Source organism: Ursus americanus, chromosome 2 (assembly GCF_024610735.1).
Source record: "Ursus americanus isolate L20-20 chromosome 2, mUrsAme1.1.p, whole genome shotgun sequence".
Taxonomy (NCBI): Eukaryota; Metazoa; Chordata; class Mammalia; order Carnivora; family Ursidae; genus Ursus; species Ursus americanus.
The window spans coordinates 65,669,982-65,739,083 of NC_142128.1; the positions used below are offsets into that span (position 1 = coordinate 65,669,982).

At 48.1% G+C, this 69,102-nt stretch overlaps 2 protein-coding genes, 1 long non-coding RNA gene and 1 pseudogene across 4 annotated transcripts; 2 read left to right on the top strand and 2 right to left on the bottom strand.

The window, feature by feature from the left end:
* The first annotated feature begins 443 nt into the window (after positions 1–443).
* On the top strand, positions 444–7,454 carry BLACAT1 (BLACAT1 overlapping LEMD1 locus). 2 transcript variants are annotated; one of them, XM_045787527.2, is made up of 3 exons: positions 444–596; positions 3,960–4,073; positions 4,466–7,454. In XM_045787527.2, exon 3 carries the CDS (start codon positions 4,502–4,504, stop codon positions 4,601–4,603), a length of 102 nt encoding a protein of 33 aa, XP_045643483.1. In that variant the 5' UTR covers positions 444–596; positions 3,960–4,073; positions 4,466–4,501; the 3' UTR covers positions 4,604–7,454. The 2 variants fall into 2 exon arrangements, with proteins under 2 accessions (XP_045643483.1, XP_045643484.1); XM_045787528.2 differs by lacking the exon at positions 3,960–4,073.
* A 16,401-nt stretch (positions 7,455–23,855) lies between these two features.
* Positions 23,856–50,455, top strand: LEMD1 (LEM domain containing 1). Its single transcript, XM_045787529.2, has 6 exons — positions 23,856–24,213; positions 24,300–24,419; positions 25,226–25,348; positions 27,970–28,040; positions 48,848–48,924; positions 50,257–50,455. The coding sequence occupies exons 2-6, from the start codon at positions 24,338–24,340 to the stop codon at positions 50,453–50,455; spliced, it is 552 nt and encodes a 183-aa protein (XP_045643485.1). The 5' UTR covers positions 23,856–24,213; positions 24,300–24,337.
* LOC123785681 (mitochondrial import inner membrane translocase subunit TIM14 pseudogene) lies at positions 37,213–37,774 on the bottom strand (annotated as a pseudogene).
* Positions 49,060–50,385, bottom strand: LOC123785684 (uncharacterized). Its single transcript, XR_006777711.2, has 2 exons — positions 50,262–50,385; positions 49,060–49,899 (listed from the first exon to the last, which is right to left on the bottom strand). It is a non-coding gene; the product is annotated as an uncharacterized LOC123785684 (long non-coding RNA).
* Positions 50,456–69,102: the final 18,647 nt, after the last annotated feature.

Genomic DNA, 69,102 nt, shown 5'->3' on the forward strand with positions numbered 1-69,102 from the left:
TGGGGCCCCCAAGTCCCTCAGAACCACTGCTAAACGCCTGTTTGTCCTTGCAGTCTGGAGAGGTGGGAGGAGCTTCCCCTTTCTCCGTAGGTGGGCGAGCAAGAACGAAGCGGGGCTGGCCCGGAAGCATCAGAGGCAGAGAGAACCTTGGCTCCAGACTCCAAGGAGCTCAGTAAGCTGGAAGTCGGCCTCCAGCAGGCCAAGAAGGAGTTAATAATCTCCAAGGAGAACGAGGGCTACTCCCAGACTGGAGGCCTGTGCCCAGCTCTACTGCTGCCAACCCCGGGAAGAAGTCCTGGGATCTGTAGTTTGTGTCACCACCCACCCGTGGCCTGCCTGTTCATCAACACAGTCCTGGGGACTACAGTTCCCAGAAACCTGCAGAGGCCAGGCTTTGGGGGAAGGGGTGGGGTGTGAGGCTCGGTGGCAGCAGGAGGGAGAGGGAGGAGGTGGGGAGAGAAAACCCAATTCACCCCCTTCCTTTTTAATTCTTTCTCCTGGTGTGTCTGCTCCACCGCCCGAGCTAATCCCCCAAATCCGGTCTCCTAAGCCGCAGCTGCTTCCCTTCGCAGTGATGAATGGCTCGGGGAGGGAAGGTGAATTCATATTTTAATTACTGAGGCGCGGTGCTAAGGGGAGCAGGGGAGGGGGCGGAGGGCTCAGCATTGTTCTGGAGGCGTGAGGCGCCCCTCCTCACTGGGTCACTTCTCTTTTGCCCTTTACCTGGGGTGGGGGTGGGGCAGGGCGAGGCTGGGAGGTGGGGGACGCCTTGTTGGAAGCTACTGTGCTTCTGCTCTGGGAGGTGAGGGGATGGCGGTGGGAGGGAAAATACCCCCTTTTTTGTTTGTTCGTCAGAGGATTCCGGGCAAGTCCCAACACTGGTAACTATCTCCCCACCCTTCCAGCCCCCCACTGCCCTCCACTTTGATGGAGGACACTGCTAAAATTTGAGGCACCCAGGAGTTCATGGTCCCACCAGCGTGGCGCCCTGGCTGTCCCCTCTTAGTTTCTAGCCCGCTCTGAAACCCAGTTCCTCTTGATCCCTCCACGTGTTCAAACGGTCTCTGACCCACTGCCCCATTTTGGCTGGAGGTGCCAGGGCTGGGGGGCCCTGGGAGGGTAGGTGGTGTAGAGAGGAGAAGCGGGGTTGAGGGCCAGGGGAAGGGGTCAGCAGAGAGGCCGGGAACCCCCTGGTGGTTGGGGATGATGAGCTGTGGGTTGGCAGCTCTTCTGCTTGGCCTCCCACAGAGCTGGCCAAGCGGAGGAACTTTCTCTCCCCTATACCCCGGATCACCTCAGCCATGAGCTGGGGAAAGGCCAGAGAGGAGGATGGGGAAGAAATCTGGGCCGTCAGATGCAGCCAACTGTGAGCCAGCACAGGTCTGTCCAGTGTCCACCTTCCTTTCCTTCCTGTTCTGAGTTTATGGGGCCCATCTTTCTATCCTTGAGCCCCTGCTGGGCTGGAGGCATGAAAGCTGAGGTCAGAGGGGAAGCTGAAGGGTGGGAGGGAAAGTTTCCATCAGGAACACAGATGAGCGGGGGGTGCCTCCAGGTGCTGGTCCACTTGCTTCATGGAAATTCTGGACTCCGTCATTTCAAACATTCAAACCCCTTTCTCCTCAAGTAGATCTAGCAAGAGGAGGTTCACCAGGACCTGACTTCCAGGGAGCCCTCCAGTTGGTGCTGGAACACTCTGCGAAGGATGAAGGGATGAAGGCAGTGGGGGCAATGCAGAGAGGGGAGCAGACGCACAACTCTGGCAGAGGGATGCGTGGGACCCAGGGCAGGAGGGACACTGACATGGGAAGGGGTTCTCTGCTCCACAGCTCCCCACTTCAGGGGCCGGTCCCGGGACCTGCATCACACACACAGTCGTGTACCTTACAGTGAAGAAGCTCCGGTCAGGCCCTGGTAGGGAAGGGGGGGGGACAACCAGAGCCCATTTATTTGACAAGGGGAGGGAGAGCACAAACGGGGAGTGGCCGGCAGAGGGAGAGGGAGAAGTGGGCTCTTCACTAAGCAGGAAGCCCGATGCGGGGCTTGCTCCCAGAACCCCGAGCTCATGACCTGAGCCAAAGGCAGACGCTTCACCAGCTGAGCCTCCCAGGCGCCCGCAGCCCCTGAGCAGTTTGAGTCAACCCTCCTGAAAGGCTGAGGTGTAGGTCCTGGGGCCTCTAACCTCTGCCCCTAAACTTGCCACAGTGAGCAAAAAGCCAGGATCTTCTCAGCTTTCCCAAAGGAGCTTGGGGAGGGACCGTCACTTCAGGGGGTACGCTTTGCTGTTTTTGTGGAACAAGCAGGCGTTGGAGGGGAAGCAGGATGGAGAGGGAGGAGGATCTATGCACCATGAGACCAGAGACCCTGAGCTGCACCTAGACCCAGGCTTGGGGTGGGAGGGTCATGGCCAGAGCTACTTGCCTGGCTTCTTTTAATTATGAGTTCCTTCCCCAGATCAGCTTTGTTGTGCCTACCGATTTCTCCACATATTTTTCCTGTAATCATGGAAATGCTTTGTTGATAGTACCCTTGATAGCCAAGAAAGTGTATGTGTTGCAATTACCGACTACAAGGAAACCCACCTGTTCTCCCTCTCTTCTTCCTGCTCAGATGAGGATCCCCAGTGACCTGCCAGCCCCTTGGGTTTGGGGGCTGTTAAACCTTGATTCACCTCTTGGTACACTGACATGAGGAAATGAGAAAGCCCAGAGAGGGACAGCCACTTGCCAGGGTGACACAGCATGCCAGCGTCAGAACCAAGAATAGAACCCAGGCCATTGAAGCCCCAGTTTAGATCCCCGTCTCTCTAGGTTTGTCACGGGAGGGATCCAGAGATAGCTGCAGTAGATAGATCTAGAAATACAGTAGTTGTGTCTCGGCTCTGTCTATATATATCCTGGAGATTGCTCTCTGCTCTCTATATATACTCCAGGAGAGTGGGTGTGTGGAGGATGCTGGAAAGTGGGTGATTAAATAACCAGTCTACCTACCCATGCTGACTCAAGCTGGGCCTCCTGCCCACCCAGCTGGCCATTGGAAATGCATCACACCTATTAATTACAGTCACTAGCTGTATTAGCAGGACACTTGGAGGGGACGGGACGGGAGGGGAGAATCCTGACAGGACCCGGCTCCACTGTGGGCCCTGTGCTCTGCCTGGAGAAACATGACGTTTGTCCAAAGGAGCAAAGTTAGCCAGACTTGTGGAACTGTCCAGAGAGCCGGCGCCTGGGGCTGGCCAGGTTCCTCAAACAGTGGAGCCACTTGCAGGGCCGGTTAGCGTTTGGGGCCAGGGTCATGCCTCGTGCTTCCTTATTCCAGACTTCAGCATCGCCCCGCACCTCCGTCCTTTCTCTCAGCATTTGGGCTGCACCCCCCCCCCCCCCGCCAATTTCTTTCTAGAGGGAGAAGTGATTCCAAGCAGGCCTCGGATGTGGGCCTGAGCTCCATGCAGGGTGCCCAACTGCTTGGCTGGAGCTGGCTTGAATATATGTGTGCTCCCTCCAGGGCAGGCCAGGGCAGGGGCAGGGCAGAGAAGTGAGCCGGAGGGATCTGCAGACTGAGTGCCCATCTCCTGCATCCCCCTCCCACCCTCAGCCAGAGCGCCCCAGCTACCACAGGCGGCCCTGCCTCCGGGGCTGAGTGCTGTGCGAGCCGGGGCGGGTAACATGCCCAGCTGGGGCAAATCCATCCTCAGCTTCCCTCTCAGATGGACTTTTATGCCAGGGCAGAAACTATATCTTTACCCTTTACATCCCAGCCTGTTTGCCCAGCATAGGTGCTCAATAAAGTAGCCTGTTGGCTGAAAGAACTCTCTGCTGTCTGTTCTCTGCATGAGGAGGACTGGGATTTATGTTGCTCTGAACAAAGAAAGTCCATTCTGTTCTGTATAGATTTCCTTAAGGGTATGAGACAAACTGGGCCTGCTAGGGAAAGGATGACACCCCCCCCCCATGACTCAGTTCCAGGTGTCAAGGTTACGGCTGTGCTGGATGCAGGCCCACAAAGTCCCGGCCTTGGGATCACTGGACTCTGTGACCTAAAGGGGCGAATGGAAACCCCCACCCCTAACCTGGGTAAGGTGGCACAGAGCTTACTTTGAGCCAGTTTGCGTCCCAACCCCCCAAGCACAGGTGTGCGGTGGTGAGGTGAGGCGGAAGGAGGTGGTGGTGGGGGGGAACAGAGGCAGCAGGAGCTGTGTCCTTCTCTTCCCTACCGTGGACTCACCCAGGCTCCAACTGGAGGAATGACATCAGCTCCCCAGAGGTCAGGACACACGGAGCTTTCACAGGCTGCCGTCTGGGGGCCCCTCCCCCCTGGCCTGTGTGAGAGGTGTGGCAGGGCCTGGGCAACCTCAGGGAGTGGCAGTGACTGGCCAGCCCCAGAGGGCTCTGGGAACGTTAACCCTAGCTTGCTTCTCTCTCCTGCCTTCCTCCTGCCCCTCTTCCTCCTCTGCCTCTCCCTGCAGATCTCTGGTGAGCACCCCCCAAGCCTGGCCTAGGGCATGCCCCAGTTCACTTTCGCCTGCTTCTGTGGCCTCCACGGCTTCTGCAAGATGAAGAGGAAGAAGGAGGAAGTTCACAGAGAGCGGGAAACGGCAGTGTGAGCAGGACCCGTGCCCGTCTCCGGCCTCCTCCTCCTCCGGCAGGTGCCAGGCCTGAGGGCACCCACTTCTGGCAGGACCTGCCCGGCCCTCCAGAGACCGAGAAGCCCCGGGGCAGCCCCGCGAGTGAAACTGCTTTTGGGCCCCCCAGGGCTGCAGCTCAGGGTAACGCTCAGGGTAACGCCTCGGCGGAGGGACGCGCCACCTTGGGCGAGGAGCGCTGCTCCCGGATCGGACACAGGCCACGCTGCCAGACGACCTCCCAGCAGCCTGGGCAGGGCACAGGTGTAAGATGAGCCCCCTCCAAACCCAGGATGGAGTCTCTCCTGGGACCCCAGGACCGGAGGCAGCAGCCTCCACAGAGCAGCATCCCTGAGAGAGGAGTCCTTTCCTGTCCCCTCCCAGCGTTCTCCTGCGCTGGGTGCAGCCAGGCCCAAGGTGGGCAGCCTGCTTGTGAGTCGGACGGCAGAGTCGGGACAGTGAGAGGCAGGCCATGTCCTCGTGGCAGGAAGCCAGCTATGTGTACCCCCGGTGCCGCTCTCCCCGGCACACCATAAAGCAGCTTTCCCTCCAGCCCTGGCCTTGCGGACCCTCTCACTCCCATCCTGCCTCCTTGCAGTAGCCCAGATGTGGGGGCCTGTTCCCCAGGCCCTGACTCCCCTTCTCAGGAGCTGTCTTCCAGGGCCAGACTGTGGGACCCCTTTCCTGGACTAGACCGTGTCCTCCCTTTATTCTCCCAGCTCCCTGCCTCACCCATCTGCCTCTTCTTTCTCTTCTTGGAAGCCATAGAGGGAAAGGCTTGCATGTTGTGCCTTTAGGGGAAACTGGGCAGAGGGGGCCCTCAAGGACTTGCCTTGACTTGCCCTCATCTCTCTGCCCCCACCCCCCAGTCTTCCAGGGTCAGTCTCTTCCCCTCCCCCAGCCTATTTCTAGCGGGTAGGAAGCAAACCAAAACCTTTCTCTTTCCTTCCTCCCTCCTCCCGTTTGCTATAACTTACCTTCTGTCACTGTGCCTGAACCTCTTAGGGGCTAGAGGGTCACACGGACAACAAGGCCAGTGGCAGAAATGCTTCGGGCAGATTCTGTAGCCTTAGCAAACCTGCCCTCCACTTCACTGCAGAACAGGTCAGCCCAGGAACAGTCAGATCCCCTGCAGCATCCAGGGACAGAAGAACCTTTCTGAGAGTTAACAGGTGGCCTGGGTAGAGGAGATCAGGGCCCCGGGATAGAAAGAGGGGCTGTGTGTCCTTTTCCTTGGACTGTGCCTCTCTGGGCAGTCCCAGAGGGCAGAGGACCTTCCTCTGCTGGTTGATCCAGAACCTGGGAGAAGCAAAGGCACCTTCGATCCTGGCAACCTTTGCCTGTCCAGCTCATGCCCCATGCTTGGGGAGATTCCCTGAGCTTCTGGCAGATTCAGTGAGATCCAGGTCATCTTTGTGTAGCCAGAGCACAGCTTACAATTTCTTTCTTCCCATCCTCCAACCTCCTCCTTTGCCCCCACCACCCAGCCCCAGCCTTGTACAATCTGTTAGTTCCTTTTAGATCCAAAGAATTATAAACAGAAGTCCTTCCCTCAAGGAAACAGCAATAAAGGCCAATGGGGTCACAAAGGACGAAGAAAAACTCCCTGGTTCTTTGACCTCTTAGTGGAGGCCTTGGGTGAGGCACAGAGATGGGCAGAAAGGCTTTCAAGGGTACCTTGATCCCGCCGCAGGAGCACCCGCCTGGAGGGCATGTGTGTCCCTAGCGGTCGCCCATGAGGCTGCAGCCCTAGAGAAGTCACTCTTGCGGTGGAGGATGAAATTGTATCCCCTGTGCCTCAGAGGTGTTGGGTGTTAGGTCCTGACCACAGAGGCTCACCCCGAGGAAAGGTCAGGAGGGGTGGTGAAGGAGAGTTTTGCCCCTGCACACCTCTCAGGCCTTGGCAGAAATTTCAGCTGCAGGGGGTTGGCAGGGAGCCCGTTCAGAGAGCTTCTTGCCCCGGGGAGAACTCCTTTGGCTCCAAAGGGATACTGAATATCGGAGCCCTTGCTAGGGGAACATGGGAGAGGTCCCAAGGTCAAGGCATCTCTGAGTGGAGGACCAGTGATGCCTGCAGACAGCAGCCCCTTCATCAGGGTGAAGGCTGGGGCCCGTGCTGAAATGTGGGGGCAGGAGAGCAATAGCAATGCCAGCCACACCCCACACTCTATCGTCCCTTGGCTTCCTTCTCAGGGAAATAGCAACTTTGCTCTCTCAGCATCTTGAGAACCAGTCTGGAGACCTGTGCCCAGCTCTCTGCCCCTGGGTGAGCCCAGGCGAGAGGTTTAATCCAAAAAGGCAGAAGCAGCCCCAGTGCCCCCAGGCCTCTGACTTGTAGTCCAGGCTTCTCTTCTGTTCCTTTCGGAGGAGCGAGCTCTGGCCACCTCGTTTCCTGCCCTACACTGAGGCTCCATCACAGAGGACAGGTGGGACCATGTTGCCCTCCCTGTTTCTAATTCCCTCCACTCCATGGTTCTCTCCCAGACTCCACCTTGAGGAGAGAGCCAGAAGCTCCTGGGTGGAGGAAGGGGGCATGAGAGATGATTCTGGGAGGGGGCAGGCCTCTCATTCTTGCTGTGTTGCACTGAGTCCTTGTAGGAGGGCAGGAGGCCTTGGCTCCCTGGGCCTCAGTTTCCCCCTCTTGTGCTGCAGGCCACCAAATGGGGGATCAAGAAATGTGAGGGGTTCTTGAGGCTCTTGTGCCTCGAGTGTTGTCTGGGAGTCTGGTCCTCAGGGGTTCTTGTCTCAGGGCATTTTAATTAGAATGTCATTTCCTTCTCCATTCCCAGGGAAGGGCTTTCTGGATGTCGCACAGGAGTCCATAGAAATATATAGGAAGATTGTTATTTTTGAAAAAAATTAAAAGCAATCATTTAACTGAAATATGCATGAGGTTGCACAGTGGGATGCAAAGGGCATTGAGCTGGGAACTGGATCTCCTGGGTTCCAGCCCTGCTTAGACACCGATGACAGTGTGACCAGAGGCTCATCCTGTCCGACTTCTGGGACTCAGTCTCTTCTCACTAATGTCCTCCAAGGAGCCCCCTCCAGAGGCCAGGGCTCTGTGGCCCCAGGACATTGAGCCTCAGTGGGGCTCAGGGCTGTGGAAACGGAGGGATTGCAGGTGCCCCACGCTCCGTGCACGCAGCACATGTGTGGGCAGGGCAGACGGAAGCGATATGGGAGATCTGAGAACTGGTGGGGGTGGTGAGAGGGAAGCCGAGGCTCCCCAGAGCTTCTGCTGGAATCCTGCCCCAGTGCTCCGTGTAGCCCTGCCTCTCCTGCCTCCGACAGCCAGGCCCGTTGATGCCACCCCAGGTGCCCCCTCGTGCACGTGCACATTCCCTCTCTTACACACACACACCAGCCCTTGCAGGTGCGATGGCATCTCAGTCTGACTGACCCACCCCACCTCATCACCTTGCCTTCTGCAAGGGGAAGGGCCTCAGGCTGCCGTCTGCCCTGTCTCCTGAATGGATGTGCAGTTCGCCCCGTGGTTTGGGACGTGCGGGTGGTGGGACAGGCTGACGACTGGCTGTCTCTGGGTGGAGAGCTGCAGCCCCCAGGTTCCCAGCACTCCGTCACGGCTGCCTCCTGACCTCGGCAACTTGCTTCCTCTCCCAGACTCTATAAAAGGTGGTGACAAGACCCATTTCCTCCCCACCTCACAGGAAGGCACCGGTTACAAGGGCACTTTGTATCCGAGGTGCCTAGATGTGGTTTGTACTTTCGGAGACAAATACTTGGTTTACAGCCATGAAGATGGGCTTCCACCAGAGAAGGAAATCTCGCTGCTGCATCTGGCGGGCTCCTCACAGGCTGGTCCAGAAAGCCCGGTGCTCTCCCTGAAGGTGGCTGCTGTGCCCAGCGGGTGGTGGGGCTGACACCACCATCAGAACCAGAACCCGTATCTGCTACCAAAGAATGATCGCTCTGGCGCTCTGGCGCAAAAGCAAGGGCATAAGAAGCTGTCATTACTGTCACGCTGCGCCCAGTGCAAACAGCACCCTCAGCTCTGTGGCTAAGCAGTCTAGGATGGGGGGGGGTGGCTGGCTGCTCCGAGGGACTCCTCCACCCCCCGCTATCCCCCACGCTGCACCCCCCCAGGGCAATGCCTACTGTGTCAGGCTGTGGTGGCCAGTCCAGCCTGGGCTCCCTGCTGTCAATTCCTGCGGACCAGAGCCACACATCACAAAGAGGAAACAGAAACCTTGGTTATCCACAGGGGAGCCAGGAGGTCAGGACCCTCCAGCAGGACGGTGAGGTTGGGGAGTTCCCCAGGGCATCCCAGGAGGAACTCCGTGATACTGAGGAAGGATATCCAAAAGCCAGCAACACCCCACACAGGGCAGCCCCGGCTCCAGCTCCGACACAGCAACTCCAGGCTCTGAAGTTCAAGGGTTTCCTCTTGGGGTGCTGGTCTGTCTCCCAGCCCTTCTTGGGCAGCCTTCCCCCCTCCCTCAGCTCATTCCTGTGTTCCATCCACGAGAGGTGGGAGGAAGGCTGCAGGGGGAGATGGCAGGACCCAGCCAGATCCTCAGGACTCTCCCCAGCCTTCGTTGCCATGGCAACACTGCTATTTTTATCCCGTTGTTCATGATGCTCAAAGCTCTGACTTTCTCTGTTCCAAAGAGGCCAGGCAGGCTTCTGCCCTCATCCTTCAGTGCAGCACCCTCTCCCAGAGGCCTGAGAAGGAAAAAGAGTAATGGAGGAAAGGGGGAGCCCACGGGGTCTTGCCTCAGCTAGAGGACCTGCTTGGCGGCGGTTCGCCTCTGCACTTCGGAGCCTTTGGTTCTCCAGCTGGCTTAGGTGCTCCGTTTCATATTTTCGAGGAGATCAAAACTCCCCATGGTCTCCCCGAGTGGCTGCTCCAGAGAAAAAAGGATGAGCTACCCCTCTAGACGAGATTTTTCCACACAGCTGTGACACGGGTGGTGGCTGGAATGGGGGGGGGGCTGCTCTTCGTGGGAAAGTCAGACCTCCTTCTGAAGAAGGTCCTATTGGTACAAGCCAACCCCTGGCCCCTTGAAAGGGGGTGGAGAGCTAAGTTTGATTAATTAGCAATCCGATACACTTAACATGCCTGGGAAATCTAAACCAGTACCTCCCTTTCCTCTGCCCCTCCACCAAAGAACCAGAGTAATTGGGCTTTGTGTCTTCATCCAGGCTTTATGCCCAAAGCAGGTTAGCGTATATCCTCCAGGCTGGAAAGGAGATCCCTGAGTTCCTTTCCTTCCTACCCCCGCCTACCCCCATACAGCTATGTTTCTCTCCAGGGACTTGAGGTCTTAAATTTTGACAATGCCCTTGAAGTCAGGGTTTAATGAAAGGATTTCTTAGAGCTGATCATACTCTGTCCCTTTTCCTTGGTCCAGCCTCTGGTCCTCTCCCTACGTTCCCATCTCCACCCCAGTGGTACCCTGAGAGTCAATGGTGCTAACGTTCCCCACCTACATGCTCTGAGGGTCAGGGAGATTTGAACCCAGCAGCTGGGGTGGTTGGGTTGGGGGGAGCATTTCATGCACATCCTCAAGACCATGACCCTGGAGACAGGTCCAGGTCTTAACCCAGCAAAGTAGCAATCATACTGTGTGTTGGACTCCTACAGTGAGGTTCTGCCTCAGCTGAACTGACTCGGGGATGGCTAAGTTGTCTAGGGTGGCTGGGATGCATTTACCAGGCCTCTAATTGGTTTCATTTTGGCTCAAGTTGCGTGGTTTCCCGAATCCATGCACCTGGAGTAAGCACTTTTCTGGTTGCCTCTGAAAAGCATGCCGGCAAACGCTGCTCTGTTAATTGCTGTAATAAACAGACTTTATTATATCCCTTTGCAGTAAATGAATTATGTTGTCAGGGTAGATGGGGCTTCCGTGTCTATTTCGCACTGTGATACGCTCCAGCAGCAGAAGCGAAACGTTTATTTCTACCGACTCTACTGGGGAGAGGAAGGGGGATGGAGACTGGGAGGAAGTCAGGAGCGTGGACAAAAAGTGAGGTGATAGGGCTTAGAAGGAGGCTCTGGGAGACACACTGAGCCCCTAGAGATCTGAGCGTCACTTGTGCTACTTATAACACATTGAGGGAAGGCAGGCCTCCTGCCTCCTGGAGTCCCAGAGAAATAGTGGGATCAAACTGGCTGGAGGAGGTGGGCTGGGAAGCAAGGAAGGTTGTTTAGGATTATAATATGATCACATAGACTGAAAAGTGCTTTTATTTTTTACAGAAAGAATAAAGACCTTTAAGTCAGGCTTCTCAGGACTATTGACAGAACAAATGGGAATTTTCAGACTTACAAGGAGAGCAAGATACTACAAGACGGCATAATATTACGAAAAAGAATTATTATATGGTATGTGAATTACATATCAATAAAAGTTTTTCAAAGAATTCTTTGGGGGTACCTGCCAGCTCAGTCGGTAGAATATGTGACTCTTGATCTCAGGGCTGTGAGTTTGAGCCTCACGTTGGGTGTAGAGAGGACTTAAACATAAAATCTTAAAAAAAAAAGAAAAAAGAATTATTATACCATGACTCCACTTTGATCGGAAGGACAGAGATTCCAAATTATCACTGAAACAGAGGGACCAGAGAGGGGCTCAGGGGGCTAGAGCCATAAGTTCTAACCCCAAAGCCAGTGTCCTGTAGGCATGGAGTGGTTTGGGGCAGGACGAGGCTAATGTATAGTTTAGAGTGGGGGTTCACTGCTCCTGAAAGGTGTGGCTGCCCCTTCTCCTGCCTCAGCCACCATGCTGCCTAGCACAGAAGCACTCGGTAAGTGGTTTTTTTTCTTAAAGATTTATTTATCCATTTATTTAGAAAGAGAGAGAGCATGAGCAGGGGCAGGGTAGAGGGAGAGGGAAGGAGAATCCCAAGCAGACTCCCCGCTGAGCAGGGAGCCCCACACTGGCCGATCCCACGACCCCGAGATCATGACCTCATCCGAAATCAAGAGTCAGATTCTTAGCCAGCTGAGCCACCCAGGTGCCCCTCAATAAGTGTTTTTAAATGGTCTGGGGCGGGTAAATGCCTCACACCTTTCAGTCTTCAGGAGTCAGCGGGGACGCCTGCCTCCAGCCCTTCTACTATCAGCACGGGTCCTTACCTCCTTGTGTGGGGAAAGTGTGCACTGTACCGCTGTCAATTTAAGTCCTTCAACCAAGATCGAGTTCTGACTCTGTGCCAATTCTTGTGGGAGGAGCTGCAGGAGAAACAGGGAAATCAGACATTGCTCTGCCCCTTGCGGAACGCACAATTTAATAAAAAGCAACATGCCAAGGCTTGAAGGATGCAAGATGCCTTAGGCAGAGTATATAGCAAAGTGCTTTAAAGCCACAAGGGTTTGAGAGAGCAGAACTGTTTGGAAAGTGGGGAGGGCTCAGGGAAGGCTTCACAGAGGAGGTGAATTTCAGCTGAGTCTTGAAGAATGAAGAGGAAAGAACATTCAAAGCACAGATCCTGGGGACCCTCTCTCCTCCTTGCCAATCTACAGACATCTGCCCGTGGTCACATGCACAGCCAGCGCCAGCCATGACCTTGCAAGCAGGTGCTGTACCTAGCCTCTTCTGTTGCAGGTGGGCCCTATTGTTCCCAGATTCCTCTCCTCTCCCAAAGAGTCTGGTACCTGCAATTTCATTAGTGCTTCCTCTCTCTTGCTTTAGGCGTTGATCCCCTGAGGTTTGTAAACCAGGAGGGAGGCAAACACTAGCCAATCGTCAGGCATTTGCCCTACCGCCTCACTGGCTAGATCAGATGCCCTCCAGGTTCCATTAGGATGGGGGGGGGCAGCGTGATAGTATCAGTGGGCATCTGGCGGGGGATGATGTGGTGGGGAAAAGGGGACAAAGAAAAATGTAGCTGGGGAGGTCTGACAAGGAACTACCTCTACCTCAGAGCTCTGCCCAGCCAGGCCAGGTATGCCTGTGCCTTCTGCTCCTTCATTCTCCAGACCTCCTCCCTCCTTTCCCCTTCCCTTTCTCTCTCTCTCCAACCACCTTTTCCTCTACCCTCCTTCCAAAGAAAAAGTCAGAAAACCTCAAAGACCTCCTATGATGTCCCATCAAGTCCCAGCGCACTTCCTGGGTCCAGAAGTTGAGGACAGAGGCATGGGCTGGCAGTCCTAAAGCTCCTGTGTTTGTCCTGGCTCTGCTCCAGCTGAGATGCTTGTTGGTGGTCAGACAGACACGTGTGTTTGTCTGTCTGGACCTCGGTTTCCCTACTGGTAGAATGGGTGGATCTCTGCCTCCAACTCCCTTCCTCTGTGGGGAAAAGAGCACCAGACTTGTGTTCTGATCTCCATTCTCTTCACTAGCTGTGGCAGTCTGGAGAACTCAATCTCTCCAAACCTCTGTTTTGCATATATAAAATGCAGATAATAATGCTCACCCCACAAGTTTTTGTGGGGATCAAATAAGATAGCGTGTGCGGAAATGCTTACTTAGCTCAGGGGTTAACTACGAGTTAACCGAAAGGGTCATTTGAAATTAGAGTTACAGACGGTAAAAGATTTTGCATATCTCGCATCTTCCACTGCCTCTAGCACAATGCTGGGTACAGGACAGAGAGCTGGTAAACACAGGTCAAACTGACTTGCAGACGCATATGGAGAGATGGGGAGTTGTTAAATGAGCTCACCGGTATCCTAGATGACTTCTCCTTTCTCCGGTAATAGGCAAGAAATGGTGCATAGATATGCTGGCCCCTAAGCGCAGTACCGTGTGGCGTGGAGAAAGCGAGCTGGGGATCTTCTAACTTCTGATTCTCCCCTCCCTTCCTCCCTCCGCCCTTCCCCCTTCCCTCCTCTCCTCCACTCCCTCGCCCCCGCCACTGAGCTGAGCATTCTCGGACCAGTCACTTCCCCCAGCTACATGTTGGGGCACGTCCTGCAGGCGGCGCTCTCCCATCATCTCAGCCTCGGCAGTAGGGGCTGGGGTAGGGAGGGGGGGAGAGGGGAAGTGTGGAGGAAAAACAGCCCCACGCGTCGCTCACATATTTACATCTGAACTGTCAAAATAGTTATTTTTAAGTCGCGTTCCGTCTGCTGCCGGTTGGGAAGCGGGCGGGGCGGGGGCGGGGGCGCCCCGCGGCGGCGCGAGGGGGCGGCCGGCGGGGCCGAGCGCGCGTGCGCACCGCGGCGGGCGGGGGCGGGCGCCGGGGCTCCCGGCCGCGGGGGTGTCCTGGCGGCGGCGAGCTCGCACGCGGGGAGGCTGTGCCCCCGGCAGCCGCCACTGGGCTCGCGGCGCCGGCCGACTGTGCCACTCCCGGCGGTCCCCGGCTCGAGGGGAACGCGCGGCCCGTCCCCGCCAGGAGGGAGCTCTGTCCACTTCTGTCTGCTGGAAAGGGGCTGCCACGGCTGTGGTTCTCCACCCGGCCCGGCCCCGATCGCCCTCGGTCTGCAAGTTCTTCTTAGCCCGCCTCCGTGGCTCTTCGCTACACCGTGGGCCGTTCCAGATCCACGTCCGATTTTGAGGACCAACCCCCCCTCCCACCCCCACACAGCCAGCCCCACCTTCAGCCCTTCCCAAGAGGGAAGGAGTTGGAGGATTCTTCGGGAGCTCGTCAGCGTTGGGGGGGCGGTGCCTGAAGATAGGGACCCTTGCGTGTGCAGACAGTGGCGAGAATGACTTAGCCCTAAATGTCCGCCGAGTGGCAAGCACTGATTTTTCTCCGCAAAGTGCGGGGCCTGTGGGTTTGACACTCACGACGCTTCTTTCTGGCTCTCTCGCTTGTTCTCTCAGGGGCAGTGGGATTTGAGACAGACGCTGGCTGGCCCTGCTGCCATCAATATGTGTCCCAGGCCTGTCCAATGTCTGCTCTGTAATGAGGAGTGTTTCGGAATGTCACCTCTGTTAATGGGGAAGCGGCACCTGTGCACAGCCGGAACCACCTCTCTGTCTTCATTAGGCAGTCCGCAGCCTGGCTGCCGGCGGCCCTCGCTGGGTGACAGATGATGGGGACGAGGAGTGAGAGCAGCAGCCTCCTGCTGTCCAGGAATCATTCCCAGACAATGACTCTGAATGCCCGTCCCTGCCCTCCCTCCCCCCCACAATAGACAGCTGGAAAAAAAAAAATGCCCTTCTAGGGCAAAATGCAAGGACTGATGAAAATCGGGTGAAGGAGAGTTGGAGGTGTCATTTCCAGAAACAGACACCTGCCTAGCCACCATGGTCTCCTGTCTAGACTGCGTTTGGGGACATCTTCCTCCTCCCTACCCCAACTATCATCGCAGGCCACCTTTTATGTCCCTTCTGATTTGGGCACTATGCAAAAGTCACAGCATGGAAAGTCTAATGCTAGGCTTCCCTCTAGCTGGACCTGCAGATTGCCTCCCAGCCAAATCCTGCTCCTTTTGAATCTCAGCCATCATAACCACCTGAGACGCGGGACATTGAGACCAGCCAAGCCCCCAAATGGCATGAGACACAGACATGGCTTCCGAGACCCCTTGCTATGATGATAAAAGCATCACCACGGAAAGACCATATTCCTCTGATTCAGCTTAATGTTCCCCCCCCCACCCCAGAGTCTGTGGCATCTCCTCCTCTTCCACCGCCCGAGCAAATTCAGCTGGACCCAGAAGCATCCTTCCGTACTCTCTACGTGATTGGAAGTAGAGGTGGGTTAGTACCAACTTTGGAGGGTTAGGGGTGACAGTGATGATATTTGGAATTTCCCAAGGCAACTTTCTGGTCCAGAGGCTGCATAGATGGTTGGTTTCTTGGCTGGAGCTGGTGGTAGAAGTGGCTTCACTTTGCCAGGCCCTCCCTTTGAAAGGACCTGTGAGGGGGCTCCCTGGGGATCTGAGCTCTGCCCATTACCCCTCTTCTCTGTCTCAGTAAAGGGCACCCTTGTCCACCTAGGTATTAGAGCCAGAAATCATCCTTCCATTCACCGCCTCCACCTTGGTCTGAGCCATCACCTCCTCTTGCCTTACCTCTCTGGTCTCATCTCTCCCACACTCTTGCTGATGCTGTTGTAGCCACCTGGCTTCTTGTTCCGGGCACACAAGCATGACCCTCCCTGACCACCCAATCTGAATTAGCCCCCTGCCCCCCGAGTCCTTCTCTGTCACAACAGGCTATCTCATTGTCACACTCTGAAGTGTTCTTGTCCACTTTATTTGCTTGCTTGTTTGCTTTCCCCTCCTAGGACATGAGCTCTAGGAGGGCAGGAACCCCATTACTTTATTTACTCTTAAATCCACAGCACTAAGAACAGTGTCAGGCACGTGGTAGAACTCAGGAATTATTTGTTGAATGACTGACTGACTGAATGAATGAATGAATGAATGAATGGTTTCCTGCAACCTAATGATACCCCAGTGTCCAGTCGTGCACCCCTCCTACCATTCTCTCTGAAGCATCTGGAGGCATCCCCTCAGAGGCAAATGTCATCATGTCACTCCCTTGCTAAAGTCCTTTGCTGACAGGCAAAATGTTCACAACTGTTGAAGCAGAGTGAAGGGTATGTGTGAGTTTCATTAAACTTTCACTTTACTTGCTTATAATTTCCTTCGGCTTGAAACTGTGTTTTTCTTTTTTTCCATTTGACAGAAAGAGAGTGAGAGAGCACAGCAGGGGGAGTGGCAGGCAGAAGAAGCCGGCTCCCCCCTGAGCAGGGAACCCAGTGTGGGGCTCAATCCCAGAACCCTGGGATCATGACCTGAGCCAAAGGCATCTAGATGCCCAACCAACTGAGCCACCCAGGTGCCCCTGCTTGAAACTGTTTAAAATTAATTGGGTTTAAAAAAATTATGGAGGGGCACCTGGCTGCCTCAGTCAGTGGACCATGCGACTCCTGTTCTCAGGGTTGTGAGTTTGAGCCCCATGTTGGGCGCAGAGATTACTGAAAAAAAAAATCTTTAAAAAAATTATGGAAATAAAAAATGGCTCTCACTGTCTTCAGGATAAAGCTGAGAGCTCCTTGTGCTTCCCAGCACCCCCTGCCCACCCCCACCCCCACAACCGCCAGTCTTCAGCCTCGCCCCCTAGGTGTCTCCCCATTGCTCTCCACACTCAGAGGATCCCCAGGAAACATCCACACTTCTTCGTACCAGGAACAGATAGAATTCTCTGGAACAGTTTTGTTTTTATTCTATGAGTATGGAATGGACTAGATTTTTGTGTGGTTGCTGGAAAACTAGGTCAAATTGGAAATCCTGGGCAAGTACAGTGGCTGTGTCTATGGACCATTAGGGTTTCCTTCTCTCTTAGCCTAATCCTTGGCTCCATTTTACATTCCTACTTGTTCTTGCTTCCTTTGCTTTCACCTTGATTATCTTTCCGTGGCCCTCCTAAACTCTTGCAGAGTCTCCTTTAAGCCATGAGAATCGCCCTCTCCTGGGTTTTAAGGACAGGACTGGGTGTCCCACCATGGCCTCTCCATCCGGTTTGTCTAGTGTTTTATCAAATGTGCCTGCTCCTTAGCGAGTGTTCCCGGTGTTCCTCGTGCTGAATGAACACTGTCCCCTGACTGCGCTGGAAACCCATCCCCTCCAGTGCGGTCCTTCTCTCTCAAACGTTCCTTGGAAGAAAAGCAGATCCCTGACTGTTCTTTATAGAAGGACAAGCTGCTTTCGGTTTCCCTGGCTTCAGGAGGAAAGATGCGCTATGATACTGAGTGAGGTTGAGAGATGCCCCTGTCATACCTGTGTCCCCTCCCACGGACAGCCCTGGGCTATGTCCCTAATGCCATGGCATAGTCGTGAGGCCTTACTTACAACTCACACTTTTGGGCACTTACCTGTGGGCACTGATTGAAAATAGTGTTTTAGGGATGCCTGGGTGGCTCAGTCAGTTAAGCATCTGCCTTTGGTTCAGGTCATGATTCCAGGGTCCTGGGATCGAGCCCCACGTCTGGGCTCTCTGCTCAGCAGAGTCTGCTTCTCCCTCTCCCTGCTGTTCTGCCTGCTCTGTTCTCTCACTCTGTCAAATAAATTAATAAAATCTTTAAAAAAAAAAAGGAAATAGTCTTTTAAGCACTTGAGATGCATTAATTAGGTCCTCAGTAATTCAGGAAAATGTACTATTATTATTATTATTATTATTATTATTATATTTCCATTGTAGAGATGTGAAAGCCAGGGCCCAGGGACACAGAGCTCATAGTAAGTGGCAGGTCTAGGATACAAACAGCGGCAGTCTGACCTGAGAGTTTGTGCTCCTGACCACTCTGCATTTGCTTCCCAAGGTCCTCTGGTGGCGTCTGAACTCCTGGTTGGGACTCTGGCAGGCCAAAGCCTCTTTGCATTTCCTCCACTACTGTTCCTGACCATTTCATGGGGAAACTGGGGCCAAGAACCCACGGCATCTCCCTGCTGGGGTCTTTTCCTCTGAAATGCATCTTGCCTTGCAGTCTCAGGCTAGTCTTCCTCATGGCCTTGCTCTCACCCCTGAGCACCCTCTGTCAGTGGCCTCAAGGGGCGACCCATCGCTGTCATCAGAGGGTCCCAGAATGGGAGGATCCTGGAGGCAGAATGGTCCTGGGGGCCTACTCCCTAATAGGAAATCCTAGGGCTCTCTGGTTCAACCGCATCCACCCACTTCTCTAAGCAAATCCTTTGCTGAAGCCAGCCTACTCCATTCCTTTGTTCATAATGTGTCCTTGCCTAGAGTGCCCATCCTCCTGCTTCCTGCCTATCCAGACCTTGCCGGTGCTTTAGCTCACACTCTGAATTCCACCTCCTCCAGGAAGCTTTCCCTGAACACTTACCACTCCCAACCAGCGGTGAATTTTTTCTCTGCTTCTGAACTTCTGTGGCACTCGTGGGTACCACTGCGTGGGTATTCGATTATGAACTTTGATTTACCTTTTCCCTTGCGTGTTTTTGGTTTCCTCATTTGGAACATAATCCCTTTAAGGACAAAAACCACATTTTAGATATGTCACCCATGGACTATCCAAAATTTCTCGCAGGTTTATGCACAATAAATCTCCGTATGCAGGACTTACAGGACACCGGGAAGGAAGCCCTCAGGATCATAATTTGTCAGTATCTAAGGTTTGGTTTGTCTTCATAACACGGCTAGAGGTCATTTTGGTTTTAGGAAGCAGTGCAGAAAATGGTCTAGATAAGTAGCTTCCTAATTTTGTGTAGCAGCGAGATTCTTCCTTTAAAGGCAGTCTTCGGGGGCGCCTGGGTGGCTCTGTCGGTTAAGCATCCTACTCTTGATTTCGGCTCAGGTCACGATCCCAGGGTCATGAGATTGAGTCCCAAGTCGGGCTCCACTCTGGGCATGCAGCCTGCTTACAGATTCTCTCTTTCCCTCCCCCTCTGCCCCACCTCACTCGTGCTATAAATAAATAAATAAATAAATAAATAAATAAATAAATAAATAAATAAATAAAATAGAGTCAGTCTTCATAGGAAATCAATATGGAAAGCAGGCAGGGGTGAGGTTGCTCTGGCTGCCCTTGAGTTTCAGGGCTGCTCTGTGCCCCCACCCCTCCATGGTAGCTCGGAGGAAATCTGGGGGCTGAAGTATTATAGCTTAAAAATCACGAGGGAGGATCACATCTTACTTCACATAAGAGAAATTCACAAATTTGAGTTACTGAAAGAAGAAGCGACATGCACTAATTTTATTAAAGGCATATTTGCCAGTGTGTTTATAAAACAGCAACTAAGTGACTTTCTCCCCTTTGTTTCCTACAAATTTGTTTTTGTTTTTTTCTCCATTAACCTTGTTCATGCCTTATTCTCTTGAGAAGATGCTCCTGCCAGAACCCTGACTGCGTTTGATTAAACGATCTGTTTACTCCTCCGTTGTCCCCATTAAACAGGCGGCTCGGTCACTGCTGTGTTCATCTTAGCCTCAGGCTTAATCATGCGTTCGCGCATAGTAGGTGCTCAGGGACTGAACTCCCAAGGGATCCGAGTCTCTGGTTATACGGCTGCCTCTCAGTGAGCTAGACCCAGCTCACGCCCGCCCCCCCCCCCCCCCCCCCCCCCCGCCGTGGATGATTCACCCCGAATTTTAATGTGAAGTGGCTTTCTCCTGCTGCTCAGCCTGGATCTGAGCAGCTACCCTGCCCTCCCCTTTCCCGCTCTGCCCCTCCCCTGCCCAGCTGTTACAGGCTCGGAGAATATTAGTTAATTTTAATATTAGCCTAAGAAAGATTAATTAGGAAGGCAAATTTGCTCTAAAAGGTGTAATTAATTCCAAAGCCAAATAGAAGAGAGCTAGGGATTATCTGCATGGCTGCTGCCTTCAAGGAGTGTGGATAATCAAGGGCTGACTAGACGAGAACAGAATCATTTCAGTGTCAGTGCTGTGTAGACCAAACTCCGTATGGGTCCTTCTGTAAGTGGGCTCATGGCTGAGACAAAAGATTTAGAGGGAGCTCATGCGTGCGCCAGTCAAGTCAGGAGGAAACGTCCAATCAGACATCCTGTCCTGGCTATTCCAGCTCCTAAATCATTCATGGATCCTGTATCTTCCTCTCCAGTCCTCCCCCACACTGGCCTGTCCAAGTCTGAATCAACTCTTTTCTGGACTGTTGTAACAACTCCCCCAAGTAGCCTCCAGACTCTGCACCGCCAGCTCGGTCTCCACTCAGAACCAAACCTATATTGTATCAAACGCATGAACACGGAACCAGCCACCCCCCCCCACCCCCGCCCCACCCAGTGTCAAATAGAAATTTAATCTTGCCAAGTCCCATTTCCAAACTTCCAAATGTGTGCAGAGGTGAAGGGTTAACTCTTCAACATGGCCCACAGGCTCCTTCACAAATTAGGCCCAACCTGTCCCCCAGCTCATTTCCCTCATTTCCCTTCTATCACTGTGCTCCTAGACTGGCTGTCCCAGCCCCCTTGTTATAGCGCAAACTACTGCTCATTCTGGAAGTCTCAGCCTAAATGAATCTTTCAACACTTAGGGGCTTCCAAATCTGGGCTCCTGTTGCACTCTGTCAACAGCTTACCTTATTTTCCCGTCATTATTTGTTCTCTTTTCTGGAAGGAGACAATGGGCACCTTAAAAGGAGCACTGTATCTTTGTATTCTCTTCTACCACTCTCTAATTTAGGCCAAGCATGATGTCTGCCCCATAGGAGATGATCAATAAATATTCGTTGAAAGGGATGGAGTCAGTTAATGACTCCAATGATGATGCCAACTGAATTTGCCCATTTGAAACCCAAACTTCCTCTTTCCTCCCCTAGTCAATAGTAAATGCAGTTTGAAATATCTGGGAAGATGCCTCAGTTCTCAGCTTCCTTTTGCCCGCCTCGCTGAGGCTCAGAGGCAGGTGCCTTCAGGAGGAAAGTCTAGGATAATGGCAAGTGATGCAGACTTCAGCCTGACAGCTGCTGATCTTTGCTTTAGTTGATTTCCCCCTTTGCAAACGGTTATTGGCAATTGAAACTGCAAATCTACTATCTGCTCCCCGATGTAAATTGCATTTACATTTAAATTGTGCATTCTTCCAAAGGATGGGGTTAGTAAATAACAGCAGATTAAACTTGAGAAGAGGAAATGGTGCCCCCCGTCAAACCTGAGACCGAAGTGACATCTGGTTTTTACTATTTCCGTTATTTCAGTTTAATAACAGCATGTGGCATTAAGGGAAAAGAAATTGGATCTACATTTTAATGAAAAGAGGAAGCTCTCAGGGTTTAGATACCTTATCATGTTGAATACCTCCTCGATTGGCAATTAAAACTTGCTTCCCTCAAGAAATGGAATAAAATATCTTTGCAGCCACGGAGGGAATAATAAACAAAAAACAAGCGAATGCCCAGGACTTCACAGATAAAACCGAGGGAAAGAGGTGCTGCAAACATCAAAACCAAATATTTCTGGATCCTGCAGTGTATAGGAATTCTTAAACAGAATAATACTGAGAACAGACTCATGGATAGGCTAGTGGGTTCTTCAGGAAAATAATTTCAGACAGAATAGTTTGCGCATAATAGGAGGCTCAACCCAATCAGATCATCTGATTGAATCCTTTGTCAACCTAGCTTCCTTTAAACCGCAGAGGTCTAAGAAAATATTCTAGAAATGCCTGTTTCATCCTAATAGTCTGTTTAAATGCAAGCAGTTCCACCTGCTGGCTGCTTTTTTGTTGAAAAAGCAATTCTGGGAAATGTAAACAAAATGCTTATGCATCCTAATAACCCAAGCCTATCATTTATTTGCTTTGATTGAAACAAATGTGTCAATTTCCCAAGTCTTTGTTTGGTGAATCCAATGTTTGGATGTTGGCAAATGTTTGCATTACATGTTTATTTGGAGACTGATGCTCTATTCAGAAACTCTGGAGCTATAGCCCTTGAAACCACAGCCTGGAATCAGTCAATGAGCCTCCCTGACAATACACACAAAGATGCTTAATCTTTTCCCAGAATCTGGTTGGTGTTGAAATTGTTGAGTCCCATGGGCAAGTGTAAATGGGATAGGGCCTCCTGAGAAAGAGACTAGATCTGGAGACTTTGAGGATATGGCTCACAGATAATTAGAATAATGGGGAACATTTATATAGTGCTTACTAGGTGCCAAGCATTTTATGTGTATTATAAACTCATCGCCACTGAGTAACAGCCCTGTAAGGTAGGTACCATTGTCATCCCCATTACAGATGAAGGAAAGGAGACACAGTGAGGTTAGTAACTTACCTTACCCCATGTCCGCCAGCTGGTAAGAGATAGAGCTGGGATCTGACTCCAGGCAGGCTGGCTCACTGTCCCCTTAACACTTTCAGGTGACTCCCCCCTATCCCCAGCACTCAATGAAGGCAGTGTGTTCTCCCATATTTACATTTTGTCTTGCATGATTGTTTCTAAAGTAAGGAGCAATTCCTTGACAAGTTAATATCACCTTCTACTTTCTCACTTCGCCTTGAGTCCATGGCCAAATCACCCATCTACTACTGTGGATCTTTTGAGGATGGCCGCGACGCTTGACTTTGTTTGATTTTTCCTTTGTCTTCCCAGTTTCCTGGCACTGTTTGGTTCGGTAGCAGCTCTTTCCCCTCACTTCCTGTGCATAATGATAACTTCTCTGCATCTCTTGACATTTTATCATGGCAGGCTGCCTATAAAGTCAACCAGTGTCTCCTTCTGTCTGAACTTAGGTTAAATTAATCATCTGGCTTTCACATCAGTCTGTTGCTATGGGGTTTACTGATGTCACACTGTCAGTATTATGATTACCATCATATCTAACAGGCAAAAAGGGACTGGTTGCTACTAGAAACCCTTGGGTGAAACTCCCCCAGCTTTAGTAACCAACCCAACTGTACAGACTTTAGACAAACATGTAAAAAGGGGTAAGTGGATTAATCATCCAGTTGGATTCCATTTGAATATTTTTCTTCCATATGCGTGTTCCCTCTAGGCAATTGTTTAGTGTCACTTGAAATTGATGAGGGTTCTTTGGAGGTTATTTTGGGGAAGGTGATGAAACAGCAAACAGCTGTTCTTGGGAACGAATGTCACGGGATCTGCCTAAACTAGCTTCTAATGACATTATAATAATAAAAAAACAACATCTGAGGTGTATTGTCCTCTTCCTTTCTATATTAGGTTATTTCCTCGGGGCCAAAAATGTTAATTCAGCTTCCCCAACACATAGCAGAGAAGGAAACTTCCATTTACTAAGCCCCTACTGTGTGCCAGAATGTGACTCTGGTCCAAGTGTGGCTTTAAAGAGAACCGTAAAGCGAGGCGTTCTCCAACAGCCCTGTTATACATGACAACTCACAGCTTCCTCTAGCCTGTATACGATGTTCTTCCTAATTGGACATTGATTGATCACCAATAAAGGCAAAGTCATTACTTAAAATTGGTCCAGATCCTCTTATGCTGGGTGATCGGCTTGCAGTCGTTTTCACCACAATATTAAAAACCCTGGAAATGTAATAGAAGTGAGGTACGATAAATAAACTTCTACGTTACAAATCTCTGTTGAAAGGTTTTTGACAAACGTGGCTTTTTCAGGATTTCGTTAAGTAGGTGGAGGGGTCCTTTTGGGGGGATAAAGGGATCAAGGGCATAAGTGTGATTGAACTTGAGTCTGGTGTGGGACGGGAAAGCCAATCAAGACTTGTGTAAGCCTATATAAATCAATTTATGTGCCAGAGAACGAATAGCTGACTTTTTTTTTTTTCCAAACGCCAATTCAGCAATTACAAAGTCTGCCGGCAGTTAATTAAAAACTACCATCTCGTTATGTCCCGAGTTAAATTACAAGTGTGAAAACTACTAGTGTTTGCAATAACTGAGTGCTCTGGACTCTCTGGACTCTCATCAAAAGGAGGGCAGGGATAAATAACTTTTATTTAACTCACTAGAAAATCTCTCTCAGCTCTTTCATATTTAATTAACTTCTTATCTTCCCAGAGCCCAGTCTTACTCCGAGTTCCTAAGCAGTCGTAGAAATATTTGTTCATGTGTTCCTTTGGTGCAGAAGACTTTTCTCACGTTCGTTGAGTAGAAAAGTTAGAAATAATTCAACCCCAGAGACACCGGGGAAAGTGACACCCACCCAAAGCTTTGCACTGAGGCAGCCTAAACCCAAGAGAGACGTGTGGCAGAGAATGGTGACTTGGGGGCTATTGCCCGTGTGCCTCCAAAACTGGGGAGATTGGGTTGTAAGCACTTCTGTGGACTTTGGGGAAAGTTTTAGTTCTCCTTTGCAAGGCTGCCTTAATGAATTTAATGTTTTCCTCTTTCATAGATTCCACTGTCTGAAAGAGACCAAGCTCCTATCACACCATGGTGGATGTGAAGTGTCTGAGTGACTATGAATTACAGCATGAACTTACTAAGCTTGGATTTTCACCTGGACCCATACTACGTATGTATACGGCAAATTTGAGAGACTCGTTGTCTATTACTTAAAAACTACCTCCAAAGATTTCAAATTATTTACAGTGGAAGGAACATACACAATAAAAAACAGTAAAAGGGAAATAGAAAAAAATTTCTTAAAACACAGAAAACCGTAAAGAGGGAAGAAGTGATAAATACACCCAGATGCTACACACAGGTTACTAAGTATGGTGCCCAAGAGAAAGGATTGGTTTTTTTCCAACGAGGAAAATCCAGTTACTCTTGATGGTATGACCCTGTTGGTTTTTTTCATTTCTAGTATGTGCACTATGTTAACTGTTGATGTACTGATAATTCATATTCCCCATAGATAGGAAGTGCCACTTTGTCAGTCTTACTTTTGTATATATCCGATGCCTGTCTCCCTGCCTAACCCGCGGAGGCCTCACCTTAATTGTTTGTGGAAGGAAAGGAGCACTGGGCGCCTGGGTGGCTCAGATGGTGAAGTGTCTGCCTTCGAGGCTCGGGTCATGATCCCGGGTTCCTGGGATCGAGTCCTATGTTGGGCTCCCTCTCCCTCTCCCTCTGCCTCTCCCCCTGCTTGTGCACGCTCTCCCTCTCTCTCTCAAATGAATAAATAAAATCTTAAAAAAAAAAAGAAAAAGGAAAGGAGTGTGTTGAGAAGCTGTGGGGTGGACCTAATTGTAAAGACTGTAATTAACCAACAGTGTAAGGTACAAGAACAAGGATCCCGCGGTGACATACCGTGAATGCAGTGAGGTCGCCTACACAAGCAGAATAACTTACTCTGTTCTCCACATTCTTCTTTAGCTTCCACCAGAAAAGTGTATGAAAAAAAGTTAGTGCAACTGTTGGTCTCACCTCCCTGTGCATCACCTGTGATGAATGGACCTGAGGAGCTGGACAGAGCTCAGGATGATGAAGACAGTGAAGGTACCCTCAGAGGCTGTACTGCTAGATTGTAACTGTGTGTTTATTCAAACCTTGTCTGGGATGATCTGTGAGGCTTGTAATGCTATACAGGGTGACCTGTGGAATGTCCTTATGGCCTATTTGCACACAGAGCCTGGAGGATAGGCCCCTGGGCTGCGAAAGGAGCCCGTTATTCCATGTCCATGTTCATGCCCGCGACTCCTCGGGGTGGAAAGTGGGGCAGAAGGACTGGTCAATTTGCATGTCCTCTTATTAGCCAGAGCCAAATCTCTGTTTGCGTTCTCAAGCCGGGAGTTCCTGCAGGTAGTTTCCATATCTCCTTTGAGGTCCCAACCTCTGCTTTGCCTCAATCAGTAAATGTGGCAATCATTTTCTTCAGATGAAATGATTTCAAACCCATTCAGAAAGATGAGCCAAATGGTACCTCCCGGAACTCCTCTGCCTACTGCCCTCCTGACTTCATGGGAGCTGACCACAGCTGGTCTCTTCCAGGCCCCAGGGTAGGTCAGAGCTGTGGTCTCTGGGATCCGGGGGCTTCTGTTCCACTGGCCCCTGCCCCCACGGGCACCGTTCTCCTGTAGGGGGTGGGCTCGAAGATTCTTACAATCCATTCCAGGGTTGTTTCATTCAATAAACATTTAGTAGGAGTCCTCTACAAGCCACACTAAAATAACAGGAACTACCATGCCTTGAAGGCCCCCAGTGCATTTCTGGCCTAATGTGCAATAGCTCATTTAACGCTCACAAACTTTTAGCTGAAGTTCCGAGAGGCCGAGTGACTGGCCCAACATCAAATAGCTAGGAAGTGGCTCCAGCATGTGCCATGAAGAACAAGGTCCATTGTCTCTGTCACCATTACACGTCCAGCTCCTGGAACAGAACCAGGCATGGAGCGGGAATGCAGAATGTGTTTGTTGAAAAGAGGGTGACAGAACTGAGATTTGAACCCACGTCTGGTTCTCATAATTGTGCTCTTTTCACACATGCCTTACACTGTTCTCACAATTTCTATTGTGAGGATGAACACATTACCTTTTTGACCGTGTTTGACCTACAAAAAAATGGCAATTTCATATAGCTCAAGCGAATAGTTTAACAAGTAAAATAGGTGCCTGGGGCCCTCCGAAAAATCCCCCAGTGGTGCCTGGTATTGCCGTGCTGCAGCTCTGAGAGCTTTCCTTAAGTCCCGCGTGGCCAGCCTCATTTGAAAGAGCACCAGGCCTGGGAGATGGACCCCATCGGCCCCTGAGCATGCCCCAGACCCTTTCTGGTTGGGGGATATGTTCAGAGTCCTGCCCAGACCTGGGACTGTGTGTGTTTCCTGCCCTAGACAGGAGCTGAAGGGACTAGACCAGCCCTCTGATGAAATGAAGGGCCAGACTGGAAGATTCCAGAGAGGAAGGCTTGTGTCCTTACTGCTCACAGCTGTCCAGGAGTGCAGGTCAAAGCTGCACAGCCAAGCTGGGGTGGTCCCAGGCCAAGCTCTCCTGCTTCCCAGCACGCAGCCCTCCCCAGAGAAGCGTGTATGCCCAGGCCTCGAGAAAATGGGTACTCTCGTTTGGAAGCTTGGCCACTGCCTTCCAGACTGTGTCCACCTGAGGCCAGCCAACTGCGGGCAGTCAGGCCGGAGCTGCAAGCTCTGGGTCAGTCCCTCCCTTGTCACGCAGTTTTACGGTGTCAAGGATGGAGCTTAGGTCAAGTACGCAATGACTGCTTTCTCCGGGTCAGGGCTGAATGAGACATTGACTCTGCTCTTTGGAGGGGCCTTAGGGACCCCGGTGGCATTAGAATGAAGGGGTTGCCATGGGATGGATAAGGTCCTGGGGAGATTCAGCCTTGAGCATTTCACAGAAACACCTCGTCCTGGGCAGGAGGGAGCGTGTGGTGGGGACCAGTTCAGACCTGAGGCAAAGCAGTAGGCTATCCAGACAATGGGGGGCTTTGATTTATTTTTTTCATTTTCTCTCATTGTCTGGGCACCAAGTGGACATAGCTTTAAAGGTCGAACCTCTTTTCCAGCTTCCCAAATATTTTTGAGTCGGAGGGCTCCTTTAAAATCCTCTCCCGCAGCTCTGCTGCGTGTGCAAAGGCCCTGATTTTGCTCCAGGTTTATCAAAATGCTTCTCCACGGGTGGAAGCCCAGGGCTGATGAACAGCTACCGTTCCTGGCCCTGGCAGCTTCCCTGATCTTAAAGCCTTTTAGCGCAGCTCTGGCCTTCCCTCCTCTGGGGGCTTCCTCGGACCCAAAGGAGAAAAGCCTCCCGCCCGATCTTGACATTCAGGGCTGCGTGAGGCTTGCAGCTGGTTCAAAGGGTCAATGACTAGACTGCAAACAGCAGCCCAGCTTGAGCTCGGCAGTGTGTTTCTCCTGGAGTCATACAGATACGACAGCTTTCCTGTCAGGAGCCCTCCCCGCGTCCCCAGGGGAAGGCCTCAGCACTTTGCACAAAGGCTACTGCAGAAATGCCCTTTGCCCTCAGAAGGGCAAAGTGAATTTTCTTTCCCTCACGAAATTCTTCTGCCCTGCAGTTGGGAGAATTCACCCCGACGACTGGTGTTTATTTCCTTTTCTAGCTCGTATGTTCTCATGGCCTATTTTCCTTTTGTTTTCCATGATCCAGAGCTTAATGCCACTATCATTTTGAAAGGAAATATCATTCTCTCATCAGAAAAAAACAAGGGACCCAAAAAAGTATGTACAATTCTAATGCATGAATACTTTTACCCATAATGTATTAAATATAGGAAATAACACTCCTCCTATGTATTAAGAAAGGAAATAGCTAGTTACTCCCTTTCGTTCTAGCCCTAAAATCCTAGTTTACAGCAGCTCATTGTAATGCAGATTTCTGTTTGGTGAAATTATTTCCATGTTCTGGCTCAGGACCCAGAGTCACCATCCTCCTGCCCTTCCCTGAGTTTGCGGCTGCCCTGCTTTGCCCTCTGGCTGCCATTCCCCCCCCCTTTCCCAGGCCCCCGGGGTCCACATTCCCAGGGAGCCCTGACCACGGCTCCAGACCCACCGTGAGTGGAGAATCAATGTGAGTTCCTGCTTCCTTCTCTCCCAGACACTGAGCTCTGGCTCCCACGCCTCGCCGCCGTGTCGAAGCTCGCGGCCAAGTGTGCGAGGGTCAGAGGTTTTGCGGTGAGGCCTCGCTGGCTCAGAGCCCTGTCCTTCCCCAGGCTTCGTCCTGGGGCCTTGGGGAAGTCACTTAACAGAAGTCAGCTCCTCGTGCAGCCTAATAGCAGTACTACCTCACAGGGTGGGTGCGAAGTGAAAGGCTGTGAAAGGAAAGCTCTGGAACGAGGCACATGATTAGTTCACATAATGAACTCCAAGACGCCAACCCCAGGGACTTTTTCCCAGTCTTCTGACCACTGTCCCTCCGTATCTGGAGATGCCTGTCTCCTTCCATTTTGACAACACTGTTCACTCGGTTCCTGGTTCTGCGCATTCTGACTCTGTCTTCCGGCCCCTCAGTGAGATCTGTCTCCGGTCCTCCTCTCCTCTGCTCTGCATCATTTCCATTGCCCGCCTCCTTCCCTTTACCTCACGTCATCTTTGCACATGGAAGCCTCCACACGGCCCCTCCCCTGAGGCGGAGGCCTCCACACCCAGCCACTCCCAGAGAGCTCTTTCCTTTTCCTTGTCTTTCCATCCTCCCCTCTTTCCTGCATTCATGCAGCAAATGTTACTTATCATCGTGAACTTTCATAGATTACGTAAGTGTATTTATTTACCCTTCTCCCCGTGGCGAGCTCTACCTCCTAGCTCCTCCCACTGAGGACATCCAGGACCACGCTCATTTTTCACTCACCCCAAACCCACATTTGTGGCCTTGGTTCACCTTGATGGTTTCACCACCTTCCCGCTGTCCAGGTTCAAGGCCTCAGAGTTATCTTGGCACACCCACAGCCCCTCACATGTAAACAGTTGCCAATGAATTATGATTTTTAAAAATCCATCCCTCCTTTCTGCCATCCTAACTTGCCCCCATATTACCATTTTTTCCCTTTTTTTTTTAAGTAGGCTCCACGCCGGAGCCCAACGCAGGCTTGAACTCACAACCCTGAGATCAAGACCTGAGCTGAGATCAAGCCTGACACTTAACCGACTGAGCTACCCGGGCGCCCCCATATTACTCTTTTTATTTTTTATTGGAACACTTGTAATACCCTCCTAACCGACCTCTACCGCTAACCCTTCCTGATTCCAGGTCAGATGTACAAACAGAGTTTGAGCCTCGTCCTCCATTCGCCCGGAAGCAAGGTGCAAACTTACTACCCACCCCAAAGAGACTCCAGTATCTCCGTCATCACCCTCCAGAGCCTTCCCTGGTTTCCCACCCCTCTCATGTCCTTCCCATGTGCCTTTGCCTCAACCGTTCCTTATGCCTGGAATTCTTTTCATTCTCTGCCCCCATCCTCTGCCCATTTTTCTTGTGGTTAAAATCCTGTGATTGTTTAAGGCCCGACTCCAAGGCCATGCCTGTCCTCCCCTTAAAATTGCCCTTCATCCCCTTCCCCAGCTGTCTCAGGCTCTCACACAGAGTAGGAGCCCAGAGCTCACCTCATCACATCGGCCAAACAGCTCTAGCGACCAACAGGTTCGTTTGCGAATGTGGTCTAGTATTTATGCTCCTCACTGAGTCTCAGTAAATGAAAAGGAAACCCCACGCACACATATTCCTGTAGTAGGCTGCAGCTTTGGCTTCCCATCTGAACAGAATTCAAATCTGATGAAGTAAAGCTGATAGCTTATCAAATTTTCGAAAAGAATTTTAAAAATCTTCCAAATGGCTCATCAAAGGACTCCTTTCCATTCAGAAGACCTCATTTCCGCAGAACACCCCTTCGTCTAGTTCCTGCAGAGACACGGACGGGAGAAAAACGCAACCTGAGTGTTCGCAAGGCATGGGGGCGGGACCAGCGCAATTGGGTCTTTGCTATCCGTAAACTTGAAATAAAACCACATCGATATTTTGAATTGGCAATAGAATTAAATAGAAAGTTTGTGATGGCCCGAAACGTTTTGATCTGAAGGATTTAGATAAGCCATTCTGACTCTCAGAAGGGCCTTGAGACATCTGTTCAACTTTAAATTCTGAAGTAAAGTAAGTAAGCATTTAAATTTCCATGTAAAAGGTGGTAAAAAGTGTGTTTATGGAGTCACTTGTCTAACACCATAGACTTTAATTACTCGAGAGCAGTGGTGTGTACCTAACTGCCCCCTGAGTAGCTGGAGACGCAGAATTTGCATTTCTGTGAAACACCAACAAATACCTATTTCCCTCTTATCCTAGGAGGGTTTCCAGTGGAATACAGACCACTTTGAGATTTGGATTATGTCCATTTCTGGACGCTTTGTAATCCTGCGTGTGTGTGTCTGTGTGTGTGTCTGTGTGTCTGTGTGTCTGTGTGTGTATGTTTTATCAGATCGCATATGCAGCCCACTGCTTTGGAGATTAGGACCACTCAGAAAGTCAGGCCAATATATTTTTTAATGGGGGATTTTTTCATCAGAGGGACTCTGGGCTCCAGTGCTGGAGAAGGCAGGAAAGTCAATGTGTGTAATGCGGGCTCTCAGTCCCTTCTACCGAAGAGGGGGAAATGGGATTTGGGGTGTTTGGGAAGCAGAATGATCCGTAACGTCAGGGTGTATAAAGTGGCCTCTGAGTAAGGTGACCATGTCATTCACGCCCCGGACAGGATGCTTTTGAGATGAAAGGGGACACTTCTATAAGGGATGCTGGAATGACAGGAGTCCAACAGGACTGTTCTGGCAAACCAGGGCATCTGGGCGCCCTGGGCTTAAGAGTGGCTCCGGAGTGGAGGTGTTGGCATGTGCACGCCCGTCTGCGGACGGCTGCTTGTCCCATCCCCGGAGAGCAGCGGGGCCTGGGAGCTGTGTGCTCCAGAGCGCTCCTGGCCCCTTCGGGGTCTCCTTGTTCCCTCCCAGACACACATGCTCGAATCCCGGCTCACTCTGTTCTCCCAGCCTGGAATGCTCTCTTCTCATCTTGCCACCTATGCTACACATTCCACTGGGAGCTTCTAAAAATGTGTTCTGTGGGTCTGAGCCTAGCAACCTGCCCTTGCAATCCGCCCCAACTCCCAGCCTCTGCCTAAGAGCTTCGGCTTCAGGTTGTAAAACTCTGATGGCGAAAACCTATGGCCTTGAATCCTCTGCATTGAATCCAGGGCCAGGCGTCTGGGGAGAGGGGGCGGGAGTTACTCGGTCTGTGTTGGCTGATGCGGAAGGGAACCTTTGTCATATACAGATGTCGATGAGCGCCCTCTCTCTGACTTCCTATTCCATACATCTCTTCTGCCTCCTCGACACACCTTAACGTGGTCTCCTGAGGGACAATGCTTAGGGCACAGTGAACTGATGACCACCCAGGGAATGGTGGCAGCAGACCTTCCACCCCTGGGTCTCAGCCCATGAGTTAACAACTATTTATCTATACAGAGCATTGTGCTAGACCTTTTTGAGGAAGAAACTAGGTGCAAAAGGAGCCATGGTTCCTACCCTGAAGAAACTTAAAAACAAGCTCTGGAAATAAAAAATATGTGTATCACAACCCTGGACTCTAGAGCCATACTGCCTGGGTTCAAATGCCAGCTCGGCCACTGACTTGGACAAGACACCTGACCTCGCTGTCTTCATTTCCTCGTCTATAAATCAGGATAATAGTGGTTTCAGCTTCATAGAGCGTTGTGAGGATTAAGTTAAGATATGTAGAACAGAGTAGTGATGGCACACAGTTAGAGCCATGTAGGTACAATAATAACTGCTATTATCATCAGTACTATCATGGAAAAAGCATGGTATTTAATTATCTACAAAACAAAGCAAAGTACTTAATGGAAAATAATATGATGGCATCCGAATCTCAGTATTGAACTCCTAAGTGCTGCAGAGAAGGATTTATCAGAGTGCCCACAGGCATATTTATTTATTTAAAATTACAGATATAATTAAAGATTGTTCTCTGGAAGTGCTGTGTGTTGAATGAGGCAGCCCAACCTTTTAAAAAAAGTCATATGTGCCCTCCTTGAATATAAGGACTCCTTCTTCTTTTTTTTTTTTTTTAAAGATTTTATTTATTTATGTGACAGACAGCCAGCGAGAGAGGGAACACAGCAGGGGAGAGGGAGAGGAAGAAGCAGGCTCCCAGCCCAAGAGCCCGATGTGGGACTCGATCCTGGAACGCCAGGATCACGCCCTGAGCCAAAGGCAGACGCTTAACGACTGAGCTACCCAGGTGCCCCAAGGACTCCTTCTTCTTAATCTTCTGCTAAATCCTTCCCCTGCCTTTTGAAACATTGAAAAAATAATTTATTTTGAAATAACTTCAAACAGGCAAGTGGCGAGATTAGTGTAAAGAACTCCTAGGTTGCTTTCACCCAGATTATACGGTGGTTAGCTTTACCACGCACGCGCACTACCATTGTGTCTTTGAACCATTCGAGGGCCAACTGTTGACAGGAAGTCCCCCAGCTTCCCTGCACGTCTTCTGCCTACCCCCAAAGGACACTTTCCTCCATGTCCACCATGTGACGTTCCAAAGAAGGACATTCACATTGATTCAGTGCTACTGTCTAATATTCCGACCCCATTCCAATTTCACCGGTTGTCCCCCACATGTCTTTCTGCTTTCTGGTCCACGACCAATCCAGGAATGCACTTTGCCTCTCGGCAGCCTTCTTCAGTCTGGAGGAGCCGTGCCTCAGTCTTTCCTTTTCATTCATGCCCTTGACTGTTTTAAAAAGTACAGGCCTTTCATTCTGTGGGGTGATTTTTTTCTGTCTGATTTTTCCTTTTGACTATTCATAGAGGCCTTGCGTTCTGGGCAGAAATTCCTCAGACGGGGTGCTGTGCTCTTCTCAGAGCACCACACCAGGGAACAATGTCATCCTGTCCCGCTGGTGGTGATGGTAACCTAAATCACCTGGGAAAGTTGGCGTCTGTCAGATTTCTCCATAAAATCGTCATTTCCCCTTTGTAACTGAACGGTCTTTTGTGGGGAATTATTCTGAAATGATACCAACATAGTGTTCCTCGTCAAACCTCATCCATTAGCCCTAGCGCCCATGGATGTCTGCCTGATTCCACCTCCATTATGATGATGGCCCATTAAGATTTTTTATTTCTAGGGGTGCCCGCCTGGCTCCGTTGGCAGGGCCTGTGACTCTTGATCTCGGGGTTGTGAGTTCAAGCCCCAATCTCTCTCTTTTGAGAGAGATTACTCAAAAAAATTAAAAATAAAGTTAAAAAGATTTTCTATGTCTATCCTTCCTTTTGTATTTATTAGTTGTCATTCTACTGTAAGTGGAAGATCTCCCCTTCTCATTCACTCATTCATTCATTCACTCATTCATTCATTCATATATATTTTTAGCATGGACTTGTTGATTCCTTTTGATTCAGTAGGTTGTATTCATTGATATCATTTTAATGCTCAAATTGTTTCAGATTTGGCCGGTGGGAGCCCCTTCAAAGCAGATACTGTGTCCTTTTAACATGTCCTCATTATTCCTTGAGGATTTTCTTAATTTCCGGCACAAGATATTTCAGCCCCTTCTTGTGCTTTTCATGCCCTGGGAGCCTTGGTTCCTTTCATTGCAGGGTGGTATTTGGAAACCAAAATCTAGGCATTTAAGGAGCTCATTGTTACTGGGGAGTCATTGCTTCTAGGTCCTGTCAGTGAATAGAGTTAAAAAATAAACATCTGCGTATGTACACATACACCTAAAAGTCTAGAACTATTTTTATCTCTCTCTATATATAAAGTTAAAAGCCATGAGTCCATGTTGAGCTCCAGTTCCAATCCAACATTTCAATGTTCCTTCCAACCTTTCCCCTTCCTATGATGGTGAGAAACCTGGCTACCATTATCCTCAATATATTTTTGTTCAATTAAAAATTTTTTTCTCAGTATAGCCAATCTCCCGTCATAACAGCACCACCTCTTCTGCACAACCCCCCTCACCACCTCCTCCACCGCGGGGCATGCCAACCCCTCCATGTGGCCGTCCCCTCACCGACTCTCTTCCTTGGACACAGGGCACACTAATGCCTTCCTGCTCTCCCCTCCCCTACTGCCCTCATTCTTCAACTACCAGGCATCCCAGTACCCTCCTCCAAATACACAGCCCCCTGCACTCCCATTTCTTTAGCCTCTGGGCCTGTGACACTCTGCGTCTGTGTCCCTTCTGCCCCATTTCCAGGGCAGGACACACTGACTCCCAGGGGAGGGAAAGGAAGGGAAAGAAAGCTTCACGTCTCTTTTTTGCATCCAATTCTGAGGTCTGTTTCCATATCTTTGTGCCAAAACTTTAATAGGATTTTTACTCTCTTATTATTGCTGATAAGTTACCTTGCAGGCCTGTAATTAGCATGTGCATTGACTACCCCAAAAGCTGCCATTGGGAGGCCCGATGTGCCGAGGGAATATGTATTAAAGGACTGCTTCAGTGTGCAGTTTGAGTTGAGTGGCGTGCAAGGGTTTTAGGAGACCCGATGTTAAACATCTCTGTAACAGCTTCTTAATCAATTGAGAAACATCCTTATTCCCAGTAGTAGTTGTATATTCCACTTGGGTCAAAGTGAAGAGTAAATTACATATTCTATAACTACTTAATAAGCCCTCTATTCTTACCTGTAACATGTGCTAATGGGAGCTAAATGCTGTCTTTACAAGGAATGTAATTTAACATTCTCCTTATAAAAATACTAACCTCCTGGTAGATATGCTTAAATATGCTTAATGATCAATATGTCTTTATCTTATTGATTACATGCTGATTCTTTCTGTGTAATAGAACCCAGTTTTTGAAATACAAGAGCAGCAGGAAGAGATAGTGAAACGAAACTCTGATTACAGTGATAACATGTAAATAAAGGTAAAGTTATTTTCATAAAACTGAATTGTGAGTAGTGGTGTTCTCTTTCTACAGGAAAATATGAATTTATTTAGAAAAGTCAGCTTTTCCTTTTCACCTCCGAATATAACCCTGACTTTAGCTAATTTATCCTTTGCATTATGGGTCTATAGCTATATATACCCAATTTAGGGAGGGGAGTTTCCCATTGTACCTCCCATACGAGAACCCCAGATTATTTTAATCTCTTGGGACTTGTTAAGGTTTCCTAAGCACCGGGCACCGTTCATCACTATTCACGAGTTCAGGCATGGTTTAGTGTAATTATTGATCACGGAATTTCCTATTTGAAAGGCTTCTTAAAGGAGGCTGTGTGGCTCATCTTACAGATGAGGAAACAGGCGGAGAGGGATTATGACTCGCCCAAGACCACACAGAGAGGTAGCAGAAAAATCGGTAATGGACTTCCAGCCTCCTGGTTTCCATTCTATTGCCCTTTCCATTAGATCAGGCTGTGGAAAGGGGAGGAAAGCCAACCAGGCACCTGAGTAGTGAAACAGCTCCCCCCAGTGTCTCTTTCCGTGCTATCGCAGAAGGACTCCCGGACATCTATTCACCCATGGAAGCAGAAGCTTCTTTTCTGATGATTGCTTTGTAATGAGAGTCCGTAGGAGGCACTCTTCTGCGACCCTTCCAATCACACAGAAAAACCCTGGTACAGAAATCAGCGCAGTTCAAACGGGCTGACATATATGCAGATGGGTACCTGGGATTTGCCCAAGGGGATAGAAAAAAATTCAAACCTGAAAATATTTTTTGACGTTTTATGATAATATATCTTATGCATCTAAAAAAGGTATAAAGAATTCTGTAATGAGCAGTTAGACTCCCACCCCAGAGATTAAAAAAATAAATCAATTCCGTTGAAGGTCACTGTAGCCCTCCCTGATCATAATCCTCTTCCCTCCTTTCTCCCAAGGTAACCACTACCCTGAATTTACTACTTTTCATTTTTTTCCTTTCCTTTAGAGTATCCACAAACTTTAGTTTCTTCTGATTTTAGATTTTGTTTAAATGCTATCATCATGGGGCGCCTGGGTGGCTCAATCGATTACGCATCCCACTCTTGATTTGGGCTCAGGTCATGATCTCAGTGTCATGAGATCGAGCCCCATGTCACGCTCCACTGGGCGTGGAGCCTGCTTGGGATTCTCTCTCTCTCTCCCCCTCTGCCCCTCCCCCCACTTTCTCTCTTAATAAATAAATAAATAAATAAATAAATAAATAAATAAATAGCATCATCATGTAAGCATTCTATAACTTCCCTTTATCATTCAGCATTATGCCATGGGGTTCTTCCAATGTTAGTGCTGGTTCATTCATTTGTACTGCTATATAGTTATAAAAATATATCGATCCGCTCCTTCTTTATTGGACATTTGGATTATTTCCAAGTTTTTCTAATACGAGCAATGCTGCTACAAACATTGTGATACATGACCCATTGTATACAAGTGCAATAATTTTTTTCTGATTGAATGAATACACCTAGGTGTGGAATTGCTGGATAGCCAAGGACACAGACCTCTTCAACTTTAGAGATCATGTTAAATTGCTCTACAAAGTGACTGCACCATCTTACATTCCTACCAGCAACATATGAAGAGCTCCATCGTTCTCAATCTTCTTCAAAATTTAGTATCACCACACTTAATGTTTGTCAAAGTAGTATATAGGGTATAAGATTGTATTTCATTATAATAATAATTTGCTTAGTATTGCTTATAAGGTTCAGCATCTTCTTACATGTTTTTGATCATTTGTGTTTTCTTATCTATGAAGTGCCGGTTCGTGTCTTTTGCCCATTTTTCTATTAGGTTATCTTTTTCTTGTTAATGTACAGGATCTCTTTATATATTTAGAATACTAATCCTTTGTCAGTCATAGTGTAGCACATATCTTCTAGTAGTCTGGACTTATCTTTTTTTTTTTTAACTTTGAGGCATTTTATTATAAAAAGCTAGCACCTGTATACATAAACTAACAAGAACTTAAAATTCATCACACATTTACTTCATTTTTTAGCTTGACCTTCTAGTAAATCTTTAGCTTCATTGATTTTGGCTGCTATATAAGGAGCTCCTCCCTTGTCTGGGTGATTTAAAAGCATAATTCATCAATGAGCATCTCTTATTTTTCCTTTATTGGCAGTAGGGCTTACTCCTAGTATTAATGCTGCTTCTCATTTTGTCATTTTGGGTTCAAACCCACCTCTATAATAGCCACCACTGAAGGCAGATTTTGGTAGACTCTGAAAAACTTGTTTTACTTGAGGCTCCATATGTTTCATGGCTTGCAAAACATAACGGCCTGCAAATCCTGCAGCAGCAATGGTCGGTCCAGCTGCTACCACTGTACTGGCCATGGCTCTGGCTTGGCTCCCCGGCCTCCACCGAGAGCACGGTTCATACCAGCCCAAAGGCCGCAGCCACCAGTTCCCACTCCTCTCTACCAGACAGCAACACAGCCACCACCAGCAGACACCTTTTTTTTTTTTTAACAGGAGTTTTGGGTTCACAACAAAATTGAGAGAAAGGTACAGAGATTTCTTATCTACTCCCTGTCCCCACGCATGCATAGCCTCCCCCATTACCATCCGCCACCTGGGCCCTGTCTTTTCACTCTTTCCCCAGTGCCTTTAAAAAAAAAGTAATGAAAAAATTAATTTCAAGCTTACTTCTGTTTCTAACAAATAGTTCTTCTATGGCCTTCACCCAGATTTACCTATTTTTAACATTTTTGCAATATTTGTTCTATAATTTTATCTATTTTTTCTTGGACTAAATTCTAAACATCATGATCTTTTACTCCATCCCTAAAACTTCAGTATGTATTTCCTTAGACTGAGACATAAGGATATTCACACTACAGTGACAAGAAGCAGAAATTTTGGGGGTGCCTGGGTGGCTCAGTTGTTAAGCGTCTGCCTTTGGCTCAGGGCGTGATCCCAGGGATCAAGGCCCACGTCAGGCTCCTCCGCTGGGAGCCTGCTTCTTCCTCTCCCACTCCCCCTGCTTGTGTTCCCTCTCTGTCAGATAAATAAATAAAACCTTAAAAAAAAAAAAAGGTCCCAAACAGGTTCTGGAACTAGGAATCTGGAAAACACATATCCTTTAAAAAAAAACCAGAAATTTTTCTTTTTTTTTTTTTTTGAACATTTTATTTATTTATTTGAGAGAGCATGAGCAAGAGAGCGCAAGCAGGGGGAGTGGCAGCCGGCATGGTGGAGGGAAAGGGAGAAGCGGACTCCCTACTGAGCAGGGAACCAGACAGGGCCTCTATCCCAGGACTCTGGGATCATGACCTGAGCCGAAGACAGATACTTAACTGACGGGGCCACCCAGGCACCCCAGAAATTTTTCTACTAGGATTAAAGTCACATACAATTTACAATTTTAAAGTGCACAATTTACTGGCATTTGGGGCATTCATAGCGCTGTGAAACCACCGCCTTTATCTAGTTTCAAAACATTTTCGTTACCTCAAAATAAAACTCAGTACTCGTTAAGCAGTCCCTCCCCAATCCTTTCTGGCAACTACTAATCTGCTTTCTGTTTCAATGGATTTACTTCTAGATATTTTGTATAAATGGAATATTCAGTATGTGATATTTTGTGACTGGCTTCTTTCACCCACCTGACGGCTTGCAAGCATGTATTCCTATCAGCGCTTGAGTGAATAATGTTCCGTTATATGACTAGACCCCAGTTTGCTTATTCATTCGTCTGTTGATGGACATTTAGATTGTTTCCACCTCTTACCTATTGGGAAAAGAGATACTGTAAAAATTCAAGGACAAGTATTTGAATACCTGTTTTCAATTCTTTCAGATATACACCTAGGAGTGGAATTGCTGGGTCATGTGGTATTTCTGTGTTTAACACTCTTAGTAATGGCTAAACCATTTTCCACAATAGCGGCAGCATTTTACATTCACACTAACGTCCGAGGGATCCAGGATCACCGTGTCCTTGACAACATTTGTCCTTCTGCACCACCCTGTTTTCACTAGCCATCCTGGAAGCTGTGAAATGGTATCTCAATGTGGTTTTGAATTGCATTTTCCTAATGACTAATGATGTTGAGCATCTTTTCACGTGCTTATTGGCCATTCGTATATCTTCTTTGGTGAAATGTCTAGTCCAGCCCTTTGTCCATTTTTTAACTGGGTTGCTTGTCTTTTTATTGTTGAGTTGCAAGAGTTCCTATATATTCTGAAAGCCAGACTGTTATCAGATGTAAGATTTGCAAATATTTTTTCTCATTCCGAGCGTTGCCCTTTCACTTTCTTGGTGATGTCTCTTGATGCACAAAGGTCGTCAGAAGTGTGATTATGATGTGTATTTGGCATGGATTTCTTTGCATCTGTCCTGCTTGGAATTCACTCAGCTTCTTGAATCTGTACATTTATGTCTTTTGCCAAATTTGGGACATTTTCAGCCATTATTTCTTCAAATGTCTTTTTCAGCCTGACCTCATTCTCCTCTCCTTTAGGGACTCTGATGACACAAATGTTTGATCTTCTGTAATACCCCAGACTCTTTTTATCTGTTTTTTTTTTCTTTCTGTTTTCTCTCTGTGTTTTGTTGTGGGTGATTTATACTGTTCTATCTTCACGTAGATTGATTCTTTCCTTTGTGTTCCCCATTCTTCTGTCAAGCCCATCTAGTGAGTTTTTTATTTTGGTGGTTGCATTTTTTTTTCACTTTAAAATTTACACAGGGGGCACCTGGATGGCTCAGTCGGTTAAGTGTCTGCCTTCAGCTCAGGTCATGATCCCAGGGTCCTGGGATCGAGTCCCACATGGGGCTCCTTGCTCAGCAGGGAGCCTGCTTCTCCCTCTGCCTGCCCCTCCCCCTGCTTGTGCTCACTCGTGTGCTCTCTCTCTCTGACAAATAAATAAATAAAATCTTTTAAAAAAATAAAAAATAAAAATAAAATAAAATTTACACGGGGCTCTTCTGTATATATTCTACTTCTCTGTGAAGAGTTATTATTTTTTTTTTCATTTGTTACAAACCTTTTCATATTGCCCCTTGAAGCATTTTATGATGGCTGCTTTAAAATCCTGCTCAGATAATTCCAACATTTGTGTCATCTCTGTTGATGTTTATGAGATTCTGGATCTCAGTTAAATATTTTGTTTTAGCAGGCCTCCTCAGACTCCACACTGGTGGGGGAAGAGGGAGCCAGCTCTTTGCTGTCAGGTGGGGATAAAAGTCCAGTTTCCCCACTGGGCCTCCATGGCCACCCTGGTCTGCGGGTGGTGCCTTGTTGCTGGACTGCTGGGGGGGCTCCTACGTGGCCTCTATTGACTCCACCCCTGTGGGGAGGGAGTGGGTTTGACACCTGGGGGTGGTGGTCTTGGCTTCCCCTCCACCTTGGCTGGTGCGGACAAGGGTAGGCTGTCTGGCCAGCTTAGGGCAGTGACTGTCAAAAATCTCTTCTGTCTTGCTTGGCTGCCCCTTTCTCCTTTCCTGTCCTTTGGCTTTTCTGGGGGCTTTTTCCATTTGCACCCATTACCGTTTTCAGGTTGCCAACTTCTCCAGCACTCCATCTGGGATATGGGGGGTGAAAGGAAGACCCAGGGCACTCCCCATGTGTCATTCCTTGGGTGCCAAGGTCCCTAGTCCCTCTGCTTCTCTCCACCTTTCAGTGTCTTCTTACGTTTGCTTTATATATAAACATCCAGGTTTTGGAGTGATACTCAGCAGAAGAAATTGAGAGAAGCGTATCTATCCCATCTTGTTCCCAATCCCATTTTTGAAGTCTGTCCTTTTTCTTCTGATCTGCATTGTTAGCTTTTGTCCTATATCAAATTTCCATACATACATGGGTGTTTCCAAATGTACCCAGGATTTGTTTTAATCGGGTATGGTAAGGTGACAGATATGGAGACAAATACCACTAAAAGAATTCCTGGCATGCAGGGCCGCGTGGGGAAGTACCAGGGTCGGGGGTGGGGGGAGGCTGGTGAGGGGAAGGTATAGGCACTGACTTTATTGTGGTTTTTGCAGGAAGAAATTGGTCAGGTAAGGTAAGCATTTTAGAATTGGCTAGTTTGAACAATTTCAGTGAACTCCAGGCTACAGGAGTGGTTCCTAGTTGGCCAGTATCTGAGCTGAATCACAGCGGGAGGAAATACTGGCCTGGTATATGAGACACGAAGGAGGTAGCTGGGGGTATGGGTTTGGTGTTGGTTGACTTGCTTATGAAAGGCTCGTTCACCTGCATTCTCTCTAAGATTAGCAAGACTCGAGATGTCAAAGCATCATAAACCACAGAAAACAAAAGCTGTGATTAATTCAATGGGGCTCTATTCTGATCAGTTGTCCAGCCTGTGCCGATAGAAGAATGTTTTAATTACCTTAGCAAGTCCCCATCCTCCTTGTTTTAAAACAGTATCTCTATTTTACTTGTCCTTTTGTCCTTCCATATAAATTTTAGAATAAGCTTGTCAAGTTCCATGAAGCATTCAGATTGGATTTTGATTGAAATTTTATTGACTTTATGAATTAATTTAAAAAGAGCTAAATCTTTACTCTGTTGAGTCTTCCTGTTCATGTTCTTTACATTAATTTAAATTTTCTTTGACGTCCTTCAGTAAGATTTTATAATTTTCTTTTTTTAAGGTTTTTTATAATAATTTTTTTTTAAGATTTTATTTATTTATTTGACAGAGAGAGAGAGCCAGCGAGAGAGGGAACACAAGCAGGGGGAGTGGGAGAGGAAGAAGCAGGCTCATAGTGGAGGAGCCTGATGTGGGGCTCGATCCCGGAACGCCGGGATCACGCCCTGAACCGAAGGCAGACGCTTAACCGCTGTGCCACCCAGGCGCCCCTTTTATAATAATTTTTTATTATGTTATGTTAGTCACCATACAGTACATCCTTAGTTTTTGATGTAATGTTCCATGATTCATTATTTGCGTATAACACCCAGTGCACCATGCAATATGTGCCCACCTTACTACCCATCACCAGCCTAGCCCAATCCCCCACCACCCCTCCCCTCTGAAGCCCTCAGTTTGTTTCCCAGAATCCACAGTCTCTCATGGTTCATTCCCCCTTCTGTTTACCCCCCCTTCATTCTTCCCTTCCTTCTCCTACCGATCTTCCTATTTCTTATGTTCCATAAATGAGTGAAACCATATGATAATTGTCTTTCTCTGCTTATTTCACTTAGCATAATCTCCTCCAGTCCCGTCCATGTTGCTGCAAATGTTGAGAACTCGTTCTTTCTGATAGCTGAGTAATATTCCATTGTATATATGGACCACAACTTCTTAATCCAGTCATCCGTTGAAGGGCATCTCGGTTCCTTCCACGATTTAGCTATTGTGGACATTGCTGCTATGAACATTGGGGTGCATATGGCCCTTCTCTTCACTATGTCTGTATCTTTGGGGTAAATACCCAGTAGTGCAATGGCTGGATCATAGGGTAGCTCAATATTTAACTTTTTAAGGGACCTCCACACTGTTTTCCAAAGTGGCTGTACCAACTTGCATTCCCACCAACAATGTAGGAGGGATCCCCTTTCTCCACATCCTCTCCAACAATTGTTGTTTCCTGCCTTGTCAATTTTTGCCATTCTAACTGGCGTAAGGTGGTATCTTAGTGTGGTTTTGATTTGAATTTCCCTGATGACTAATGATTTTGAACATTTTTTCGTGTGTCTGTTAGCCATTTGTATGTCTTCATTGGAAAAGTGTCTGTTCATATCTTCTGCCCATTTTTTTATTTGATTATTTGTTTCCCACGTATTGAGTTTGAGAAGTTCTTTGTAGATCTTTGGATACTAGTCTTTTATCTGTAGTGTCATTTGCAAATATCTTCTCCCATTCTGTGGGCTGCCTCTTAGATTTTTGATTTTTATTTATTTATTTGACAGAGACAGCGAGAGAGGGAACACAAGCAAGGGGAGTGTGAGAGGGAGAAGCAGGCCTCCCGCCGAGCAGGGAGCCCGATGCGGGGCGATCCCAGGACCCTGGGATCATGACCTGAGCCGAAGGCAGACGTTAACGGCTGAGCCACGCAGGCGCCCCAGATTTTACGATGTTTTCAGCGTAGGTTGTGCTCATCTTTTGTTAGCTTTTGTAGGTAACTGTGTTTGTTTTTTAATTTTTGTTGCTATTGGGATAGTACCTTTTAAAAATCATGTTTGAGTGGTTTGTTGCTAGTATGTAGGAACACAATTGACTTTGCATATTGATCTTATGACAATGGCCCTCTGCAATTATAATAATTTTTCTGTAGATTTGTTCAGTCCACTTTGTATACCTTTCGTTTTTTTGTTTGTTTTGCTGGACTGGCTAAGACCCCTTTATTACAGTATTAAGTAAGAGTGATAAGAATTCCTTCCTTGGTCCTGATTTTAAAGGAAATGCATTTAGCATTTTTGTCTTTGAGTATGATTTTTGGTGTGGGTATTGGAAGACACTTTTTGTCAAGTTAAAGAAGTTCCCGTTCTATTTCTGGTTTGCTAGAAGTTTCCCTTTTTTTTTTTTAAGATTTTATTTATTTATTCGACAGAGAGAGAGACAGCCAGCGAGAGAGGGAACACAGCAGGGGGAGTGGGAGAGGGAGAAGCAGGCTCCCAGCGGAGGAGCCTGATGTGGGGCTCGATCCCATAACGCCGGGATCACGCCCTGAGCCGAAGGCAGACGCTTAACCGCTGTGCCACCCAGGCGCCCCAGAAGTTTCCGTTTTTTTAAAAAAACCTGAAATGGTGATGATCATAAGGTTTTCAACCTCTCTTCTGTTAGTGTGGTATAGATTATTTTAGAAGGCTTTTAATTAATTCAAAATCATGACTTAGGTTAACGGAGCACAATGTTGAAAATGAGAGCTTTATTAAATCAAGGCTGAGGTAAAAACAAGTGAGAGTCTGGAATCACTGTAGGATCTTTTATTAACGGAATCATTTTTAGTCAATAAAGGGATTTGAGGTTAACTCAATTTTAAAGAGCTCTAAATCAAAACGTTTTTTCCTGCCTGGGAGCGGGAGCACAACTGCCAGTTTGCCAAGCCGTTGGTAAAAATGTCTGGTTCTATATCATAAGCTGTTTTTGAAAGACTGAGTCCATGAAATAGAGTGATTGGAAAGTGTAACCCATCGCAGTTAGGAGAGGGTTTCATCCCCACCCCCAGGAACAGTACTGCCTCCTGACTCCCCAGAGGCCAGCAGTAAGAAGTCCTGGGAGAGGGACCCCTGGGGGGCTCAGTCGGTTGAGCGTCTGCCTTCGGCTCAGGTCATGATCCCAGGGTCCTGGGATCGAACCCCACATCGGGCTCCCTGCTCAGCGGGGAGTCTGCTTCTCCCTCTCCCTCTGCCTGCTGTTCCCCCTGCTTGTTCTCTCTCTCTCTGACAAATGAATAAATAAAACCTTACAGAAGAAGAAGAAGAAGAAGAAGAAGAAGAAGAAGAAGAAGAAGAAGAAGAAGAAGAAGAAGAAGAAGAAGAAGAAGAAGAAGAAGAGGGATAAGAAGGAGAAGGGGAGGAGGAGGAGGAAGTCGTCCTGGGAGAGTAGGAGAAAGGAGCGGGCAGGAAGTTGGCACAGCGCAGCCCAGCACACAACACCCTCTCTGATTACCTATTACTACAGGGGGCGCGCTATAACATCTCTGGCTAGGTTTGGGGGTCCACCTTGTCAAATATACATCTTGTGGAAGTGCAAACACACTTGTATTTTCTCATGCCCCAAAATGAATGGCTTTAGTCAAGGTAGATCATGTTCAAAAACCAAATACATTTTTTGATGAGTAAGGATTGAATGAGAAAACAAAATGATTCTTGTTCGTCTGGTTCTGGGTGTTAGCCAGGGTTTCGTAGTTCCCTGTGATACAGTAGGACATAATACCTCATACACGCTCCACTTTGGGATTCCATGCATATACTAAGTAGGCCAGAATTCGCACAAAATCAGTCTACCTAGAAAAATCTTCTTAAAAAAAAAACATTTCATCAAAAATATTCAAGAACAGATCAGATGGCTACAAGGGTTACTTCCATGGGAAATGAATTAATGGATTGATCATTTATCAATTAGTGAAAACAGTTTTTAGACACATGTTTTTGCTCTATTTTTCATGATGAGTTTCCCAATAGAAATATTAACAAAACAAGAACACAGGGCGCTGGAACTAGATTATGCGGGTTTCAGTGATGGTTGTGTCTTTTCCTAATTGTGTAACCTGGGCAAATAGTTTCACTCCCATAAACCTCTATTTTCTCATCTATAAAATGGTCACTGCAGAGTTGTTAGAAAGATTACATGGCTCAAGGCATGTGGATTGCCCAAGACAACAGGTGCTCAGCACACGGGATTTCTAATTCTCTCCTAGTAAAGCCTCACTATCCACCCTCTGCAGGGCAGCAGGGTGATCAGAGCAGGGGCTCTGAGACTACACTACCCGGGTTGACTCCTTGCTCCACCATCTCACCAGCAGTGTGACCCAGGTCACATGACTTAAACTCTCCATGCCTCGGTTTTGTCATCTGTGAAATGGGCACCGTAAAAGCTCCTTCCTCATAGGGTGGTATTGAGAATTAAATGGGTTTACTTACGTAAAATGCTTGGAGTGGTGCTTGGCACACAGGAAATAACGGCATAAGTGTCAGCTAGGATTATATTAAGATGCAAGCTGTTTATTGCATTGGCATATCTCAGAATTACTATATTTGTAACTACAGCTGTGATCAATGACATGGGGATGGGTGTCATTTTCTGACTTGAATGCGGGGGGGGGCGGGGGGAGGGTAGTGAAGGGGGTGGGGAAGCAGAGGCAGCCACACATTCCCCTCACCCTCAGCTGTGAATGCTTTGAAAACAGCCAGCTTTTTTTTTTTTTGTTTCTTTGCAGGTTCTCGCTCTGGGCATAGGGAGAAAGGAGCATTACACTCCCCCACGGGTGCGATTTCACCCTCACTAAGCCATTGCTTTAATGAACACCAATATTTTTTAGTTCCATTGCAAATGGTGTTTATAGTGAAAACCGTATTTTAACAACATGAAGGGAATTTTTCGAAACGAAAAATGAATCAACTCTAAACACGCCACCTGGCACGAAAACCGTTTCATTGTTTGTTTCCCTCTAGTTGTTTACCTGCACGTGGCGTGTGAGTTTAGCCAGTCGCCATCCCTGTGTGCGTACAATCCTATCCTCTGTTTACTGTGATCGATAACCCTTTCCCCTGACTTTATAATTACTATTATTATTGATGGCCGCATAGTCAAGTTGATAGGCCATGATTACTCCTTTTTTGAAAATCAAAATGTGCACATTTTACGTGCTGTAGGAGAACTCTACACGTGAATAATAGTAAAGGACAGCAATGATAAAAGAACAAAACAATCAAAGACCGAAACCTCCTTGTGGCAGAAGGGAAGAGAAGGGAGGGAGTATTGGATCGCCTAAGAGCTGTGAAATCCTATAATTTGATTTTGCAAAGACTTCTACCCCAAATGTTTTATTTAACAGGCCTATTTTCACACGTAAGAGAATTAAAAAGAAGTTGCCTGTGACGGTACGTGGAGGCTCATTATACTGCTGTCTACTTTTGTGTCTGCTTGAAACTTTCTGTAATTAAAAAGGTTGAAAAAAAAAGAATGTGCTTACAAACCATTTTTCCTATGCCCTTGGAAAGAGTTTGAAGTGTCTCTCGGTGAGCAAACCGCCACTAGTCCACGTGGTACCTTGGTGAGAATTTTCAAAGTCCCTTTTCCCCAAGGGTCCCCCTCTTCCAGGCAATCGTAGAGGCGTGTGCGTGTGCGGTGTCTGCGCTGGGCTGTCTCCTTGGACGCGGCACTCCTGTGCTGGGCGCGGCTTCCCGCCATCGGCAGAGGCCCGGCTTGGGCACCACTAAACCACTGTTAAGAACATCTTCTTTAGGGCGCCTGGGTGGCTCTGTCATTGATCGTCTGCCTTCAGCTCGGGGCCTGATCCCAGGGTCCTGGGATCGAGCCCCCATCCGGCTCCCTGCTCCGCTGGGAACCTGCTTCTTCCTCTCCCACTCCCCCTGCTTGTGTTCCCTCTCTCACTGGCTGCGTTTCTCTCTGTCAAATAAATAAATAACATCTTAAAAAAAAAAAAAAAAGGACATCTTCTTTAAGAAGGTGAGGCAGGGAGTAGAGGCGAGGGGTGGAGGCCGTAGCTGCTTGGGCACCCCTGGCCAGTCCCGGGAAGCAGGTGATCAGCCATAAATGATGGTACACCAGGCCATGCCCTCCCCAGCCCACCTTGGGCTGAGACCATCGGTCCTGCAGACACAACACAGCCGGCCTGGACATCGCAGACATTTGAGGATGATGAGGCCTGCATCAGAACCATGAGTGGACAATCAAGGAAAACCAGACATATGAGGAAAAACAGCAATGTTTTCATAATAATTACCATTATCATAATCATTATTGCTAACATTCATTGAATGCTGACTATGTGCCTAGAGATGTTTTAATCATTTTGCATCTGTTGTTTTTTTTTCTTTTTAGACTTTATTTATTTCAGAGAGAGAGAGTATGCAGGCATGAGCAGGGGGAGGGGCAGAGGGAGAAGCAGACTCCCCCTGAGCAGGGAGTCTGGTGCGATGTGGGGCTCAATCCCAGGACCCTGGGATCATGACCTGAGCTGAAGGTGACGCTCAACCAACTGAGCCCCCAGGCGCCCCTCATTTGCATATGTTGTCACTTAATCTTTACAACTATTTCTTAGGGAGGAAACAAAGGCATAGAGAGCTACGCCTTTTCACTTTGTAGGAAAAATAACAAGATGAAAGAAAGTTTTGGGAAAAGAACAGAAAACGTGATTGTCTTGACTTCTATCATTTTCGTTTACGGGACAACATTTTCGTTTTCTGAAATGACTTTCCAGTTTTTGTCTATGGCCAACTTGCTTTTTATTTTATTTTTATTTTTTGCTTCTTTATTTTATTTTTTAAAAGATTTATTTTTTGAGAGAGAGAGAGTGCCCACATAAGTGCACAAGTCGGGGGGGGGTGCCGAGGGAGAGGGAGAGGGAGAGAGAATCCAAAGCAGATTCCCCGCTGAGCACGGAGCCCCATGCGGGGCTCGATCTCATGACCCTGAGACCATGAGCTGAGCCGAAGCCAAGAAGCCGGTTGCTCAACCAACTGAGCCACCCAGGCGCCCCCCCAACTTGTTTTCTTAAAATAATGTTATTCTTTATGTACAAATGATGCCTGCTCATGAAAAAAGCTCCAGGCAATAAAGTGCAATAAGAGCAAAAGAAAGAGTTGATATTTAAGACCAGAATGTGACTTGCATCACGTGACCCTAGTTACCAGTGTGTCTGTTGTTAATGCGTGAGTCACCGAAGTAAAATATTACTCCACGGCACTTGAATGTTTTTGCTAATTATTAAGCAAAGGCAAACCTAAAGTTCGTGTTATGAGGTGGCTACATACCCTGACGTGCCCGAAACATCTTATCAGTCCTCGGATTATATGACTTTTTCTAGAATTAAAAAAAAAAGTCCTTTGTCCAAGACATTGGAAACAATAAATTCTTGATATTTTCTTTCTGTTCATTAGAGACCAGAGACTTCCATCACTAAACCAGAAGCCCTAGATGTCTACTGCCTGGCTTATAAGCATTCTGAGGGAATAAGGTAATGCTTTTCTTAGCATATGAGAGGATTTTGTTGTCTTATATAACTCCTGGGGAAATTTTTGTTATTCAGATTTCTGTGAAGGGCTTGAGGCTGAAAAGGATCTGTTGAAAAAGAAGAAAGATTCATAGTATCTTGTCTTTTTTTTTTTTAAGATTTTATTTATTTATTAACAGAGAGAGAGACAGCCAATGAGAGAGGGAACACAGGCAGGGGGAGTGGGAGAGGAAGAAGCAGGCTCCCAGTAGAGGAGCCTGATGTGGGGCTCGATCCCAAGACTCTGGGATCACACCCTGAGCCAAAGGCGCCCCTCTTTTTTTCTTTTTAAGTTTTTATTTATTTGTCAGAGAGGGAGAGAAAGAGAAAGAGAGAGAGAGCACGAGTAGGGGAGAGGCAGGCAGAGGAAGAAGCAGGCTCCCCACTGAGCAAGGAGCCCAATGCGGGACTCAATCCCAGGACCCTGGGATCATAACCTGAGCCAAAGGCAGACGCTTCACCACATGAGCCACCCAGGAGTCCCGTATCTCATCACTTCAAAGCTGAAAGGACCTTGCATATTGTCCAGTTCCCCACTTACATCTGGAGATAAGCAAACAGGCCAGAGAGGCTGGGGAAGATGCCAAAAGTCACAATGAACTGAGATCAGAGTCCAAGTGTCTTGATTTGCAGTCTTTGGAGACATTTATTACTATTAATGTCTTGGAAAATAGGGAGAGAGGAAAAAAAAAAGGAGCAGGTAGTTGAAATAAGAGTTCAAGACGGGCCATTTTACTTGTTCAGAAAGTAAAGTCTTCCGGGAAGTTCCAGAACTTCTGAATAAAGTTGGGCAGATTTCCAGGATTAGACAAGTGGGTACATAAAACTCTCACTAAGAGATTTCAGAATGTACCATCTTGCCCTTTTAAACCAACATTAACAGATTTCAAAAGCCCTATCCCATCCCACCCCTGAGGGGCAGGCAGTCCTTATTCACACCTGCGAAGAGAGAAAGGAGAGAGCATGGGTACTGGCGTCCCCCATCCACCATTCCCGGTGGGGACCCAAGGATATGCAGGTCCCTGCGGCAGGCCTTGGGCCAGCATTGAAAGATTTTATGCAAGCGGGTAGTAATACTAAATAAATGCTTTTGGGGATTTTAGGGATCTCACATCCTTGTGATACCTCATTAATCTCACTTGTTGAAATCAGCATAGGTTTTAAACAAGTAGATGGTTGCTCGCTAAATTTTAGCCCCACCGCGGTTGCTCCCTTGGGGCCCAAGAGCCACATACTTAAAGGGGTTGCTCAAGTCATAGCTGTACACAACCCTGAGAGCCACTAATGTTTTCACAGGTTACCTGCAAGAGCGTCAAACAGCAGATTCAAAGGATGGAGTAGCACCCGGGAGACGGATTACTGCCCCGTGAACAGGAGTTTTGAGTGCGGGAGTCTAGAAATTCTTCCGGTGGGCTTGAAGCTTGCTGTGTTCGGCATCTTCATCATCGTGATCTTTGTCTACATAACGGTGGAAAGGAAGCCGTTCTTTGGCTGAGTGCTTCAGGAACACAGCAGTGAGTGAGCCCGAGCCCTGCTCTGGGCCCTCCGGCTGCAGGAAAGAATGGAGAGACTGCTCCGACCGGGGATGCCCCGCCCCACAGCCAGCTTGCTTCCGGGTCTGTGCGCTCACAAATCCGTACCCAGGCTCATGATTTCAAAGCCGAAGGGGCCTTCCGTGCTGTCTAGTTCACCGGTCATGTTTCAAGAGGAGGAAATGGGCCAGGGAGGTAGAGGGAAATGCCAAACGTCACAATGAACTGAAACCAGCATCCACGGTGGCAGGAGCGAGGGAGAGAACGAGGTGCTCCCCTGTGTCGTGCTGGCCATCATTAAAAGCACTGCCGCATTTGAGCTTACTTCTGAAAAGAAAACCATGCCTGGTGTTTTCCTTTTGAACTACGGTGGTAAGCCCATAGGTCCCACTTTACTCCCTCTTCCAATGGTATAGTCAAGTATGGGAAAGGCCACGACAGGAACAGGTAATTAACAGAAAAGGAATGTGTCCAGTTGGGCAAACACAAAGCCACAGCCAGCATCACCAGTCGTGGAAGGAAAACAATTTAGAACAAGACAGCATTTTCGCCATTGACACTAGCAAGGTTTGAAGAAATTAAACCCTGCTGGGGGCATGTGAGCCTCGTGGCCTCTGGGAGCAGGCCTTGCTGGGGAGGCACGAGGCTCCTCTATTATGGCTTTGTGACCTTGGGTGAGTTAGTTGTTCTCTGTGCTTCAGTTTCAACTTCTTTTTTTTTTTTTTTTAAGATTTTATTTATTTATGTGACAGAGAGACAGCCAGCGAGAGAGGGAACACAGCAGGGGAGAGGGAGAGGAAGAAGAAGAAGCAGGCTCCCAGCTGAGGAGCCCGATGCGGGACTTGATCCCGAAACGCCAGGATCACGCCCTGAGCCAAAGGCAGACGCCCAACGACTGCACTACCCAGGCGCCCCCTCAGTTTCAACTTCTGAAAGTAGAGATACAACAGACCTCTAAGGGATGAAGAATTTGAAGAAATAATTCATACAAAGTACTTAGTGTGGCCCTCACCTGATTGGTAGTAAGCCTTCAAGAAATGCTCAAGCAATGTTACGCTTCGGCACAATATTTCTACTTCCTGGAGCTAATCCTACATACAGAGAAGTCTTCCCCACCCCCTCACTTTTTAGAGTTTTTATTTAAATTTCAGTTAGTTAACATATAGTGCAATATTAGTTTCGGGTGTACAATATAGTGATTCCACGCTTCCGTACAACACCGATGCTCATCATAAGTGTCCTCCTTAATCTCCATCACCTACCTGTTCAACCCATCCCCCCACGCAACTCCCTTCTGGTAACCAGCAGTTTGTTCTCTATGGTTAAATATAGTTAAGTTATAGTGAGAAGTCTTTTTATTTATTTATTATTTATTTATTTATTTTATTTTTATTAAAGATTTTATTTATTTATTTGACAGAGAGACAGCCAGTGAGAGAGGGAACACAAGCAGGGGGAGTGGGAGAGGAAGAAGCAGGCTCCCAGTGGAGGAGCCTGATGCGGGGCTCGATCCCAGAACATGCCCTGAGCCGAAGGCAGAAGCTCAACGACTAAGCCACCCAGATACCCCAAGAAGTCTTTTTTTTTTTTAATATTTTACTTATTTATTTGACAGAGAGAGAGAGTGAGCAAGAGAGCACAAGCAAGGGGAGCTGCAGGGGAAGAGGGAGAAGCAGAGTCCCCACTGAGCAGGGAGCCCGACATGGGGCTCCATCCCAGGACCCTGGGATCATGACCTGAGCCAAAGGCAGACCCTTAACCGACTGGGCCACCAGGTGCCCCTGAAGTCTTTTTTTTTTTTTTAAGTAAACTCTACATGCAACATGGGGCTCGAACTCATGACCCTGAGATCAAGAGTCACACGCTCTACTGACTGAGCCAGCCAGGGGCCCCAAGAGAAGTCTTAAGTAGCAAGAAGTTGACTGTAACAATTTTTATGGTAACCAAAATGTAGAACCATCCAATATCCAACAATAGGGAATAGTTTGATAAGTGGAAGTACAGCCCCTTGATGGATTATACAACAATTAAAAATACTAACAATGAATTTATCATAACAGAAAATGTTTACTTATAAAGATTTAATAACAACTTGATTAAGATACAATTTACAAGTCATACAATTCACCTAAAGTGTACAATTCAATGATCTTTAGTATATTCATAGACTTGTACAGCCATCACCACAATCAATTTCAGAATATTTTCATCACCCTTAATGTACTTTTTTTTTATAAGAAAACTCTAAACCCAACATGGGGCTCAAACTCATGACCCCAAGACTGAGAGTTGCATATCTACTCACTGAGCCAGCCAGGTGCCCCATCCATAATTTAGTTTAAAAATGTTTTTATTTTTTTAAACTTACTTTTTTTTAATGGTACACAAAAGACACGGATTTGTTATTACTGTGTTACCCCAACTGTGCAAACAATACCACTAGAAAATACACAAAAATGTTAACAGTACTTCAATGATGGGATTCTCCAATTTTCTTTTCCTTATTCCTACTTTTCCACATTTTTAAAGATTTCTGTAAGCAGGGTGTGTTAATTTGCTAATGAGAGAGAATAAAGTTTAATATTTAAAAATGGTAATACTGTACTAGAATTTGACTGCAAGGGCCATAAAACTCTGGTAGGGGGGCTTAAGCAAATAAGAATTTATTTTTTTCTCATAAAAAGAAATTTGGAGCTTAAGACATATCACATTGTTAAAAGTAATCAGACATAATATGATTCTGATTCAAATAAATGAATTTTAGAAAAAAATATCAAATAAATCTGAAACCGCCTAGATACTCAGTGATATTAAATCTTGGGGCCACCTGGCTGGCTCAGAGGGTAGAGCATGTGACTCTGGATCTCAGGGTCGTGAGTTCAGGCCCCACACTGGATAAGAGATTACTTTGAAAAGAGAGAGAGAGAGAGATGTTTGATCTTACTGAGCAGCAGCAGCTATTCTGTGACCATGAGCTAAAAAGCATATGAGAAAGGCTGAGAGAATCCCAAAGTTGCTGGCCTGCTATCTTTGAACTGCTGCAATCAGTTCTGCAGCTCAGGCCAGCGCATTAACATTTAAGGCAGAACACACGGCCTAACCACATCCCTATCTGTAAGAACAGTAAGATCCCACCCGTAAGAACAGTAAGGGAGGCTGGGAGAGTGAGCATTTGGGCTTTAGCAGCCTCTGTATGAGACAGACAAGGGAGAAGAGGACTTGGTATAAGAAGAGGAGGAAGCAGGGGCACCTGGGTGGCTCAGTCGTTTAGCATCTGCCTTCTGCCCAGGGCATGATCCCAGGGTTCTGGGATTGAGCCCTTCATTGGGCTCCCTGTTCTGCTGGGAGCCTGCTTCTCCCTGTCCCACTCCTCCTGCTTGTGTTCCCTCTCTCGCTGGCTGTCTCTCTCTCTCTGTCAAATAAATAAAATCTTAAAAAAAAAAAAAGGAATAGGAGGAAGCAACCTACAGTGATGGTCACGTGTTCTTTAAAAAGGACACTTCTGTTCTTAATATAATGAAGCATTAAAAAACCCAAATGTGGGGCGCCTGGGTGGCACAGCGGTTAAGCGTCTGCCTTCGGCTCAGGGCATGATCCTGGCGTTATGAGATCGAGCCCCACATCAGGCTCCTCCGCTGGGAGCCTGCTTCTTCGTCTCCCACTCCCCCTGCTTGTGTTTCCTCTCTCGCTGGCTGTCTCTATCTCTGTCAAATAAATAAATAAAATCTTTAAAAAAACAAAAAACAAAACCCAAATGTCTCCTACAAAGACTGCTTCAGTACTTTCCACTTTTGCCAATTAATTTTTATAAATTGGAATCCTGGGATCAGTTGAAGAGACTGCACAAGGCACCTGGTTAGCTCCTTACCACTCAAGGTGTGGGTCCTCGACCAGCGGGGTTAGCATCTCAGGACCTACCCTCGCCTACTAAGCTGGAACATGCATTTTCACAGGATCCCAGGATTCCCACACATATTAAGGTTTAAAAAGCACGGCTGTGGTCCATCACTATTAGATGCTTATGTAGGAAGAGCCCTGGCTCAAGCCTCAGCCAGGCTGACCCTCTTAGGGTCAGGCCAGAGGACTAGTGGGGTAGGTCCATCCAGAGTCTATGAACTGTGGGGGCTGGTTCCCCCTTTGGGAGAAACTTGTCTGAAAGGAAGGAACTCAGGCATACAGGTTTGATTCCAGGAAATGTTTCATCATTCATTCATTCATTCATTCATTCATTCATTTCACCCCTCCTGCACACTCTCAGTAGAATGACAGATAAAATCAATATAAAGTATGATCCCTATTCTCAAGGAATACGCATTGTGATAGAGACAGAGGGGATGCCAATAGACACCACAATGAGACGGTAGGACAGGATGCCCTGGGAGCACATAAGAGGGCAGCTTCCACAGATGCTGGGAGCGCACGTGGATAGCTTCCTGGAGAAGTATCACCGAATCCAGCAGGAGGCAGTCACAAGAAGGGGGAGGAAAGTGGGTGAGGCTACAGGAACCAACTTCAGGTGAAGGGCGCAGTGTTTATGGAGAAGAGTATGTGAGAGACAGCAGGCAAGTTTGGGGAACCACAAGGAAAAGGAAGGGCAGGTGGTGAGAAATGGGGCCAGAAGGAAGGCAGGATTCAGATCATGGTCTTAGGGACTAGATTAAGGAGTCTGAATTTGACTTGGAGGCGAAAGCACGAGAAGAGGAACACCTCTAAGAACTAACATTCTCCGGGCACCTGGGTGGCTCAGTCGGTTGGGTATCTGTCTGCCTTTGGCTCAGGTCATGGTCCTAGGGTCTCCGGATCGAGTCCCGCATCCGGCTCCATGCTCAGCAGGGAGCCTACTTCTCCCTCTCCCTCTGCCTGCCTCTCTCTGTGTGTCAAATAAATAGGTAAAATCTTAAAAAAAAAAAAAAGAGCGCGAGAAAGAACTAACACTCCCTGCCTCCCTAATTGTTTTCTATGTTGTTCCCACGGCTTCCCCGGCTTCTCTAGAGAGCTAGGGAGAGTGCTTCTTAAAGAGACGTCAAACCAAAGGAGCCATTTGTCAAAAGCCCCAGGGATGTGGGGAGGGCACCGCAGTTCTCGGTGTGGCGGGCCCTGGCAGCAGCAGGAGCAGGTAGCCCAGCATTTGCGAGAGGCAGCTCATGGTGACACGCACTCCACCGTGGGTGCCCGTGGCCAGGGCAGCAAATGTAGCAATGCGGTGGGAGCAAGGGCGGCAGAGAAGACATCCATCCAGAGAGCAGCCGCGGGACACCTCCATGAGCCACCTGGGGAGGAAAGGAGTGGCCACGGTTGCCCAGAGCAAATAGGGTGGGGGATGAAAGGTAACCGTTAAAACCCCTAAAAAGGCACTTGCCCTGTTTTGTGAATATTGGTGATGTGACCCAAGTATTTCATGACCCTCTCTTCAAGGCTCACCTTCCCCTGGTCATGGGGGGAATGTGTGTTTGGGGAGTGGAGCTGACTGTCCTCCCAAGACCAGTGTCCTCAGTAGGAAAGTGCCATCCCCAAGCTGACCTCAGCAGAGGGCTGGAGCAGAGAAGGCCACTTCCACCACTGCCCTGTGCCCAAAGTCTTCACAATACTCTAACACGAGCTATGTACCAGGCTTTTCTGAAATTCCAGACGTAACGAGGAAGCTAAAATGTGGGCAGGAAAGAACTGAGCCCATATGGGTGCTCTGCCCAACAGAGTAACAGAGTCACCTACCCGCCCCCACCCCGCCTCCAGCACCGCGTGGATCCGGCAGAAGCCACGACACTGAGATTTTCTTACCTCGGGCCAAATCACATTCCCAGGCAGGGCTCCCTCTCCCACTAGTCTCAGTAATAGAAAGGGAATCTGTCGAGAGATTTATTCTCCTCTCGTGGAGAGCAAACTCCCAGCCATCAGGATGTTGTATTTTTCCAGTCCTAACTACTCGTCTGCTTTCCCCTACAAATCCTGGAGCTCCTTGGGTTGGGGCCTGTCTCTTAATTGTCTCTGGATCTCTTCTCAAAGTGCCAGCTTCACTCCATGCAGAAAGAGTCCACTTCCTTTTTAAGCCAATTCCAACCCAAATAGACATGTGAAACCACAAAACCAGTACCCCAGATTTTGCCTCCTTTTCATCCCTGTGAGAAGTTCCTAAAATGAGCAAGCCGCTGCTGTAAGGCATTCCCAATCTACCTCATTATGCAGTGTTTACCCTTGTAACAGGCTGTCGTTCCCAGAGCAGCACAGCGCTCCTTCCTGCAAATGTCACCGCTTACCTCCGGGGAAGACCTGCCGCCCAGACAGGGGGCTCCCCCCTCCCCCAGCCATTGCCAAACAGTTCCGTGGAGGAGTGCTGGCTGGCGAAGCAGAATTCAGCTAATTGCATGTCACAGAGGGGCGCTGGCCTTCATGGGCTTGCGTTCCACATATGAGGCGAGGAGGCCCATCCCATCACATGCGTGCTGTTAAAATCTCTACCCAGCCAACATCCAGGCTGGCAGATGGAAGAAATTCTTAAAGGCTCTATTTCTGGTTTTCAACATTCAAAGAAACACTGTGCTACCACCTCTTAAAAATAATTGGTGAAGTACCAAGTTATTTTCATTGCCACAGTCATAAATAGGGAAGTGCTAGACCACATTATTCATATCTATAGTAGCTGAGGATATTTCTTCATGCAAGGAAAAGCATTATTGACGTTGGGGAGGTTGCCTTTTCTTGCCTCCCCCCCCTTCCTTCTCTCCCCAAGCCCCACCCCCACCCCTCCAAGAAAAGTCTTGTTGATTAGCGTAATGTGAAGGGGCTGATGTGTGGAGTAAAATTTAACTTTACTCTTTTCTGAAATAAGAAATGATCTCAAGACTGAAATGAGAACGTGCCTAGTCAGCGTAGCATGTGCTTGGGGGGGAAGACCCCCCCACGGACACCTGCGTGGCAGAACACGAGACGGAAGCCAATTAGCTTGTGTGAAGCCCCCTTTTAACAAGCTTGCTCAAGAAGGAATGAACCTGTTAAGAGGGTACAGAACACCAGCACCGCTGTCACCCAGGGCTCCCATGCCCCATGGGTAGGCAGCCTGTTCCCATGTCCTTCCAGTGCCTTCTGGCAAAGCAGGTGAGCACAGAGCAGGGGCAGATCCTCGAGGGGCAGCAGCGAGGAGGACAGATGCGCGCTCGTCAGCGTGGTTACCCGAGCTCCCCCTCAGCTTTAGAGGACCACCTTTGCTGCAAAATAATGGCTCCTGCGAATGTTCTCGTGCGTGTTGGGGTGGGGGTGGGGGGTGTAACCTCAAGAATCAATCTCCGGAGAACCAGAGGGGGTTATTCTAGAAACATTCAGACATGAATGAGGGCAGCTCTCCTCATTTCCTGGCAATAAGAACGGTATGACAGCTACAATTTCCTAGAGAGGCATTGTTAAATTCCTCTTTGGAGTTCAGGGATTCACTAAACGTATGCGAAGGGGACAGGGTGAGTTCGTCTTTTTTTTTTTCTTTCTTTCTTTTTTGGCCCTTAGGAGGGGAATAGGTTATTAATGTCCATCACTGTCCTGATTCGACGGCACCTCTTTCCCCTTTCATGAGACTGATGTTGGGCAACCCCTCCAAGGGGCCAACCAGGGGAAGGGCGGGTTCCCAACCCGTATGAACAAGGATAGCTCTGCTGCGGTGAAGACCACGTCTTTCCTACATACCCTACTGGGGAGTCGGAATCTGGTCTAAGAGGAGCAACGTGGGGCGCCTGGATGGCTCAGTGGGTCAAGCGTCTGTCTTCAGCTCAGGTCATGATCTCGGGGTCGTGGGATTGAGCCCCAGGTAGGGCTCCCTCCTTAGTGGGGAGCCTGCTTCTCCCTCCGCTGCTCCCTCTGCTTGTGCTCTCTCTCTTTCTCTCTCACTCTCAAATAAATAAATAAAATCTGAAATGAAGAAGAAGCTGAAGGAGGAGGAGGACGATATGGAGGAAAAGTGCCCCGAGTAGGGACTGAGAGGATCCAGGTTCCCATCCCAACTGGGCCCCCTGCTGCTTATAGGAATGTAGGGCTTTCCGGGGGTCTCAGTTTCATCCATAAACTGAGCCCCAGAATTCTGTGTCAGAAACTAAGCCATGAGGCTTCTCGAAGATATTGTGCTAAGTGAAGTGAGCCTGTCACAAAAGGACACACGCTGGAGGACTTCCCTTCCACGAGGTACCTAGAAGAGTCCGATTCCTAGAGACAGGAAGTAGAATGGTGGTTGCCAAGGGGGCGTGGAGGGTTGTTGAATAGGCCCAGAGTTTCCATTTTGGAGGACGAAAGACATTCTGGAGATGGACGGCAGTGATGGTTGCACAGCAGTGTGGGAGTGCTGCGTCACGACCTGAACCCTGAAAAATGGTTAAAATGGTAAATTTTGTGTGTATTTTACTACAATTAAACAAAAAGAAAGAAAGAAGAAGCCAAGCAATTATCCACACCATTTGATCGCAGTATCAGGGGTCTTGAACTCACACACCCACAAGGGCCAAGAAAGGCCCCTTAAGGGAAGTGTGAGCCCAGTGACCTGCAGTGCGCACATTACGCCAGAGGGGGCAGCGGCTCCCCAGCCTGACCAAGGTGTGGCGCCTGCGCACGTGTAGCAATATGGTAGATGTTTCCAGAAAAGCAAAAATTCTGGATATTTAGGTAAAATCTCTGAATTCTTCAAATTGGCAACTCATTCAAAATTTGTTTAAAAAAAAAAACCAAAAACAATCAAACTGTGGGCCAAAGTAGATCTAGCGTTTACATCCTACTTGCAGCCCTCCAGTGTTCTCCCTCTGTGTAAATGCCACTCTATTACCGGCTGTCCTTTTCTTCTTTCTTTGCCAGCATCCCACTCCAGATGAGCCGCATCTGGATAAGACCCTCGACTTTCCACATTGTGCCCATGGGAACCCGACCAGAACATTCCAAAACAGGAAGGGTCCACTCAGGTACTGTAACTGCTGTAACAGGTGGATATGCGGGCATCAATCTTGGAGTGGTTCTAGCAGAGCCCATCTGAGATTTGAGGTACTCATGTGCATTTTCTAGCCCCAAAGTCCTTTTCACCCTCCAAATTCCACTAATGCTTACCATTATTTTGTTTGGTTTTAATGGAGACCTAGTGAAAATAACAGCCCCCTCTCATTTGATGCCTTCTATCTCTTGATTTTTGTTTCCACACCAATCTACTTCCCCCACTGTATCTGGTGTCCGTTCCTGGAACCATATCCAGGGGTCAGACAGGATCGTGCATCCTTCTTGATTTTTGACAAGTGTGGAAAGTGAAAGTGTATCCCAGGATGTGAGATCCCGGGGTCAAAGGATTTTTCTTTATCAGAATAGTAGCGGCCATGCGGATTCTAGAGGTCTCCTGTATTTCACTTATAACTCCAATACTGCAGCTTGGCAAGAGAACACAGACAGCTTTCTGCATTTGCTCGCAGCTTTGTTTAAAGGTGGGACGCTGCTTGCAAAAGTAGGCCATTTGGAGAGGTGTAGAGAACACATCACTAATCATCTGCCAGTCTACTTCTTGCTTCTACCAAATCTGCTAGCAAAAGAAGAAAATTGGGCATTTCCTTAGGCTAGGCTTTCGACAATTAATTCTCAGTGACAGCACATATGTCTCCTGCTTGTGAGAAGCCATCAAAAGGTTCTTTTTGATGTGATATGCTCTCTCAAAGTGGGGGAGCAGTAGTGCTTAGATGAATAGATCTGCAGTCTCAGCAAAACCGGCTGCCGAAGGAAGTCTGTGGCCCCATATTCAATGAGTCTTTCTGCCTGTCCTCTCTTGAGCTCCAGAGTGGCCCTAAGCCCAGTGATACCTCACTTAGCTGGCAACTTTTTCCAGATAACTATAGTTGGCCTCTTTGAAAGCAGTGGCGATTTTCCTCCTGTGAGTCATTCTGCTGATATTTACAGAAAGCCTGTTATGTGCCAAGCTTTGTGCCAGGGACTGAGATCTAATGACCCAGAAGCTCCCGATCCAGTGGGGAAAGCAAAGACACAGACAGAGGTTACACCTTGTCCGGAGTATGTCAGTGGGTGCTGTTCTGGGGCTCGGCCCGGATTTCCTTCCCTAGCCCAGTGCACCCAGCCCTGCTGTGTGGGTAGGTTGCTAAAAGCTCATGGAGGACCCCTCTCTCTGAGACTTGTCTTCAGCTGCTTAGGGCCACTTCTCCTGCTTAGTTTATACCCACCCCGGGCAGCCCACAGCCAATGACTCACTGATACGGAAAAACAAAAGAGCAGCCCCTTGGCATTAATGCAGGCAGAGGACAATTCTACCGTTTTACTTATGATCCAGACGACCCTGCCTGCCCACCCATCTACCACGAATCTGGCCAGGGCTACAGTGTGCCTGGGACCAAAGCTCCGTGTGGCTCTTTCCCTTTGTCCTGCTTCAGAGCCTTACAGGTCTTTCAGAAGAACATTTCTTTTTTATTTTTAGAGGGAGGAGGGGCAGAGAGAGAGGTAGAGAGAATCTTTATTTTCTTAAGATTGTATTTATTTATTTGAGAGAGAGAGAGAGAGAAAGCAGGTGGTGGGGGGAGGAGCGGAGGGAGAGGGACAAGTAGACTTCGGCGCTGAGCCTGGAGCCAACACAGGGCTCAATCCCACGACCCTGAGATCACAACCTGAGCCGAAATCAAGGGTTGGCCCCTCAACTAACTGAGCCACCCAGGCGCCCCCTGAAGAACACTTCTTTTTTTTTTTTTTTAAAGATTTTATTTATTTATTTAACAGAGATAGAGACAGCCAGTGAGAGAGGGAACACAAGCAGGGGAGTGGGAGAGGAAGAAGCAGGCTCATAGCAGAGGAGCCGGATGTGGGGCTCGAACCCAGAACGCCGGGATCACGCCCTGAGCCGAAGGCAGACGCTTAACCGCTATGCCACCCAGGCGCCCCCGCTGAAGAACACTTCTTAACAAGTCATAGACCCCAAGTCCCTCCTCAGGCTCTGTGCCCGGGGAGCCCAGCCTGTGACAGGGTTATGGGGATAATACTTGGTGGAAATCTTCCTGAAATATTATACCCTTCTTTGCCTTTTGAAGCCAAGAACCTTAATAAATATACTTTTGTGTATTTGGAATGCCGTTCCTTTTGTTTCCTCCTCAGTCGAACGAGGGCCTCCCTGCCACCTCTTACGTGCCTTTGACTTCATAACCGTGAGCATCACTTTGGGGACGGGTGGAAAGAGAGACAGACCTGGGCTCAAATTCTGACCCTGCACCTGCCAGCCAGGGGGCCATGAGGCTATGTGGCTGGACTGCCGTCCTCCCTCTGCCAAGTGGGGAACTGATGGTCGCGCGGGGTTGCTGTGAGGGCTCCCTGAAGCCGTCTATACCGGAGCACCTGGCGCGGCATCTAGCAATAAGCCATAACTGTTATTACTCATATTTTACTGTGTGTTCGATAGCACTGCCCACAGACGCCTGTAAGACAGCTTGCCCTGCACTCAATGGCCCCAGACTGCTGTGCTTTCTGAGCTGTTGGTTTTGTTTTGTTTTTTTTCCTCTGCTTTCAGACTATCACTATCTCCAGCAGTTCTTCCCCTCATGTGAACCTTCTGGCTGTAAACTTCTGGAGGCTGGAAGGTTGTGGAAGGTCCTCGAGAAGATGTGGCTACTAGTTGATGGGTGAGCTGGACCCGGGTACTCAGAGGCTCCTCACCCCTTCCCCTGTCCTCAGAATGTGGGTTCCCCTTGCCTTTTCCACTCCCAGAGGCTGCTCCAAGGATGTAGCCCTGAGATGGTGATGTGGTGTTGAGAAAAGCTGGCCAGTATGCTTGCCTGATCCCAGTTACAGCCTCTCTCTGTAACTTTCAGATGTGGGGGCCGGCTGCGGGGATCTGTTGATCTTGCCGCTGCCCGAGACAAGCCTCCCGAGTAAGTTCCCTTTACTTGTTAAAACTGTCATCGCCCAACTTGGAGTGGCCTGCCTCTTCCTTGGTCTCTCTCTGCCCTCTGAAGTATGGGGTGGGGGTGGGGTAGGTGGGGGTAGGGGGTGCAGTTTCAGATTTCACCAGAGTAGCCCCCTAGGAGCTTACAAACCAACATGGAGAAACCCTCTCACTGGACTTAGTAGAATTGATTGGGGTTTTATTATTTATTTATTTATTTATTTATTTGACAGAGAGAGAGAGACAGCGAGAGAGGGAACACAAGCAGGGGGAGTGGGAGAGGGAGAAGCAGGCTTCCTGCTGAGCAGGGAGCCCGATGCAGAGCTCCATCCTAGGACCCTTGGATCACGACCTGAGCCAAAGGCAGGCACTTAACGACTGAGCCACCCAGGCACCCCTATCATTATTATTATTATTATTATTATTATTATTATATCTCTTAGCGTAGTCGGACTCACCACCCGGTAGAGGGGGAATGTGTAGCTTTCAACTAGATTGTGAACTCTGAGCACCCAGGCCGTGGCTGGATCCTCAACGAGTCTCCAGTGCCTAGCTGGTGCTGACAGAGAGTACGGATCCGGGAAATGGTAGTGGGAACACAATTCTAATAAAGACTGGAAAGAAAATGTAGGTCAAGAGGCTCAAAACGAGGGCCGGAACCTCTGTCGCAGAAATCAAGCCCATGTGTTTCTGACCTGGATAGTTGAGGTTTCTGGGTAAATTATTTTGAGGTTAAAATAGCTGTTAATATGGGGCACCTGGGTGGCTCAGTCGTTAAGCGTCTGCCTTCGGCCCAGGGCCTGATCCCGGGGTCCTGGGATTGAGCCCCGCATTGGACTCCTCCTCTGGGAGCCTGCTTCTTCCTCTCCCACTCCCCCTACTTGTGTTCCCTCTCTCGCTGGCTCTCTCTCTCTCTGTCAAATAAATAAATAAATAAATAAATAAATAAATAAATAAATAAATATCTTTATTAAAAAAATAGCTGTTAATATACATGGGGACCCTGAAAGGGGAGAGAGGAAGGTGAACTTTATCCTTCAATTAATGTGAATATGAGGGCTAAAATTCAGAAAGTTAAAATTCTGCTTTTCTTTTCCACCACCCCTAAGATGGGCAGTGTCTTCCAAACAGTAGAGAAACCCTGGGGAAAAGCCCCCTTGGGCTTCTGACTCCTCCAGCTCCCAATTGCGTTCCTGTCATTCTCCTTGGATGTCTTTCTCCTGTGTTACCCAAAATGCCCCAGATCCTTCCAGCCTGTTCGGGGGGCCAAGTCGTTCCTTGCTCTTGCAGCGTCGGAGAGAAGCCGGATGAGAGAGGTAGGCTGCTGAATTCGCGGTCTCTCCATCCCGGCCAACATGCAGGGGGCGGGGCGGGGGAGTCGGTTTTCCTCCCATCAAATTCCACAGAGTGCTCCTGGGTGCATTTTGTTCGCACAACTGTTGAACTGGTTAAGCAACTGCCTGACCCTGCGATTGCTGGCGGGGAGAGCCCGGGGCTTGGTCTTATCTAACAGGAGCCTACAATGCAGGAGTCTTGGCTGCCATTAGGCCTGGTAAGGGAGTATTTTTCTTCTTTCTCTTAAAGGCCTGGCAGCTTCTGGGCAAATCTGATCTGGCCACGCGAGTGGAGATGGCACATCTCCCCGGAGTCCTTCACGATGCGGGTTTGGACTGGAGGCTCAGAATCCTTACCACACGGAGTCCCCTGATCCAGTGGTCCTCAGCCTGGCTGCCCATTAGAATCACTTGGGGACTTTTTTTTTCTTTTAATTTGAGGGGGGGGAGTGGGGAGGAGCAGAGGGAGAGGGACAAGCAGACTCCACACCAAGTGCAGAGCTCAGTCCCAGGAACTCCAGATTGTGACCTGAGCCCAAACCAAGAGTCGGACGCTCAACTGACTGAGCCACCCAGGTGCCCCACTTGGGGACCTTTTAAGTGCTCTCTGACCCCGGGCTGTACCGCAGACCAATTACACCAGATTCCCTGGGGGAGGGACACAGGCACAGGTGCCGCCAAGGGTGGAAATGAGTTGCCTTAGGTGAAGGCCACCGTGGGGAAGGTTAAAACACTTCAAATGATCAAGCTCAGGGAAGAGGAGGGGGTGTGGCTTTAGGGTTGGTCTTCACTGGAGAACAGGCCAAGTAGGAGAGGCCCCAGGGACTTATGGTAGAAGACGGAGAGGCTTCTGTGCGGCGTCGGACTCGGGCGGCTCAGGTTTTGGTGCGACTGCCTCCTACCTCTGATCTTGGGAAACTCACTCTGGGCTTTCTGTTTTCTCATCTAAAAAGCGGAAGCTGAAATAATCCCCCCCACATGGGTTTGGTGCGGTAGATAATATATGAAAAATCTCTGTACATCGCAGGTATTCAAAAGGCAGCGTTTCTTCTTAATACAGGCCGTGTTTCTCTGCCCCAGTTGAGACCCCTTTGGTGGGTTGTCTTCTCTACACTTGTAAGCCTTTCCCCATTTAAGTTGGACAAGAGGATTAGAAGAAAGTTAAACTATTAAAGCTGCTTCTCTACATGACTTCTTTTTTGCTCGTTGCTTTTTTACAATTGTTTTCCCATCTTTTCGTGTGTTCATCAGCAATTATGTTTTCACAGCATACCTTGCACGTGTAAATACAAATGCTTACTTTTCACGGTTCACATTTAAATGACGGAAAAATAAACACATGTGGAGGCTGGAGAAACTGGTAGAACTTTCCTTGCTGTCCTGGTCCTGGTTCTACCGCTTTTAGTCAATCACATACCTACCAACGATGATGTCTTCATTGGATTCCACTCAAAGGTGTGCCGTTGACAAAAAGGCCCCATGCTGAGTTTGCTGTGAAACTTTTAACCAAAGTTAAACCTTGGGTGTCTTTTTGTTTGTTTGTTTGTTTGTTTGTCTAAGGATTGGGTTTCAACAGTTGAGAAGTGTACTTTCTCATCTTGAAATGCTATATGGAATGACACAGCTGTAACTTCCTTAAACGTATTCACAGGCCCATGAAGTTTCCAGAACATACTTTGGTATAAATTAAGGTGCTAGAAGTAAGCGTGGTCTGTGGTCACACAAGAAGTTGGTACTCCCCCAAACTTAGTGGCATAGGTAACATTAGTAAAAGCATATTGTGCGCCTGGAGCCGTGCTAAGTGTTTTTACAGGCATTATTTCATTTACTTCTCTCAGCAGCGCTGTGAAATAGGTACCAATAATCCTGATGAAGAAAAATAAGACCCAGAAAGACCCAGATCTTTATTCAAGATCAAGTGGAGAACTCGGATAGAAACCCGTATCTACATGATGCTGACAGCTTTGCTCTCAAAACAAAAACAAAAACAAAAAAAGGGTGACTGGGTGGCTCAGTTGGTTGATAAACTCCTGATTCCAGCTCAGGTCATGACCTCGGGGTCCTGGGATTGAGCCCTGCAACGGGCTTTGAGCTCAGTGGGGAGTCTGCCTAAGATGCTCCGTCTGCCTCTCTCTCTGCAACCCACCGCCCTCCACCCACACGGGTGCGCGTGCATGCCTTCTCTCTCTAAAATAAATCATTAAAATAAATAAATAAACAACACAAAACAAAACAAAAACTTTAGAGATATAATTAACACACCATACAATTCAACTATTTCGAGTGTGCGATTCAGTGGCTTTTCTCAAACAGAGCTGAGCAACATCACCACAATCCACTTTAGAACGTTTTCATCACCGCCTCAAAGAGACCCTATCAACTGAAGAATAGATAAAAAGATGTGTCATGTCGATACAATGGAATATTATTAGACAAAAAAAAAAAAGTACTGATACAAAAGATTTTTTTTCTATTTCTATTTTTTTAAATATGTTTCTATTTAAGTTTTTAAAAGATTTTATCTATTTGACAGAGAGAGAGAGCACAAGCAGGGGAAGCAGCAGGCAGAGGGAGAGAGAGAAGCAGACTCCCCGCTGAGCAGAGAGCCTGACCAGGGCTCGATCCTAAGACCCCAGGATCATGACCCAAGCTGAAGGCAGACGCTTAACTGACTGAGCCACCCAGGCGCCCCTATTTTTTTTTTTAAGATTTATTTATTTATTTGAAAGAGAGAGAGAGAGCACGAGCAGTGAGGAGGGGCAGAGGGAGAGGGAGAAGTAGACACCCCGCTGAACAGAGAGCCTGATGTGGGGCTTGATTCCAGGACCCTGGCATCACGACCTGAGCCAAAGGCAGACAGTTAACCAACTGAGCCACCCAGGAGCCCCACAAAAGATTTTTTCTTTTGTTGCTTCTGTTTCTGGTGTCATAGCTAAGAAACTATTGCCTAACCTATAGTTAACAGTACTATATTATATACTTGAAAGTTGCTAAGAGAATATCTCTTATATATTACCACCACCAAAAGAATGGTAATTATGTGAGGTGATGGAGGTGTTAACCAGCCTTACTGTGGTAATCATTTTGCAATATATGCGTGTATCAATCACATCGTCACTTACACATCTGAAACTTACATGTGTCAATTATATCTCAGGAAAGCTGAAGAAAATTGCCTCATCCAAGGTCATGAAGATTTATGCCTCTGTTTTCTTCTAGGATTTTTATGGTTGTAACTCTTATATTTAGGTTTTTGGAGCTTTTACTCTTAGCCACTGTGCTTTCCTCTTTGAGTAGACACAAATGCCTCCATAGCCCATAGAGGAGGGGGGAGCATCAGATACTTATGTAATTGGAATTTGGAGTGATTGCTAGATGTTAATGATCTATGTTTCTCCCACTCCAACTCTCCTTATAATTAAGAATTAGGGGGCTCCTGGGTGGCTCAGTTGGTTAAGCATCTGACTCTTGATCTCAGCTCAGGTCTTGATCTTAGGGTTAAGCCTACATTGGGCTCCATGCTGGGTGTGAAGCCTACTTAAAAATTAACATAAATAAGCATGTGTAGAAAGAATTAAACCACTTGGTCATGTTCTGAATATATTGTAAAATCTTGATTTACAAAGGCAACATACATGAACATTTCCACGACTCTAATTCAGGTCCTCATCTCCTCGCCAGTATGCTATTTGTACAATCTTCAAAGCAGGCCAAGTTCCTCGCTCACGGAACTCATCACTCTGTATTGAAATCAATTACTTGTCAATCTATTAGGTTAGAAGACAAAGACTATGCTGTTCCTTTTCATCAGCATGCCTTTGGTGCCTACTAGGTGCTCCATAAACCACTGTAGAAAGGAAGACTGATTCATGGCGTCCTTCTTAGCTCTTTACCTGGACCGAACCCATTTTATAGTCTGCTGCCGGATTAAGATTCCAAATACTGCTCTGATCATTTCACTCCCTCGCTCAAAAACCTTCAAGGACTCTCTATTGTCTTTTGAGCAGCTCAGCTCCGTGGCCTGGCACTCAAGCATGGCTGGCTCTGGCTCTCCCAGCCTCCCCTCTCCTGGCCTTTCAGCACTCCCAAGGCATCTTAGGAGTGGGTCAGGCTGAGGGTGAAGCCCTGTCTCTGCCCTTGTTAACTGCTTGACCAGAGTCACACATTGCTTAAACCCTATAAGCCTCAGTTTCTTCACCTGTAAAATGGGTACTGTCTTTGTAGAGGTCATTGCAATGGGTTACAAATAATACATTTAAGCACCTGGAATATTGCAGGACTTGACATAGGAGAGCAGTCATTTGCTCCTGTCCTAAGATTACCAGATTCAGTAAATAAAAATACACGATGCTCTTAAATCAGAATTTCTGATTAATGACAAACAACTTCTTAGTATATTCTAAATATTCAAATTTAACCAGGTGTCCTGTATTTTATCTGACCGCCTACAGTCAAACATGGACCTGCTTTATCTCTGCTCGAATGCCCTCCTCTCTACTTTGCCAAAATCTGACATGCCTTTGAAGAACCTGGTTCAGAGACTACCTCTCTTACAAGGTGTTCTCCGGGGGATGTCTGGGTGGCTCGGTCGCTTAAACATCTGCCTTCGGCTCAGGTCGTGATTCCAGGGTCCTGGGATCGAGCCCTGCGTCCAGCTCCCTGCTCAGCAGGAAGTCTGCTTCTCCCTCTTCCTCCACCCCCTCCCCACTCATACCCTCTCAAATAAATAGCATCTTTAAAAAACCCAAACGGCGTGTTCTCTGGTACTCTCAGATAATTATGATTTCTTCTTCCTCTCTACCTCCAAAAAGCAGGTTGATTGTATGTCACTCGACACATGCCTCCTTCCACTCTGGAGACGTATGTCCTCTGTTTTATCCCCTCTGGAGCCTGAAAGCTTCCCAAGCACACAGACCGGACCTGCAATGCCACCTCATGCGTTGGGCTCAGGTGGAGCCCAGTAGCTATGCGTTGAGTGAAAAAAAAAAAGAGAGAGAGAGATTTGATTGTCCTAAATCGAAGCTACTTTCTATTTTCATTTCAGAGCGGACCCCTCCCCTTTCATCTTGCAATCAGTGACACATGGGCATCCCCGACATATGTGGCTTTTAAGAGACTTAATCTGAAATCTCATTTAGGAGAAAGGGGAGAGATATTCATCTTTTCCTTCTCTGGACAAAGGAACACGAGTTTATAAGAAGGAAAAAAAAAGACTCGACATTAACACATTACAAAATAAAATAATTATGATAACATTAAATGAAAACATGTCCCCACGAACGAGGTTCTCTTGTGTGTGCAGGCAGACAGGTGTACTTCCGCATCTGTTTGAGTAGGTTTGGACTGAAAAGTGGAAAAATGAAATCTCCCGGGCACTATTCGCCAAGGGATTTGC

Coding starts and splice junctions, on each gene's coding strand:
- LEMD1 (XM_045787529.2), top strand. CDS start 24,338: ATGGTGGATGTGAAGTGTCTGAGTGACTATGAATTACAGCATGAACTT. Junction 24,420..25,225: donor TTCACCTGGACCCATACTAC/GTATGTATACGG, acceptor ATTCTTCTTTAG/CTTCCACCAGAAAAGTGTAT. Junction 28,041..48,847: donor AAAACAAGGGACCCAAAAAA/GTATGTACAATT, acceptor TCTGTTCATTAG/AGACCAGAGACTTCCATCAC.
- BLACAT1 (XM_045787527.2), top strand. CDS start 4,502: ATGCCCCAGTTCACTTTCGCCTGCTTCTGTGGCCTCCACGGCTTCTGC.